Raw genomic sequence first — 72,089 nt, forward strand, 5'->3', positions numbered from 1 at the left:
TTGGCTGACGACATCCCGAAAATGTGTCTGGAAACCGTGCACCGTTATGATTCTGAACGGTCAGATAGCTAGCGGGAATGACAGGAAGCTGCCACGTGAGGAATCGTAGGGTGCTCGCTTAACCTCATTCTATCTTGTTATTGATATCATGTCTTCTTTTGATGACTAATTTCATGTCAATGTTAATACGGATACAATTCGCTAGCTAACCCAACTATTGTAACAATGTATTTGAGAGACAACAAGTGCTCATTGGGCAAATGTATTTATGTTTTCAATAAAAGATTTGAAGAAATAGAAGATTTGGAAGTTGCGCACAGAGAAGCGTGAAGTGAAGACCCCGGAGCTGCTTCTGGGGGATCCATTCCACTCTGCTCACGCCAACCCACTATCCCTAACCTCTGACCCCTGACACTGGATGTACTCATTGGTCCTGTCTATAGGCCAAGGTCAAATCCATATGTGGCTAAGAAGGTAGAGTACCAGGTCACATAAATGCTACCAAGTGTTTAGTAACAGTGCACATACTGGAAATAGTGAAGGTACTTGCATACATATTGTAAACGCTGCTGCAAGTTTGGCATAATGTTCTGGAATAAGGGAATAACCATGGAAACCCAGTGCCATAATCCCAGTCATTATTAGATAGAATGTCGTGGCCCCGCCCACCTTGGGGGAAACAACCTGTGGTTAGCTTGGTTACCCGATTGGCTCACAGCAAAAACTTGACCTTTTTCAAACGCAATGGTACTTCTTGTCAGTTTGTTTTAGTCAATTCCAAAACAAAATGTAAGAAAAGTACAACATATACAGTATGAAGATGACTTTTCAACATTGCCTGCTCCCGAGTGTTCTCGCTACTTAGAAAACCGTACTAGAGTAGGGCTTCCCTAATGCCTCTTCAACCTGCCAGAAACGAGCTGGACTAATGACCCCACCAAGTGGCCAGAAGTCTCATATACCCCAACATCTACTCCTACCTGATATATCCAGGCCTTATATAATTGTAGGCAGTGGCTGGGGAACAGATCTTTTCGATTTCAGTCGTTTTTCATGATGGCGCTAGCTACCGAGTGAGTGCAAGCTAGCTAGCCAGCCAAGACCAACACCTCAAATGTACTATACAGCTACAAGTAGTGAGTGAAATAACAAACGGACTATACTAAACAAGTAAAACGTCTTATCTGGGATTAAATGTTTTCTGCACAGACGTGTACTTGGACACCAAGTCCCACAATTTAGCCTGAAGCTAGGCTTTATTTCCCTACTTGGGAGCATTGCGAACCGTAGATCGGGATTTTTTAAAACCTGGTTTGATGTAAATTGTGTAACACAGCAGCTTTTCGGCATAGTTTTACATTTCTGTATATAACAGAAAATCTATGAAGTAGTTGGCTCTTTTTCAATGGGGTAGATGGTTTGTTTCCCCCAATTTGTGGTCTTGGTCAAGGGAATTTCTTCTTATGCCCTGAATATTGACTAGAGCAGGCCTGGGCAATTATTTTCCATGGAGGGCCACATTAGAATATATTTTTGCCATCGTGGGCCAGAATCATATTACAGGATTATACATCATGTGTATGACTGTGTTGTCAGATATATCTCCTGTAAATCATGTCCAGATATGCTACTTATTTTCATTTTTTAACATGCACAGAAATGAACCACATCCATGTTCTCCTTTTGGTAGGTATTTTCATTATTAAACATGCAGTGAACCACACGAGGGGAAAATTACACTGTGCATTCAGCACCACGGACAGAGCTCTTGTTAATAACAGGCATGCACAAGAACACAAGAAAGAGAGAGAGCTCAACATTACATTTAAACTACTCAATCATTGTGAGGAGTGAAGTCTCTGTTGGGCATTGACTAGAACAGTGAAGTCAGGTATAGTTTCTGACGTCGCTATGTGCAGGATTGCTGTGAGGTGAGTGTCAGTAAGAGATGATCTGTGCCTTGACTTGTTATATTTCATCACTGAACATGTCTGTTCACATACATAGGTTGACCCAAACAGTACAAACCTCTTCTGATCTTGGCTCCTAATCTTTGGAAAGTTTTGTTCATCGAGAGATGCATAGAACCTCGTCAGTGACATTGTTTTGAAAGATTGATAAGCTGTCACGCCCTGGCCTTAGTAGTCTTTGTTTTCTTTATTATTTTAGTTAGGTCAGGGTGTGACATGGGGAATGTTTGTGTTTTGTTGGTTTTGGGTGTTTTTTATGGTAAAGGGGTTGTTGGGTATAGTATATGGGTTTGTGTGGAGTACATGTGTCTAGTGTTGTCTATGTATGTTTAGTTGTCTAGGGGAGTCTATGGTTACCTGAATGAGTTCCCAATTAGAGACAGCTGATTTCGGTTGTCTCTGATTGGGAGCCTTATTTAGGGTAGCCATAGGCTCTCATTGGTTGTGAGTAGTTGTCTATGTCAGTACGTTTGTAGCCTGTTGTACGTGCACAACGTTAATTAGCTTCACGATCGTTTGTTGTTTTTGTTAGTTTGTATTAAGTGTTTCGTGTTTATTTTTCGTCATCTTTAAAAATAAAAGAAGATGGCTTATTTTCCTAAAGCTGCGTTTTGGTCCATCAATCCTCCACACGATCGTGACAGAACTACTCACCAATACAGGACCAAGCGGCATGGAAAGCGGCAACAGGACCCATCTACACAGGATTCGTGGACATGGGAGGAGATACTGGATGGTAAGGGGCCGTGGGCACAACCGGGAGAATATCGCCTTCCTCGTGAAGAGCTGGAGGCAGCTAAAGCCGAGAGGAGGCGATATGAGGAGGCAGCACGGAGACAAGGCTGGAAACCCGTGAGTACAACCCAAAAATTTATTGGGGGGGGCCTTAAAGGGAGTGTGGCGAAGTCAGGTAGGAAACCTGCGCCTACTCCCTGTACTTACCGTGGAGAGCGAGAGTACGGGCAGACACCGTGTTACGCAGTAGAGCGCACGGTGTCTCCTGTACGTGTGCATAGCCCGGTTCGGTACATTTCAGCTCCACGTATCGGCCGGGCTAGACTGAGCGTTGAGCCGTATGTCATGAAGCCGGCCCAACGCATCTGGTCACCAGTGCGTCTCCTCGGGCCGGCGTACATGGCACCAGCCTTACGCATGGTGTCCCCGGTTCGCCTACATAGGCCGGTGCGGGTTATTCCACCTCCCCGCACTGGTCAGGCGACGGGGAGCATACAACCAGGTAAGGTTGGGCAGGCTCGGCGTTCAAGGGAGCCAGTACGCCTGCACGGTCCGGTATTTCCGGCGCCACCTCCCCGCCCCAACCCAGTACCACCAGTGCCTCCTCCACGCACTAGCTATATGGTGCGTGTCTCCAGCCCTTTACCACCAGTGTCTAAACCACGCACCAAGCCTCCTGTGTGTCCCCAGAGTCCTGTGCGTCCTGTTGCTGCTCCCCGCACTAGCCCTGAGATGCGTGTCCCCAGCCCGGTGCTACCAGTCCCGGCACCACGCACCAGGCCTACAGTGCGCCTCAGCCGGCAGGAGTCTGCCGTCTGCACAGCGATGACTGAACTGCCCGTCTGCCAAGCGCCATCTGAGCCATCCGTCTCCCCAGCGCCATCTGAGCCATCCGTCTCCCCAGCGCCATCTGAGCCATCCGTCTGCCATGAGCCTGCAAAGCCGCCCGTCTGCCATGAGCCTGCAAAGCCGCCCGTCTGCCATGAGCCCACTGAGCCGCCAGCCAGACAGGAGCCGCTAGAGCCGCCAGCCAGACAGGAGCCGCTAGAGCCGTCCGTCAGACAGGATCTGCCAGAGCCGCCAACCAGACAGGATCTGCCAGAGCCGCCAACCAGACAGGATCTGCCAGAGCCGCCAATCAGACAGGATCTGCCAGAGCCGCCAATCAGACAGGAGCAGCCAGATCCGTCAGCCAGCCATGAGCAGCCAGATCCGTCAGCCAGCCATGAGCAGCCAGATCCGTCAGCTAGCCATGAGCAGCCAGATCCGTCAGCTAGCCATGAGCAGCCAGATCCGTCAGTTAGCCATGAGCAGCCAGATCCGTCAGCTAGCCATGAGCAGCCAGATCCGTCAGCTAGCCATGAGCAGCCAGATCCGTCAGCTAGCCATGAGCAGCCAGATCCGTCAGCCAGCCAGGAGCAGCCAGATCCGTCAGCTAGCCATGAGCAGCCAGATCCGTCAGCCAGCCATGAGCAGCCAGATCCGTCAGCCAGCCATGAGCAGCCAGATCCGTCAGCCAGCCATGAGCAGCCAGATCCGTCAGCCAGCCATGAGCAGCCAGATCCGTTAGCCAGCCATGAGCAGCCAGATCTGTCAGCCAGCCATGGGCCGTCCCTCAGTCCGGAGCTGCAGTCCCTCAGTCCGGAGCTGCCATTCCTCAGTCCGGAGCTGCCATTCCTCAGTCCGGAGCTGCCCCTTATCCTGGTGCTGCCCCTTACCCTGGTGCTGCCCCTTACCCTGGTGCTGCCCCTTACCCTGGTACTGCCCCTGACCCTGGTACTGCCCCTGACCCTGGTACTGCCCCTGACCCTGGTACTGCCCCTGACCCTGGTACTGCCCCTTAGTCCGGAGCTGCCCCTTAGTCCGGAACTGCCCCTTAATGCAATGGGGTTAATGTGGAGGGGGGTCATTTGGAGGAAGCCTAGGAGGTGGTTAGGGACTGTGGTGACGTGGGGACCACAACCAGAGCCGGAGCCGCCACCGTGGATGGAAGCCCACCCAGACCCTCCCCTAGACTGTGTAATGGTGCGCCCGGAGTTCGCACCTTAAGGGGGGGGTTATGTCACGCCCTGGCCTTAGTATTCTTTGTTTTCTTTATTATTTTAGTTAGGTCAGGGTGTGACATGGGGAATGTTTGTGTTTTGTTGGTTTTGGGTGTTTTTTATGGTAAAGGGGTTGTTGGGTATAGTATATGGGTTTGTGTGGAGTACATGTGTCTAGTGTTGTCTATGTATGTTTAGTTGTCTAGGGGAGTCTATGGTTACCTGAATGAGTTCCCAATTAGAGACAGCTGATTTCGGTTGTCTCTGATTGGGAGCCTTATTTAGGGTAGCCATAGGCTCTCATTGGTTGTGAGTAGTTGTCTATGTCAGTACGTTTGTAGCCTGTTGTATGTGCACGACGTTAATTAGCTTCACGATCGTTTGTTGTTTTTGTTAGTTTGTATTAAGTGTTTCATGTTTATTTTTCGTCATCTTTAAAAATAAAAGAAGATGGCTTATTTTCCTAAAGCTGCGTTTTGGTCCATCAATCCTCCACACGATCGTGACATAAGCTCAAGTTGCAGGTCAGTAGGAGCGTTATCCACATTGAAGGTGAAAGGAGAGGAAACCAACAGCATGTCAGTGGGAGCGTTATCCACATTGAAGGTGAAAGGAGAGGAAACCAACAGCATGTCATTTTCCAACACTTTGAAATCCTCAATACGACGAGAAAACTCACCGTTCAAAGCACGCAGCAGCGATGTATACTTCTCCCGCTGGTCAACTGATAGGGAACAGACTAGTAGTGTCGGGAAGGTGGGTGAGATTGTTGGCATCTACTCGGCAGGTCAGGAAGAGTAATTTTCCCATGAAGGCTTTGACAAGGCTGTACATCTGATGTGCAAAAAGGCCCTTCCCTTGTAGTTTGGAACTCAATTCATTCATGAGGGCCATGATGTACACGGTGAAGACAAAATCAGCCAACCATTCTTTATCTTGCAGTTGAGGGAAATCCACATTTTCCTCCTTTCATTTGCAAAAACTCAGCAATCCCCCGACTTCAGGTCCCACACCCTTTTAAGCACCTTCCCCAAACTCAGCCATCTCACGTTTGTGTGGTAGGGGAGATCTGCATGACCCGACTCTGTCGGGTCATGCAGTTTGTCTCAGTGAGACAAACTGCCTGTGGTTGAAAGATTTTGCTCTTATTCCCACTTTAGTAACTATATCCACAACTTGGCTCATTTTCAGAACACATTTACAGAGCACCTCCTGATGAATAATGCAATGCAGGAAAGTAATTTTCTGATCTGGGTTCAGCTCAGCTACTTGATCTTGTATCCTTTTCAAAAGGCCAAGTTTTTTCCTGTCAGGTTTGGGCACCCATCAGTGGTCACACTGGAGAACCTTTCACTGGAGAACTTGCCACACACTTATTAACCTCCTCCAATAAATATTTCCCTGTGGTTGTGCTCTTCATTGACTGCACTGAAGCAAGCTCCTCTGTAATTTCAACGTCTGGGGTTATGACCTCGTAAGAATATCAACAACTGCCCCATGTCACGTGCATCACTGCTCTCATCCAGGGCCAAGGAGAAATAGGTGAAATACTTTACCTTTTATTTCAACTGTTGTTCCATATTCTCCGCGATGTCCTCAACACACCGTGTCAATGTTCGTCTTGACAGGGAAAATTTTTCAAACAGCTCTTTCTTGTCTGGGCAAAGTATTGCTGCAGTCAATAAAAAATGATTTAATGAATTCGCCCTCGGCGAATGGCTTGCTATTTTTAGCAATTTTGTGGGACAGTACATCGCTAGCTCGCGCAATTCCATCGTTTGCTGAATGCAGTTTCGTGAAAAGTCCTTGCTGCTTTTGCAACTGAGAAAGCAACTCTTTCGATGCACTTGCCCTCTGCTCAGAAGACATATTCCTATATTTCTCTGCATGCTTCGTCTGGAAGTGCTGTCTTTGCACACAGCGTTCCCTGATACGTCAATAAATAAATATTTCGATGTCCACTCTTGCTGGAACACCCTACGTTCATGGTCTACTTTCCTTTTCTTTGAAATCTTTGAAAAACACATTTTTGAGCAAATTTCTAGCTAGCTACTGTTTGTAACTGTGACGTGTGTGTCAGCCTGTCAGTCACTGCCTGTCCTCATGCAGATGTTATTTATTACGTGCCTTCGAAATAAATGTCCCTCAAGCGGTGGGAGTTAAATCATTATACAAAGGTGAGTATTCATTGGACTTTTAATTTGAATAACAGCTACGTTTTAAAGAACTTTACCATCGCAAATTCTTTATGTGATCTGAGCATGATTCCACGGGCCGCATTGAATCAGAACGCGGGCTGCGTACGGCCCCCAGGCCGGCCTTTGCCCAGGCCTAGACTACAGTATACTGTATAGCTATCCTTGACCACAGGCATACCAAACACTAATGTCTAGACTTCACTTTCACATGTTTATAGACACTTCCAACACACACATCATGCAATGGTTATTTACATTTCCATGCCCAAAACATTTAAATGTATCTCCAGAATTCCTTGGTATCCTTGTCACTTCATGCATCGCTTACTCTTCTTAAGTCCTTCATGTCCACAAAAGCAGTTCTATTAGCAAACGGAACAAAACCACACATTGTAAGTTTAGCACAAATTTGTTGTATATCGATACCACAATCATGTCAGATTTTTTTCCGTGACAACACCGAAGGACTACTTATTTCCAAGTAGTCCACTTACTGATGAGACGGGTTTTTTACGGATTCCTCTAAAAAAAAAAAGTAAAGAATACTTTTCAGTTTCACAAATATCACGAATTCATATTCATTGTGGAAATGTGGAAAAGTATATACAGTAGATATGCTACTATGCTTGTGCACTTACCTGAAGCTTCAATATCAAGCATGTGTTTTTTTATAACGTAGAGCTTGCTGCCAATAAAACATATGGCAAAGAAGAGCCCGATTCCTGCTCCAATCAAAGCATACGTAGCATCTAAGGAACCAAACACAAAGAATAAGCCACCAACAGCCTGTTGTGAAAGCAGCAATAGACAGTACATATCCAGTTCCCTGTTTGGCTCAATAGGCCCGTTCACACGTGAGAATTGTTGGATGTAATCTGTTGCAATGTGTTTACTCGTTCCTCAGGCTGATGAAAAATAGGTCCAGTCATGTCCCCACCCACTAGGCACAGACGTCATTTCAACATCTCTTCCACGTGGTTTAATGTCATTTTGTTGAATTGAATTGATTTAACCAGTGTTTGCCAAGTTGGCGGTCTCTGTCTGGATCTGTGTTAACTTGAAATGTTGCAGTTGCATTAGTTAAGTTTGGAATGGATTTGTAAGACCTTGGATTGTAATAAGTGCGTGGCTTGGTTGACATGTCAGTGTTTGAGCTGCATCAGTCACTTACAGAAGGAGCCTATTACATTTTCTCAACTGACAGTCTACTGAAAGTCAAAGGACTCAATATCGTAATAGGTATGATGACTTTGAGGTAGCGACATATTTCATAACTACTTTTTTTACCTGGTTCATCATCGCTTTCCAGGTCATTTCCTCTCACATTTGTCAACATGCACTCTGAAACACAGGGATCATCTTTGTTATAGAACAAGCTAGTGCACTTCTCTAATATCTGTCTCCAACAGTCGCCACAACTTCCTGTGAGTATGAAACTGATCTTTGAAAATAGGACACTCGTGTAGACAAGACAGATTAGATCAATGAATTCGCACGCACCCAAGATGAAACAGAGGAAACAGAGCAAACAAACGCTTGCACTGTATGCGTCTTTGTAGCTTCTACTTGACGATGTCTGTAGTAGTAGGTAGCTTAGCGGTTAGAAGTGTTGGTCCAGTAACCAAAATGTCGCCAGTTCGAATCCCCAAGCCAACTCGGTGAACAATGTGTTGATGTGCCCTTCAGCAAGGCACTTAACCCTAATTACTCTGCATAAGAGTATCTGCTAAATGACAACATTTTTAATTAAGTAGTAGTAGCACTTAAAAGTTAAACGGTTATATTTAACTCCAATATTTGATCAAAAACTAATCACAAAAATAATGAATATATCTAATCAACTGCTAACTGCTTCAAGATCTGTCAATACATACACTATATATAGAAAAGTATGTGGACACACCTTCAAATTAGTGGATTTGGCTATTTCAGCCACACCCGTTGATGGCATGTGTATAATATCAAGCACACTGACAAGCAATCTCCATAGACAGACATTGGCATTATAATGGCCTTGCTGAAGAGCTCAGTGAAGTCATAGGATGCCACCTTTCCAACAAGTCAGTTCGTAAAAATTGTGTGCAGCTGTAAGTGCTGTTATTATGAAGTGGAAACATCTAGGAGCAACAACAGCTCAGCCGCGGAATGGTAGGCCACACAAGCTCACAGAACGGGACTACTGAGTGCTGAAGCGCGTAGAGCATAAAAATCATGTTTTCTCAGTTGCAACAACTGAGTTCCAAACTGCCTCTGGAAGCAACATCAGCACAAGAACTGTACGTCGGGAGCTTCATGAAATGGGTTTCCGTGGCCGAGCAGCTGCACACAAGCCAAACATCACCCTGCGAAATGCCAAGCATCGGCTGGAGTGGTGTAAAGCTCTCCACCATTGGACTCTGGAACAGTGGAAATGCATTCTCTGGAGTGATTAATCACGCTTCACCACCTAGCAGTCCGACGAACGAAACTTGGTTTGGCGGATTCCAGGAGCACGCTACCTGCCCGAATGCATAGTGCCAACTGTAAAGTTTGGTGGAGGAGGAATAATGGTCTGGGGCTGTTTTTCATGGTTCGGACTAGGCCCCTTAGTTCCAGTGAAGGGAAATGTATAAACAGCGCTCACATGTCTAATTTAGAGCCTTGTCGAGGCCGAATCTGTTGACAGCTTGTGATTGCCAGATAGATTGAACAAGAAATGTGGCAACACGGGGCACATGATAATACCCAACCACCCAACACCAGACACACAGACCAAACGCTCTCACTGTCACACCACTAGCACTGGGAGACTGGATAGTCAATACTGCACACAGCAGACTCTCCTTGGTCACATTCTATTGGCAGCCACGAGAGGACCAAGACCTCTGACATAACTGAGAGTAGTGGTACTTAACTCTCTGCTCTGTACTGTAGGCAGATAAGTGCATGGAAAGTGCCTGCCGTAGATCAACTATTACCACAAGGAAACAAAGCCTTGTTTAAAAAAAACTCTCAGAGCTTGATCAGGCAATGCACATCTCATGAATTATGGAAGGCAATCACATTATGAAGATGTTTGTTATCAATCTGAGAGTGGTGGTAGTTGATTCTCTCTGCTCAAAAGACAAGTCAATGCAAGAAGTGTCTGTTGCAAATCGAACAGAACAACAACCAGTCTGTTTTAAAAGCACTCTCCAACCTTGATCATTTAGGCTAATTTACTAGAAAAATATTCAAGACACCCATATGAAAGTTATTTGCTATTAATAAATTATGCAAATACGGTTATCCAGTTATTGAATCATATACTTTTTTTCTTAATTTTAGAATACGTTTTTTTCAGTGATTCGAAATACGATCATACAGTATTTAAATATGCAGGAGTCATATACAGGACTCACCAATTGTAAAGACAATTGTGATGACAGACAAACATCGACCGTTCTGAAGCATCTTCGTCTCATTTGTCTTTCCTGACCACTTTCTCTTGTTCATTCTGACAGCTGCTTGGAAGGCGCTGTCACACTGAAAAAGAAACGTTTCCTGTGTCTGGCTCAGAACGTGGTTGATGATGAGATGAGATAATACGCCTGCAGCTCAGCACATCTTATTGCAACCAATTATAATCACTTGGACTAAGTATTTGAGTGTAAGCCAGTGGTTGAATGTCAGGATATGGCAGTCTGGTTCCGTTTGTCGGTCCCTTTCCAAACAAGGCACGGTGGGGTTTCAAGTTTCAAAGTTTGTTCGTCACGAGCACTGAACACAACAGATTTTAAACAGTACAGTGAAATTCTTACCCTGTGAACTCTTTCCCAACAATGCAGTGATCATAATAATATTAATATTATTATTAATAATAGAAAATGTAACAAAAAAAATAGAAAGGGAAAGTGGGATATCTAGTCAGTTGTACAACTGAATGCAATTAAACTGAAATGTGTCTTCCGCATTTAACCCAACCCCTCTGAATCAGAGAGGTGCGTGGGGCTGCCTTAATCGACATCCACGTCATAGGCGCCCTGGTAAAAAAGTAACTGGTAGCAGGAATATATAAATACTTATGGTGATATACCAATGGCAGGATAAACAAGATAAATACTAATGGCAATCAATAATAATGGACAGCAGTGTAATGGAGTAATACAGCTAATCAATAATCATTTTAGCAACAGCGTAGGTTGTGTCTGAGTGGGTAGAGACCTGTGGATGGGCATAGAGTCAGTGTGGATAGTCTGTGGGGGGGGAGAGCAGTAGTTGTTAGCAGTCTTATGGCCAGGGGATAGAAGCTGTTTCGGAGTCTGTTTGTCTGAGCCTTGATGCACTGGTACCTGCAGGACGGAAGCATGGAGAACAGCTCCCTTCTGGGTCTCCAAAACAAGCTCAAATCAACCGTCACCCTCTAGTTTTCCACATCAACCAGTTACGCCACAGGTGTCAAACTCATTCCACGGAGGGCCGAGTGTCTGCGGGTTTTCGCTCCTCCCTTGTACTTGATTGATGAATTAACATCACTAATTAGTTAGGAACTCCCCACACCTGGTTGTCTAGGGCTTTATTGAAAGGAAAAACCAAAAACCTGCAGACACTAGGCCCTCCGTGGAATGAGTTTGACACCCCTGAGTTACGCGATTAAAACTGGGAAGTGGATTTCTGGGTCAAGCCTAATGCATTTGTTTGATTCAATGAACTGTTATCAGAGATCTACTAACCTAGGAACCTGTCAGTGCATCTCTGAAACCCAATTTGTTTCAGTAGCTAAAGCACGAGGCTTGACCCAGAAGTTCACTTAATTTATGCTTGATAGTGGCAAGTTTGTTTTGAAATATAATGCTGCGTATGATTATGAAAATACAGGAGATGATCTTGTTTGTAATTCTTGGCTAGCCTGTCATGTGTGATGCAAGACCTTGACAGAGCTCCCAGCTGCATGTTATGTAACAAAGCAGTCAATGCAGAGATATAGATTCATGTTGGCCAACGGATCATCAAGTTACATCTTGACATCTGTTGTGAAACAACATTGGTTCACACTGGTGTGGTGCACAGGAGGTTGGTGGCACCTTAATTAGGGAAGAGGGGCTCTTGGAAATGGCTGCAGCACAATGAGTGGAATGGTATCAAATACATCAAACCCATGGTTTCCCATGTTTTTGATCAAATTTTGTTCGCTCCGTTACAGCCAATATCATGAGCCCTCCTCCCCTCAGCAATCTCCTGCGGTGTGGTGTATATTGCAATAATATGGGTTAGTGTTTAACTGGATCAAAATCTACATGCCTAGCCAAGCAATTGTCAAGTCTTGTCACAGATTTTTAAGCAGATGTTAGTCAAAACTGTAACATTGGCCACGTAATTTCAATGTAAATACGTTGAACCAACGTGGAATAGACAATCCTTTAGGATTTTGCCTGTGTTGAGCTCCTTCCCGTTTATTTTTTATCCTGAAAAACTCCCCAGTCTTTGCCAACGTCAAGCACACCCATACCGTGATGGCGCCACCACCATGCTTGAAAATAAGGAGGCAGTTACTTAATGATGTGCTGTGTTGGATTTGCACCAAACATACTGTATGGCTTTACATTTAGGCCAAAACAAAATATTCCTTACATGTGTTTTTTTGTTGTTGCAGTATTACTTTAGTGCCTTGTTGCATACAGGATTCATGTTTCTGTATATTTGTATTATTTTTTGTACTCTGTCATTTAGGTCATTATTGTGTATTCAATGTTTCCGTCCTGTCCTATAGCTCAGTTCAGAAGGATGGACTGTATCTTTGATGTTTCTGGGTGGTTTAATACATTATTCACAGCATGATTATTAACTTGACCATGCTTAGAGATACTTAATGTCTGATTTGTTATTGATACCCATCTACCAATCACTGCCCTTCGTTATGAGGTTTTCCAAACCTCTCTGGTCTTTGTATTTGTCAGAGTCTAGGTGATGTGGGTAAGGCGGAGTCAGGCGCCGGACACAGGGATGAGTAATAATAGTAACTTTACTCAAAAATAATCTTCCAACAAGGAGAACGAAAATCCAGAATCACATAAACGAGACAACTGACAACAATAAACACGCACAAAACCATGATGGCTCCGGAGGGTTAAATAGGTAAATAACTAAAACGTAATGGGAACCAGGTGTGTACAATAAAGACAAAACAAATGGAAAAAGAAATGTAGATCGGTGGAGGCTAGAAAGCCATTGACGTCGACCGCCGAACGCCGCCCGAACAAGGAGAGGCACCAACTTCGGCGGAAGTCGTGACAGTATTTATTTTATTTATTTAAACTTTTTTTAAATAGGCAAGTCAGTTAAGAACAAATTCTTATTTACAATGACAGCCTACCCCGGCGACACTGGACCAATTGTGTGATGCCCTTTGGGACTCCCAATCACAGACGGTTGTGATACAGCCTGGAATCGATCCAGGGTCTGTAGTGACACCTCTAGCACTGAGATGCAGACTGCAGATGTTAGGTGTTGTAGGTCTGGGGGACAGAGGAAGGGGTAGTCATTAAAAAATGATGTCACATGGAGTGAGTCCATGTAACTTATTATGTGATTTGTTAAACCACATTTTACTCCTGAACAAATTTAGGCTTACCTAAACAAAGGGGGTGAATACTTAGCCAACCTATATATTTTTGTTATTTAATTTAATATGTAAAATTTGTATAATTTTCTTTTCACTTTGACATTATGGAGAATTTTGTGTAGATCAATGACAACAAAAATCACAATTAAATCTATTTTAATCCCACTTTGTAACGCAACAAAATGTGATAAATCCAAGGTAGGTGAATACCTATGATACCCACTGTAGCTGATATGGTCTGTCATAAACACAAATTAGGCTGTTAGTAGGTTAGTTCATCACTAATTTATTTATCACAAGCACAGGCCTAAAGTGCCTATTTTGAGCCGGAATGCCACCTGTTGCGCAGCAAGAGCTCACAGCTCATCAAACATCCCTATTACCCTATAAAAGGTCAGACGCAGCATCTGGGAGTCATTCAAAAAAAGCACATCCTCTTCCTCGCTCAATGCAAGGAGGGTGGTGTGGTGAAATAACTAACTCATACTTTCAGAGAACCGGGGTTACGATGGTAACCTAAAGTTCTCTTTCAAGTATTAGTTTCGGTATTTCACTTATGGGATATACTGACTCCCTTTTTGCCAGACAAGCTTATCCTGACAACTGACTGCCCTGTGCGATTTATCACACAAATGGGCCCTGCCCCTCAGAAGATCTGGGGTCGTTGCAGTGAGAAGCCCAACTCGCTGCTGACCAAATATCTTGGATAGATATGCCCTTAAATAAAGCCCAGGACGTAGCCATTCCTCTAGTGGAATGAACCTGTACGCCAGCAGGAGACTAAAGACCCTTACTTGTGTAGTGCAAAGTGATAGCCCCCACTTTCCAGCGGGAAGAGGCATTGTTCAGTGAGCGCTTTACCCGTGTAAGGTTTTGCCCAGGCAACGAACAATTGAACACATTATCTAAACCCCTTAGTCTTGTCCATTTAGATATGCAGAGTGCGTATTGGACACAAACATGTGCAACTGTTGATGTTCCCGGAGAGAAAAATGGTGGGGGATGAAAAGCTATCAGCTTAAGGGGAACTCACATCAAAGATGGCTTAATGACCTACGGGATAAAGGCAGGGTTAGGCCTCAATGATACCCTAACTGTGCACATGACGAGTGCAGTGAGAGTGAGTGAATGTCACTTACACACTTGGCGGAGGTCTTTGCAAGTAATAGCGTTGTCTTAAATGAAAGCATCTTAAGATCCACCTGATCCAAGGGCTCAAAAGGCTTTTGGCACAGAGTATCCGAAAAAACTGGTAAGTGCCATGACGGGGCAAGCTGTTTGGACACCGGACGCAAAAGATGTACACCTTTCATAAAACGGGCGACAGGGGGGTGTTGTCGTGCTGTCGTGCTCCCAAAACCCACATGACAAGCCGAAATAGCTGCCAGATATACCTTAATAGTAGAAAAGGCCTTTCCTTTGTCTAATATTTCCTGCAGAAACATCAGGATTATCGGGACAGAGCACTGGCATTACACTGCCTGTGACTTAGTGCACCATTCCTCAAACACACGCGATTTATAATCATAAATTGACCTGGTGGATGAGGCTCGAGCACTCTGAATATTCTAAATTACATTTTGGGGAATCCCCGCAGTGTACAAATTGAACCTTTCACGGGCCAAGCCCAGAGTGCCAACCGTTCCGGGTGAGGGTGGCACAGTAGGTTAAGACGCAGAGGGAGGGTCCACGGTTGACTGCATAGTAGTAGAATGATCTCAGCTAGCCAGTGTTTCTCTGGCCAATGCGGCGCTATTAGTATGAGAGAGACCCTTCTCCTGCACCCTGGCTAGGGTGGGGGATATCAGGGCCAGTAGGGGGGGGTGCATAAAGGATGACTCGTGGCCAATAGTACGCCAACACGTCCACTCCCATCGTTGCATCCCAATCCTTCAGGGAAATAAACAGTGGACACAGTTTATTCTCCATCGATGCATAAAGATCCAATGCTAGAATGCCGAAGTGCATTCAAACCTGATTGGGTACCTCTGGGTGGAGCTTCCACTACCCATATAGAGGGTTTCCCCTGAAGAGTAAATCTACCCCCAGATTCAGCACTCCCGGTACATGACTAGCTCTCAGTGACTGGGGATACACACTGCTCTACACAGTCAGTCTGTGTGCCAGTGTGTGTAAGTGAGGGGATCACCCTTGTCTGTTTATGTCAGCCACAACAGTGGTATTGTATAATCTGACTAGAACATGACGAGAAACAACTTTAAATGCTAGGGACACTGCAAGCCTTTCAAGGCCGTTTATGTGAGTAGAACGGAGATGGCGTTCCCACAGAGAATCGTCCGTTGTGACTACTTTCTAGCTAAAACAGGACCCATCTGGACACCATGTGAGTGAAGTGCTACCATGCAATCCATGGAGATTTGTACACAATGGTGTTTGTGACGTATTGGGCTCAGACCTAGAGAAGAGACCCAGTGTTGGAACCCTCTCATGTTCAAGCGTCCTAATGAAATGACTACTAAAGCCGGTGCCATCAAACCTAGCGGCCTTAGGCATGTTTTTAGAAAGACCAGGTTCCCTCTGTGAAAACAGTGCTCGGCAATTCTGGAATACGTTCTACTGAGAGGCGAGCTTTGAATGATACTGAATCTAAGGTTAGACCTAGGAAAGAGATTGTCTTCTTAGGAATCAGAACGCTCTTTACTGTGTTTATTCTGAAACCTAGAAATGTCAGGTGTTCCAAGAGCAGCTGACTGTGTTCTAAGACATCCTTTCTCGATTGAGTGCATGGCAGGCTATAGTCTATTAGTGGGGCTATGGCTGCCTCGGTACACTTCGTAAAAACCTGATTGACAGTGAGAGGCCGAAAGGGAAATAACGCCTTGAAAAGCAAATCTGAGACATTTTCTGTGAGGAGGGTATATTGAGATGTGAAAGTAAGCGTTCTTCAGGTCGACGGATACGAACCAATCGCCTTGGTGCACAAAACGTAACAGAGCAGTGTGTGTTAACATTCTGAACTTGTACTTTTTCATGTGCCTGTTCAAAGCATGTAGATCTAGGATTGGGCGTATGCCGTCCCCCTTTTTTGGAACCAGGAAAAATCGAGTAAAAACCGCAATGGCTTTGCTTAGGAGGAACACTTCTTACTGCCCCTTTTCCCTATTAGCGATGTGATTTCCTCCCGGAAGCCACACTGATTTCCCCTGAGCCTGAGTATGTATGGTTCACTTGAATCGAGGCGGGGTGACAACGAATTGTAGTCTGCATCCATGTCTATTGTGCCCTGCACCCAGTTTGACACTCCATATACCTGGCTTCCCCCCTCTGTTGGGGGGAGGGTGTACTACAATCCACGATGTACTGCGCATGTGCGGCTGGTCCGCACCGGAAGAGTGCTTATGTGGCCTATCACCACCAGAAGGAGTGGTAGCTTCTTCTGGTGGAGATATAGGGAGGTACCCTGTTTGTTTTGATTTTGTGAGAAACAACATGTCTGACTACACCTTTGGCCTGTAGCCTGGTTTTGCTAGTGGTAACATGTTTAATGTGAACTGACATTGTCTCTTCTCCTCTTTCGGCTGTACTTTGTGACCACTGACTTGGGTCCGGTACGCAGAAAAGAACACTGAGGTGCCTGGGAACTTGCACCCTGGAACAGGCACAGGATTGGCGGAAGAGATAGGACAACACTCGGAGGAGGCCGTTCTCGCCTCTCTGGCAATGGGGACACTGCTAGGCCATCCGTTTCTTCCTCCTTCCCCCCTGGGTGGGGTTAGGGGCCTTGGGACCATGGGTGGAAAGGGTGGCTTCTTAGACCAGGAGCCTTTAGGGTCTGAGGTTCTCTGCTGCCTTGGGCTCGCAGCCTGGGGGCCTGGACATTTTAAATGTTCAGGGGGGTTGACCTGATGAAGCCTGGGCGAAGAGCTGGAGGGCTTCACCCTCCCTCTTCTTCTCCCCGCTCTGTTTTGGCATCATCTCGACGGTGGGACCTAAAAGGCCTTTTGGGTCTACCGCAGCATCCAGGGTGTTCAGCTTCTCACTGTCAGACACGGTGGGAGATGCTTTGGTCGCCATAGCTGGGATTCTATGTTTTTAGCTGTCAGAAAATCTAGTGTGGTAGACTAGTCAGGTAGCTAGCGATTAGTGGGTTATCCTCGACGGTGGCACTCTGTGTTATTGCCAGATACCATTTCGGAAAAGACAGATTATAAAAACTTTTCTTGTCAAAGTTAAACCACAGAAGCTAGCTAGAGTGGTGGCTAGCTTGCTAACGACCAGTCACTGTTTGGATACAGCTAACTTGGTTGTGAAATGAGTAGGTCATGTCAAAGCTGTACCTGTTCCTCCCTCGAATAATATTTGAATATATCGATTAACAGCTTGCCCCGTCATGGGACTTGCCAGTTGTTTTGGATGCTCTATGCCAAAAGCCTTTTGAGCCCTTATGGTGAAGGAAAAGGACAATTGCCACAATGTACAGTTCAGAGAATAATGCCCAGTGAGAAAGTTGTAAGCGCAGTTGTAAGTTGTAGTTGTAAACCCGCTAATTCCAGAAAATGCAGTTGTGTTGAGGTAAGCTTTCTGATGAAAAGTTAGAAGAGGTGTTTGAATGACTCTGAGACGCTGCACCTTTTATAGGGTAGGAGGGACGCCCCTCCCCGACTTACACGTCTCCACGTCCAGCCAATCATGGCTGGCGTAGTATAATAAAGGCTTCTGATGAGTACGCTGGGGGCATATCCCTGAAGTGAAATACCGAAACGAATGCTTGAAAGATAATTAAGTTTTACTATATAGTCTATTACGAGGCATACCTTGCTTCAAAGTATCCTAGAGACACAATCCAACCATAGAAACATTTAGGGAATTATTTTATAAAGATTCCTCATTATGCCATTGAAACCAGCATTTCTCTCTTGTTCTATTAATTTTCATATCAACTTTGTTTCGTTGAGCCAAAGGCACAATCCTAGTCATATTAGCATCCCATCCTACTTGTTGCATCTTTAGATTCCTCCTCTTTCTAAGTTTCTAACAGAGATTTCCACCTCTATCACATGTAACCGCTTGCATCAGTTGTGCTTTAAAACGGTGTTTTCCCGCTAATTGCATTTTGGAAAATGTTTGGCAGTAAACAGTAACCCCCCTCCCTCCTTGGCAGTAAACAATTTTCTGAAAATCGCCATTTTGCAAAAATACGCCATTTGGGTTGCGCGTTATGTTCAGAAAACGACAGCCTCGTTCCGGTCCTGAAAGGCAGAAGAAAATTCCCAAAAGTATCAGATAAAAAAATATTACAAAAAATATTTATAATCATGCAATCACAAGTGAAATATACCAAAACACAGCTTAGCTTGTTGTTAATCCACCTATCATGTCAGATTGTGAAAATATGCTTTGTAGCGAAAGCAATCCAAGCTTTTGTGAGTGTAACAATCAATGCTACAACAGCTAGCCCCAAATGAACATGGTCACGAAAGTCAGAAAAGCAATAGAATTAATCGCTTACCTTTGATAATCTTCGGATGTTTGCACTCACGAGACTCCCAGTTACACAACAAATGTTATTTTTGTTCAATAAATATTACTTTTATAACAAAAAAACGCCATTTGGGTTGTGCGTTATGTTCAGAAAACCAAAGCCTCGTTCCGTTCGACGAAAATTCCAAAAAGTATCCGTAATGTTCGTAGAAACATGTCAAATATTTTTTATAATCAATCCTCAGGTTGTTTTTAACAAACATAATCGATAATATTTAAACCGGATCGTAACCTATTCAATAAAAGAGATGAAGAAAATGGAGAGCTACCCCTCTCGCGCGCAGGAACTAATCAGAGGACACCTGACTACTTTTTAAAAATCTCGCTCATTTTTCAAAATAAAAGCCTGAAACTATGTCTAAAGCATGATCACAGCCTGAGGAAGCCATTGGAAAAGGAATCTGGTTGATACCCCTTTAAATGGAAGAAAGACGGGCCAGGAAACACAGATAAAAAAATAAAAAAATCACTTCCGGGTTAGATTTCCTCAGGTTTTCGCCTGCAGAATCAGTTTTGTTATACTCACAGACAATATTTGGACAGTTTTGGAAACTTTGTAGTGTTTTCTATCCTAATCTGTAAATGATATGCATATTCTACGATCTGGACCTGAGAAATAGTCAGTTTATCTTGGGAACGTTATCTAAAAAAATATATATAATCTGACCCCTAGCGTCAAGAGGTTCAACAAGCTGAGCTGTGTTTTTGTATATTTCACTTGTGATTCCATGATTATAAATATTTTTAGTAATATTTTTGAATTTGGCGCCATGCAATTCAGCGGTTGTTTAGGAAAATGATCCCGCAGAGAGGTTAACCTGTTTGGCGTGCAAGCCCGACGTCGGTACATTTATGACAACAGCCAGCTCAAAGTGCAGGGCGCGAAATTCAAAAGATCTTTTTTTTAAATATTTAACTTTCACACATTAACAAGTCCAATACAGCATATGAAAGGTACAGATCTTGTGAATCCAGCCAACATGTCCGATTTTTAAAATGTTTTACAGGGAAGACAAAATATGTAAATCTATTAGCTAACCACGTTAGCAAAAGACACAACTTTTTTTACTATAACAGTTTATTACTCCATCAGTAGCTATCACAAATTCGACCAAATAAAGATATAAATAGCCACTAACCAAGAAACAACTTCATCAGATGACAGTCTGATAACATATTTATTGTATAGAATATGTTTTGTTCGAAAAATTTGCATATTTCAGGTATAAATCATAGTTTACATTTCAGCTACAATCCGAAATTGCACCGAAAGCAGCCATAATATTTACAGACACCAACGTCAAATACCTAATTACTCATCATAAAACATTTCTGAAAAATACATAGTGTACAGCAATTGAGAGACAGGCATCTTGTGATTCCAGACAATATTTCCGATTTATTAAATGTTTTACAGCGAAAAAACAAAATGTAGCGTTATATTAGCTTAGCCACAATAGCCAGAAACACTTGGGCGCCGACGACCAGTTCACATGCGCGACAGATATTAGAAATAGCATCATAAAATGTTTCTTACTTTTGGTGATCTTCCGTCAGAATGTTGGACAAGGTGTCCTTTGTCCAGAACAGTCGTTGTTTGGATCTGGAACGGCAAATTTCCCTCTTCATTTAGCATGGGCACTTGCCAGGTGGCACGGATCTCTCCAACGTCAACAACGTCAGAGAACGGAACACGGCAAAACTTCCGAAAAAATTTCAATAATCTGATTAAACTATATTGAAAAAACATACTTTACGATGATATGGTCACATGTATCAAATAAAATCTAAACCGGAGACGTTAGTCGTCCATAACGACAGCTAAACAGAAGGCAAATCCATGTCCTCTTTCGCGCGCTCCAGAAACAGGAAATGGACGGTCACATCATACAAAGAGCTTTAATTCCACCTCAGACCAAGATAGACACAAAATTTCTTCTCTCACCGCCTCTTGACAACCAGGGGAAGGTGTATGAAGTGTACGTAGACTCTTACGTTCATTGCCCATGTATAGGCATGAAGTTGAACAGAGCATCGATTTCTGACATTCCACTTCCTGGTCAGGAGATGTGCTGCAGAATGAGTTCTGTTTCACTCAGAGAAATAATTCAAACGGTTTTAGAAACTAGATAGTGTTTTCTATCCAATAGTAATAATAATATGCATATTGTACGAGCAAGAATTGAGTATGAGGCCGTTTGAAATGGGCACGATTTAACTGGCTACTCAATACTGCCCCTTGCAGCCATAAGAAGTTAACCAAGTTTATTTCTTCCCAAAGGGTCGATACAGCTGCATTCAGACAAACGACATTTCACACAAGCACTGATATTTAACTGTTCCTCATATGCGTCTCCTCCTACAGTGGCTTACGAAAGTATTCACCCCCCTTGGCATTTTTCCTATTATTTTACCTTACAATCTGGAATTAAAATGGATTTTTTGGGGGGTTTGTATCATTTGATTTACACAACATGCCTACCTCTTTGAAGACGCAATTCTTTACTATTGTGAAACAAACAAGAAACAAGACAAAAAAACTGAAAACTTGAGCGTGCATAACTATTCACCTCCCCAACGTCAATACTTTGTAGAGCCACCTTTTGTAGCAATTACAGCTGCAAGCCTCTTGGGGTATATCTCTATAAGCTTGGCACATCTAGCTACTTGGATTTTTGCCTATTCTTAAAGGCAATACTGCTCTATTTCCTTCAAGTTGGATGGGTTCCGCTGGTGTACAGTAATCTATAAGTTATACCACAGATTCTCAATTGGATTGAGATCTGGGCTTTGACGAGGCCATTCCAATACATTTAAATGTTTCCCCTTAAACCACTCAAGTGTTGCTTTAGCAGTATGCTTAGGGTCATTGTCCTGCTGGAAGGTGAACCTCTGTCCCAGTCTCAAATCTCTGTTAAACTGAAACAGGTTTCTTTCAAGAATTTCCCTGTATTTAGTGCCATCCATCATTCCTTCAATTCTGACCATTTTCCCAGTCCCTGCCGATGAAAAACATCCCCACATCATGATGCTGCCACCACCATGCTTCACTGTGGGGATGGTGTTGTCGGGATGATGTTGAGAGGTGTTGGGTTTGCACCAGAGATATCGTTTTACTTGATGGAAAAAAAGCTCCATTTTAGTCTCATCTGACCAGAGTACCTTCTTCCATATGATTGGGGAGTCTCCCACATGCCTTTTGGCGAACACCAAACGTGTTTGCTTATTTCTTTCTTTAAGCGATGGCTTTTGTCTGGTCACTTCCGTAAAGCCCAGCTCTGTGGAGTGTATGGCTTAAAGTGGTCCTATGGACAGATACTCCAATCTCCACTGTGGAGCTTTGCAGCTCATTCAGGATTATCTTTGGTCTCTTTGTTGCCTCTGATTAATGCTCTCCTTGCCTGGTCCGTGAAGTTTGGTGGGCGGCCCTCTTTTGGCACATTTGTTGTGGTGCCATATTCTTTCCATTTTTTAATAATAGATTTAATGGTGCTCCGTGGGATGTTCAAAGTTTCAGATATTTTTTATAACCTAACCCTGATCTGTACTTCTCCACAACCTTGTCCTTGACCTGTTTGGAGAGCTCCTTGGTCTTCATGGTTCCGCTTTCTTGGTGGTGCCCCTTGCTTAGTGGTGTTGCAGACCCATTCAGAACAAGTGTATATGTCCTGAGATCATGTGACAGATCATGTGACACTTAGATTGCACACAGGTAGACTTTATGTAACTAATTATGTGACGTCTGAAGGTAATTGGTTGCACCAGATCTTATTTAGGGGCTTTATAGCAAAGGGGGTGAATACATATGCACGCACCACTTTTCATTTTTTTTTTTTTTATTGTTTGAAACAAGTCATTTTTTTCATTTCACTTCACCCCCTTTGAAATCAAAATCAAAATTCATTTAAATTACAGGTTGTAATGCAACAAAATAGGAAAAACGCCAAGGGGAATGAATACTTTTGCAAGGCACTGTACCCATCTGTACAAACATCGTTCTTTACTGCTAGGCAGGACACTAGTGATACGGGCCATAAACTTCTATTTCTCCTTTAAGGTGACCTGACCTGACCTCAACCCCCCTCCATCACTACCACATGTAATCGCTTCCCTGCACTCAACATATTCCAATCTTAGTTGCACACAGTACAAACCTTCCTCCTATAACCATTAACTTCTGGTGTAGACCCTCGAAACCGTAGCACTCTATCAGTGACATGAATAAGTATATTTCATATTCTCAAAACCCAACAATAGTAACCCAATAACGTAACAGCCTTACCCAGGCCCCCTCTTAACCCTCCCCTTCCCTTCCCTTCTCCCTGAGACTTGGAAGTCTGGCACTGGAGAGGCCCGGGGTGTCAGGTTCATAACAAGGGCCCTTCAGGGTGCTCCAAAGAGAGCTTGGCCCTTCTCAATTCTCAGATTATGGTTGGGTTTAATAGCTGGCAGCCATGTTCAAACTCCCCCAGCTTTGGCATGTAAAAACACAATCTACAGCTTCATTAAAAGCAGCGGCCTAGCCCGTATCACCAGGCCCCTGATGATTATTTTGGAACTGCTGTGTACATTTTGTAGAGCCGCAGACATGTATAATGGTAGTGGTCGCTTTGTGCACCCAACTGCCTAGCATGCCTTGGCACGGGCCCAGAGTTCCCCCACTCCCCCCTGCCAGCCAGCCAGCAACGCACACCAACCTCAACACTGGAGAGGTGTGGGAAATAAGGAGAGAAGACAACGTTAACACATGATCTAGGTCTTTGTAGGTTGTTAGCGGGTACAAGGACAGACATACGTACATTAAACCCAAAGGCTAACACAACTGTGGAACATCCCACCCACCAGAACAATCCTCCTTGGCAGTAAACAATTTTCTGAGCTGTTTGTTTGTATTGTGCTAAACAACAACCAGACCGGCAGACAATCCACCTTCAGGGGGGGGGGGGGGGGGGGGGTTATAGTGTTAGGTTCTAATTTTCAGATAACTCACAGACACTGGAGAAGCTTATCCAAGTTTATTTCTTCCCAAAGGGTCGATACAACTGCTATCAGACAAATGACATTTCACACAAGCACTGATATTTAACTGTTCCTCATATGCTGAGTCTCCTCCTACGGTGGCTTACGAAAGTATTCACCCCCCTTGGCATTTTTCCTATTATGTTACCTTACAACCTGGAATTAAAATAGATTTTTAGGGTGGTTTGTATCATTTGATTTACACAACATGCCTACCTCTTTGAAGACGCAAAATATTTTTTATTTTGAAACAAACAAGAAATAAGACAAAAAAATGGAAAACTTGAGTGTGCATAACTATTCACTCCCCCCAAAATCAATACTTTGTAGAGCCACCTTTTGTAGCAATTACAAATTGGTCTACAGGTGCCATCAAGGGCTGGAGTCCGTTCTGCCACGCCCATTGTCTGAAGTCAGCGCAGGGTTCTTCTTTGTTGAGAAAAAGGACAAGACCCTGCGCCCGTGCATTGACTTCCGGGGACTCAATGACATTACTGTTAAGAACTGTTACCCGCTACCACTCGTTTTCTCGGCCTTCGAGCCGCTCCAGGGGGCCACTGTGTTTTCCAAGCTGGATCTAAGGAACGCTTACCTCCTGGTGCGGATACGAGAGGGGCTGAGTGGAAGACGGCCTTCAACGCGGCCAGCGGCCACTACGAGTATCTGGTCATGCCTTTTGGCCTGGTAAATTATGTTCTCTGCGACATGTTGAACCGGTTCGTCTTTGTCTACATTGATGACATCCTTGTCTTCTCCCGCTCCCCCCGAGAACACATGCTCCACATCTGGCAGGTTCTTCAACGCCTTCTGGAGAATCAGCTGTTTGTGAAGGCGGATAAGTGCGAGTTCCATCACTCCAACATCACCTTTCTGGGTTACATCATCTCTGCTGGGAGTGTCCAGATGGATCCTGGGAAGGTGTGAGTGGTGGTGGATTGGCCTCAGCCTACGTCCAGGGTAAAGCTGGAACCATTCCTGGGGTTTACCAACTTTTGTCTGCGCTTTATCCGGGGTTACAGCACCCTAGCTTCCCCCCTGTCTGCACTCACGACTATCAAGTTCCGTTCACGTGGTCCTCTGCCGCTGACTGGGTTGTTCCGGGACCTCAAACACCACTTCACCACTGCTCCCATCTTGGTTCATGCTGACCCTTCCCGTCAGTTCGACGTGGAGGCCGATTATTTGGATGTTGGAGTGGGGGCTGTCCTGTCCCAACGTTCTGCCCTGGACCTTAAGCTGCATCCCTGCGCCTTCTTCTCCCACCGCCTCAACGCCATGGAGATGAACTACGATGTGGGAAATCGAGAGCTTCTCGCGGTGAAGATGGCATTGGAGGAATGGAGGCACTGGCTGGAAGGGGTGGAACAAAAACCTGGAGTTTCTCCACACCACCATGCGCCTCAACTCCAGGCAAGCGAGATGGGCCCTGCTGTTTCCCGGTTTAACTTTTCCCTCTTTCACCGGCCGGGGTCCAAGAACGTCAAGCCGGATGCCCTGTCTCGCCTCTATAGCCCCACAGTTACTACCCCGAAGCCCAAGACCATCCTTCCCACCTCGTCTATGGTGACGGCACTCAGCTGGGGTATGGGGAAACAGGTCCGGGAGGTGCAGCGGTCCGAGTTGAACCCTGGAGGGGGGGGGCCCAGATAACCGGATGTTTGTGCCTGACTCTGTCTGCTCCACGGTCCTGGAGTGGGACCATTCCTCCAGGCTTGCCTGCCACCCGGACTCCCGTCGGACACTGCCCTTCCTGCGACAACGCTTTTGGTGGAATACTATGGTTCCAGATGCTGCCGCGTTTGTCGTAGCCTGCATGGTCTGTGCTCAGAACAAGATTCCTCGGCAAGCTCCAACTGGTCTTCCGCAACCACTGCCTGTCCCTCACCGTCCCTGGTCCCACATATCCCTGGATTTTGTCACAGATCTCCCCCTGTCTGAGAGCAACACTACCATGCTGACTGTGGCCGATTGGTTTTCCAAAGTCGCCCACTTCATTCCTCTCCTCAAACTACCCTCGGCCAAGGAGATGGCCCAGCTCATGGTGCAGCACGTCTTCCGGATCTATGGACTGCCCGTGGACATAGTGTCTGATTGGGCTCCTCAGTTCTCGTCCCGGTTCTGGAAGGCGTTCTGCACCCTTATTGGGTCGTAGGCCAGCCTGTCCTTTGGGTTCCACCCCCAGTCCAATGGTCAGTCGAAGCGAGCCAACCAGGACCTCGAGACTACTCTGCGCTGCCTGGTCTCCGCCAACCCCACACCTGGAGCCAGCAGCTTGTGTGGGTGGAATACACTCGCAACACACTTCCCTGCTCTGCCACTGGCCTATCACCATTTGAGTGTTCCCTGGGGTATCAACCCCCACTCTTCCCCGAGCAGGAAGAAGAGGTCTGCATTCCTTCTGCCCAGATGTTTGTCCGCTACTGTCGTCGTGCCTGGAGGAGAGCCCGGTCGGCCCTCCTCAAGACCCCCTCCAGGTATCGACGACAAGCGGATCTCCATCAGACCCCGGGTCCTCGGTATCGTCTCGGCAGAAGGTACGGCTATTCACCTGGGAGCTGCCCCTCCATTTGGAATCCCGGAAACTCTCCCCATGGTTTATCGGCCCATTTCCCATCTCTAAAATGATTAGCCCCTCTGCTGTTCGTCTTCTGTTGCCACATACCCTTCGTATACACCCCACCTTTCATGTGTTCAGAGTTAAACCCACAGCCCTTTGTCTCCTCTTTTTGTCTCCACCTCCCTCCAGGTGTTGCCCATATTCCCCATTATCCCATGTGTATTTTATACCTGTGTTCTCTGTTTGTCTGTTGCCAGTTAGTTTTGTTTTGTCAATCCTACCAGCGTTTTCCCTTCTGCTCCTGTCTCTCGAATGTTCCTGTTTTCTATTTTTGACCTTTTCTGCCTGGCCTGACCCTTAGCCTGCCTGCCATCCTGTACCTTTACCCCACCTATCTGGATTACTGACCTCTGCCTACCCTGACCCTGAGCCTGCCTGCCGTCCTGTACCTTTGCCCCACTTATCTGGATTACTGACCCCTGCCCTTGACCTGTCTTTTACCTGCCCCTGTTGGATTAATAAACTGTTGTTAATTTGACGTTATCTGCATCTGGGTGTTACCTAGAAACGTGATATGGATAGTGCAGTTAGCTTGAAATTCAGAGGTTTGTTTTGTTTGCCCTATTCAAATATATCTATTTTGATATAAAGTGTCTCTATAATGGTAAAAAAATATGTTTATAACCTCATACTTTCACTGACCAGATCCAACTTGCTTTATACAGTAATGGTGGCCTGATTCCCAGCTTGTCATACACTCTTAGAAGCAAGGGTTCCAAAAGGGTTCTTCAACTGTTCCCATAGGAGAACACTTTTTGGTTCCAGGCAGAACTCTTTTGGGTTCCATGTAGGGTTCTACATGGAACAAAAATGGTTCTACCTGGAACCAAAAAGGGTTCTTCAAAGCGTTCTCCCATGGGGGCAGCCAAAGAACCCTTTTAGGTTCTAGATACACTCTTACAACAAAAGGTGCTATGTATTTCACCTCAGAGGTGTTGGGTCTGAATGTGTGGGCTGTGTCCTGATTCAGAACTGTCACGACTTCCACCGAAGGTGGCTCCTCTTCCTGTTCGGGCGGCGCTCGGCGGTCGTCGTCACCGGTCTACTAGCTGCCACCGATTTCCTTTTCCTTTTCTGTTGGTTATGTCTGTATTGGTTTCACCTGTTTCTCGTTTGGGGTTTTTGTTCAGGGCTATTTAAGCCGTCTATGTCCGCCTGCTTTTGTGCGGGCTTACTTTCTGTTCTGTTTGTGGATGGTTTGTTTATTTGTTGGACTGTTTTGGTGTCCTGTTTTGGGTAGGTCATATTTTGTCGCCTGTTGTTGTTGGCGTGACCTTGTTCTGACCGGAATAAATACGGAAACCCAAAACCCTCTGCTCTCTGCGCCTGACTCCGCACCCACCACTCCTAGCTACGTAACAAGAACACTGTATATGAACCAGGGAGCCATGGGCCAACTGTATGAGTGCCGACCTGATGTTTCCGAGAGGAACAGGCTAACAGTCTAGCTAACCCCAGGTGTGCTAGCAGCATCAGCGGACAGGAATGAGGGTCATTCCACCAGCCCTGCACCTCGTCCACATACTGCGACCAGCCAAACAGAAATGCCTGCATTTACTGGGCTGCCATGACAATCTGTCAGTTAGTCATGTGCCTGCCTACATGGTCCCCAATGGCTGTGACTAATAGCCACCCACCCAGCCAGCCAGCCCCCCACTGCTGCCCAGCACAGGCCCATGTGTGGATGTCCATCAGATAGGCTATGGGCCCTGCCTCCCTGCATGATTCCCTGCCTGACTAACTACCACACTCCAGGGGAAAGCGGCCCGCCACTCCAATTTCCTATTATAGCGTTGGCTGGCTGCAGGGAGAAGGGCGACGGGAGGAACTGACACAAGAGACAGTTTGGATCTGGGTTGGAAGCTGGGTTGCTAGGGGGAGAGACCCTCCTGCTGACACCATGTGGCCTTATTCTGGGTGAGGTGAGTGGCTGGCTACAGATAGTAATTGGGAAATGCACTCGGATTGCACTCTACTTTTAAATCCTTCCATGAGTGCTGATGGCGAAGTAAAATAATCTCTCCAAAACAATGTAAGGACTTTACCTCTCTAAGAGGGATACTGCATCCAGTCTATTCTTTCACACCATCTAGGTTTAAAAAAAACAAAAATGCACATTTTATTGTCTAACATTTAGATAAAAGTCTGTGTCACTCGAGCTTGCAAACAGAAATGTTGTCAAAGTCAAACATGTCTCCACTTTTTCCTTTACATACTGCTTTTTCAAAGATACAATACTTCCCCGTCTCGATACTTCTGCAACAACCCTTTACTCTGTATCTGTCAAGTCAGCAAAGGGATTGAAGCCTCTTTTTCCAGACCCTAGAATCACACTGGACCTTGCTTGCTGCCAGTGACAGGTGTTGGCCTGACATTTGACTGATTAGCTGAGATATGGAAGGTGTGACATAACGAGAGACAGGCCGTTACTGTATGAAATACAATGTGACAAAAATAGACCGGCTTAAATAGAGCACATTGGTACAGTAAGGAGCGAATTCAATGAAAGTGTATATGGAAAATAGTATGCGAAAAATGTCTCAATGACAGAAACGAAAGGCAATAATCTTCATTGGAGTATTATAATCTAAACCTGTCTGCGGGATTTCAGCATATACAGCAGCTTCAGTGACAAAGACAGACCACACGGCTGATCCCAGACAGTAAACAAAGCATGAACAGTGTGTGTTGGAAAACCAGTACTAACCCATCATTGTAATCAGATGCCATTTACCTCTCATTCTACGCTTTAATGAGTGTGACACTTGTGTTGGTGATGCAATTAGCTATTTTTTGATACCTTGTTTGCATGGAGAGACCATGGGAGAGACAAGTGAGTCACAGACCAAAAGTTAGCCAGGCACTAAGCCACGACCCCATGAGTTCACCAGGAGCTAGAGACTGTCTCCGCGACTCAACCCCTCACACGAATAGCCACTGTTGGTCTTTGAAGGTGTTTAAAGGCAAAGTTAGCGGGCTGCTATGGGCCCATGCTCTTAGATACTAAAATTAGCCAATGAGCGTTTCCATTTCATGGGCCTGCTGCCACTCGACACCAACATGGTTACTCCAATATGTGGGGTAGCTAGCTGCTTCCTGTGTTACTGGTCAGTTTGGCCACACCGGCTTCTGCGTCTATTTCGGTACAGACACTTTTCTGTGCTCAACTTTTAGTGTCCTTTGCCCCATTGCATTTACCACATGGATCTCAGTGCTTGAGTAAGTTCAGGGACTTCTCTTTGGCTCTTTCTTTATTGCAACAACACTTTTTTCCTGCTTGTAAAGTTGTTGTTACACACGCCTATGTTTTCTTTTAGCAGGGGGCCGTGGATTCATCTCTCTACCCCAGACATGGAATACACAATCAAAAGGTAAAGCAGCATTTGATCTTCATATGTGGTAATAACTGTCCAATGCATGGACATGTGAGGGGATATTTGGATCACATAGGTTTCACACAGTTTTTATGTTTGGGGTGAAGAGCTCACAATGTGGACCTTCTACAGTAATACCTAAACATCACACATGTCACAGGTACATAACAAACGTGATGTCATCCTTTGCTGTCAATATTCAATACTTTTTATTTTTATGATATCATATGCATATACAGTACGAGTCAGAAGTTTGGACACACCTACTCATTCAAGGGTTTTTCTTTATTTTGAATATTTTCTATATTGTAGAATAATAGTGAAGACATCACAACTATGAAGTAACACATATGGAATCATGTAGTAACCAAAAAATGTTAAACAAATCAAAATATATTTTATATTTTAGATTCTTCAAAAGAAGGCATCCTTTGCCTTGATAACAGCTTTGTACACTCTTGGCATTCTCTCAACCAGCTTCACCTGGAATGCATTTCCAGCAGTCTTGAAGGAGTTCCCACATATGCTGAGCACGTTGGCTGATTTTCCTTCACTCTGAGGTACAACCCATCCCAAACCATCTCAATTGGGTTGAGGTTGGGTGATGGTGGAGGATTAGTCATCTGATGCAGCACTCAGTCACTCTCCTTATTGGTCAAATATCCCTTTCACAGCCTGGAGGTGTGTTGGGTCATTGTCCTGTTGAAAAGCAAATAATAGTCCCACTAAGCGCAAATCAGATGGGATGGCGTATCGCTAAAGAATGCTGTGGTAGCCATGCTGGTTAAGTGTCCATAAGTCCATATGTGTTATTTCATAGTTGTGATGTCTTCACTATTATTCTACAATGTATAAAATAGTAAAAATAAAGAAAAACCCTGTAATGAGTAGGTGTGTCCAAACTTTTAACTGGTATTGTGTATATATATACAGTAAATACACTACCTTTTAAAAGTTTGGGGTCACTTAGAAATGTCCTTGTTAATTAAAGAAAATTACAATTTTTGTCCATTAAAATAAGATAAAATTGATCAGAAATACAGTGTAGACATTGTTAATGTTGTAAATGACTATTGTAGCTGGAAACGGCAGATTTTTTATGGAATGGACTTGGACTTATGGACTTGTGAGACGTCTGTTTCTCAAACTAGACACTCTAATGCACTTTTCTTTTCTTTCTATTCTCGTCACAGACAGTTTGCGCTGTTCTGTGAAGGGAGTAGTACACAGCGTTGTACGAGATCTTCAGTTTCTTGGCAATTTCTCGCATGGAATATCCTTCATTTCTCAGAACAAGAATAAACTGACGAGTTTCAGAAGAAAGGTCTTTGTTTCCGGCCATTTTGAGCCTGTAATCGAACCCACAAATGCTGATGCTCCAGATACTTAACTAGTCTAACGAAGGCCAGTTTTATTACATCTTTAATCAGAACAACAGTTTTCAGCTGTGCTAACATAATTGCAGAAGGGTTTTCTAATGATCAATTAGCCTTTTAAAATTATAAACTTGGATTAGCTAACACAACGTGCGATGGAGTGATGGTTGCTGATAATGTGCCTCTGTACACTTATGCATACAAAATCTGCCGTTTCCAGCAAAAATAGTCATTTGCAACATTAACTATGTCTGATGTTATTTTAATAGACAAAAAAACATTCGTATATATATATATATATATATATACTGTATATATACACACACTAATGTTTTTATATATATATATATATATATATATATATATATATATATATATATATATATATATATATCAATTTAATAAACCAACTAAAGTTTTTTTATGAAAGTCCAGACATTTTATGAGAGCTATGGGGCGGAACTTTTAAGACAGTGTTTGTTATGTTGCTGGCAGTAATGTAACATTTACTGTTTTTTACTGTACGCATAATGCATATTCCTGTACATTGACTGTATATTACTGAATATTTACCTTGGGGTGTGATAGATAGCCTCTGTGCTGTAGTTCCTTCTCTGCTATTAATAAACCAACCAGATGCTGGGAAATCACCGTCTCTCTAACTGGTTTCAAATTATAAGCACTGGAAAATAGCTTACTGCCAGCCAAATTCTTCTTCTGAAAAGTGGATGCATTCTTTCATCTTAACTCATGAATAGTGGTTACAATGACTTAATACAGTATATTGTTTTATATTGAGGACAAAGGACTGAAAATGCATGTGTGTGACCTTCGTTATGTTGTAATGACCGTCCGCAGAGAGAGGCCTATAAATGGCTGGATAACTGTTATTGATCTTGGCATGATCTTTGAACTTGGACATGAATCTGAAATCATGTCTCTTCTGTGCTTTTGAATCAAGTTTTACTCAGGGTGTTTTATTGAATACAACTCTAAGGCTCATTCTATACATTCAGTACCCTCACTCTGTTTGTGTGTATATTTATCTCAATCAGTGTAGCTCGTTTTAAGGAGTGTCCCAGTTGTTTTGGGTATTTTTGTTTTTGAATTATACACTGCTCAAAAAAATAAAGGGAACACTTAAACAACACAATGTAACTCCAAGTCAATCACACTTCTGTGAAATCAAACTGTCCACTTAGGAAGCAACACTGATTGACAATAAATTTCACATGCTGTTGTGCAAATGGAATAGACAAAAGGTGGAAATTATAGGCAATTAGCAAGACACCCCCAAAAAAGGAGGCCGGCCAAACCCTCCCCTAACCCGGATGACGCTGGGCCAATTGTGCGCCACCCCATGGGTCTCCCGGTCGCGGCCGACTTCGACAGAGCCTGGACTCGAACCAGGATCTCTAGTGGCACCAGGATCTTTTTAGACCAGTGCGCCACTCAGGAGCCCCCCCCCAGTTTTGTATTAACAGTGAAGTTGACCAATATGTGCCAATTGTTAAGCTCCCAGGTCAGAATATCGAAATGGGTTAATGAGCTATTCCAGGCACTCACCCAGATAGCTAAACTAAGCTAAGCAGCTGCTGCAAAGTGTACTGTGAATGATGCCGTGATTTAAGGGTATTCTCAGTGTACTGATGTAAACTTAGTCTCCATTTAAAATGTTTAAAGACCATTGTGGTGTGTGATTTCCTTATATATGCTTGACTATCAATCACAATATGAAAATATATAATAAGTAAAGTACTGTATGTCCATTGTAAAGGTCACCCCATGTCACGTACTAATGCGCAAGCAACATGCTACCCACATGGTTGTACATATATATATATATATATATATATATATATATATATATATATATATATATATATATATATATATAAGACTAGCATGTAGATACAGGGCAGTACAGGGCAGAATGGGCATTAGCGCCTATAAAATCTCAGTATTTATTCTCATGCTGTTCATAGCCATTGTCATGCTTGGTGTTTAGTAAAGGGCCTAAAAGCATATTCCTTTTCTTAAAATAGCCTGCGGTATGGTACGTGTTTGGGGTGTACATAGCTACGAGATAGTTGAGTTCACACATGTCATATACACAAAGGTCAGAGTGAAATATATGGTATGCCAAACAATTTAAAGTGCTATCAGAATGGACACAGTCTTTCTCATACCGTTAGGAGGAATTGCATAAAATAAATACCACAATGTCTAGCTGGTAATGTATTAAAATGATTAGGCTGATGAAATGTAAACTCATGCTTCTCAAAAAAATGCCCAGAACTTTCCTTCGGCAAAAAACTGTACATGCTTCTCTATACAATGGATACAGCAATGACGTTATGACGTTCCAGTGCTTCCTCTTTGATTGTGACACTGTATCTCTTTCCCAGGAAGATGGTGAGCTGACCAAACTGGGGGACCATACAGACTCAAACATCTTCAACCTTCTGCAGAGGTGTGATCGGTGTCAACTATCAGCCTTCACCATGACCTGCGTGGAGAAGCGTCAATGCGTGAGCCACCGGAGCACCATGCTCCACCACCGCTTCCCCAACGGCTTCACTGAGATCTTCATGGACGAGACGGATCGAGAGGTCAGCACTCTCACCGACCGCGCCTTCCGGAGCCTGTGCATCGGAGACGAGGCCGCCTACAACGATGAGTTCTCATACGGATACCCTTTCAGCTGTCACAAGCCCCTAGTGGAGGAGCCCCTGAAAAGGACTAAAGACACTGGTAAAAAGCACCAAATCAATGGTGCCATTGGCACTCAACCCTGGAAGCAGCAGAAGAGCATGTCCAGTTTGACTCTCCTCAAGACATTTAGTGCTACAGAGGAGAAATGTGAGGACATGCTGATTAAAAGCGGTGATTTTAAGGACACTAATGGAGACTCTTGGGATAAGTCGGCCCTCCTCAGCATCGAAAGGGAACTATCGGAATTCTCCTCAGATTATAACAACTTCATAGCCAAGAAATTAGGCAAGGATGCAAAGTTCTCAAAGACAAAAAACTGCAAATCCAACTTCAAGCTGCGGAAACTGAACATCAAAAACTGTTTCCTCCACAGCGAGTTCAGCCCATTCCAATCGTGGAGGGATTTTAACCGCTTTCCGTTCGGCCAGGAAGACATCGCCTCCATTCCCCATGTGGTGGACAACCTCCCTAAGTGGTATGACTCCCCTTTATACAAAGAGCTGACTGAGGCACATAGAATAGAGACTTTGCGTGCAGAGGAGATGGAGCAGCAGTGCCAGAAACCAGTTGAACCCCCTCCTCCTCGTCCTCCACCCAAGGTTCTGCCAAAACCCTCTGCCCCTGAGAAGAGGTGTGCATCAGACACCTCTTCTCAGGGTGAAACCAACACCCCCTGGAGAAGAAACAGAGTGAGAGTCAAGAGTGCTGTGCCTGTCAACCAACCAGGACTACTTTGCACTCCCACTGAAACCCCCAAAACGGTGGAGAAGAGTCCTCTGCCTTATAAAAAGGAAGTCAAGTCGATAAAGGTGAACAAAGTGGAGGAGCCGTGCTCTTTGACCTCCACTCCATTCAGCATTTCTCAGCTGATGACACCCATAATACCATCCAGACAGGCCACAGACACCTCAGAGGTCCTGTCAGCAGTGCTCTCTCCCTCTCTCCTTGATCTCACCCGCCTAGACTTAGAGCATGTGTCGCCAGTCAAATCGAGGTCGACCCCAGAGGTCACCAAACGAGATAGCTACAAATCCATCGCGTCCAGTTTGTTGTTCAACCTCAAGGATAACAGGAAGAGGGTCAAGAGCAGGTACAGCCCGCCAAAGTTCAAAACCGAACAGGTGGATCGACGTACTCTGTCTCCAAAGCTGCTGGAACATAGACTACTCAAATATGCACAAGCTCCTTCTGACGTTACAGCGTCTGGCTTCAGTACACCTGCCATTCTAGCCTCTGGCTTCAGTACACCTGCCATTCTAGCCTCTGGCTTCAGTACACCTGCCATTCTAGCTTCCGGCTTCACTACACCTGCCATTCTATTAGATGGACAACCTATCTGTAGCCCTGATGTTTCGGAATCTAGCAATGCTCGTCTTAGGAAATATCTAGATTCTGATATATCAGACGATTACTTGATGTCCAACTTATTGCAAACCAAAAGAGAGGCTGCGGGTAGCAGGAGCACCGGGTCTCCCTTTTCACACCCAAAGGTGAACAAGAGCCCTCTGACTAAGAAACAAATGTACCCAACTCTGAACTTGTACAATAGTCTTGTAGAGCCAGAAATGAAACACTTCTCACCGTCTATGAATAAGGATATCACACCAAACAAAGGGCTTTCTCCGAATATGTCAGACAACACAAAAGACCAACCTACTACACAAAAGGAAGGGATTTCTCAGAATATATCAGAAAAGCCAGTAAAAGAGATGTCGGAGCTAAAGGAGAAAGGCGTTGGTGACCAGCCTGTACATACAAGAACGAATAGGGAAGCATTACCTATAGCACAAAACAAAGTGTTATCTCCAAATATAACAGACAATGGGAAACAGCCAACAAAAGACACAGTGGAATTTAAGGAAAAACATATTGATGAACAGACTGCAAATACAAGAGAAGCATTCACAGCTACTAGGGACACATTAATAACAGCTCAACATGAAATGCTGTCCTCAAATAGAACATACAACACCAATATGTCAACAAAGGACACGATAGAGTTAAATGTCAAAGACAGTGTGGAAGAGGTTATGAGAGCCGGTATGGAAGCAATATTTACCACCCGAAACAAACTACTCTCTCCCAATAGAACAGAAGCTGTTGAAGCATTAACCAATAAGAACAACATTGTCAAAACAGAGGACCCTCAAGTGAAAGATGAAAAGGGAATTGTAGTAGAGGATAGACATTTGTTTTATTCATTTTCAGTGCCAAGGCCAAGCTACAGACAGATAGAGCCACAGACAACAGGTGACATTTATCCAATGGAAAACATCATCACCGATGGATTAATAGAAAGTGCAGACAAAGAGAAAGAGTGTATTGTGGCAGAAAAAGAGAAGGAGCCTGTTAAAAAGCAAGGCAGGTTTAAGCATATATTTTCAGCGAGACAGAACAACTACATTAAAAGCCAAAGATATGCAATGATGGAGAATGGTGAGGAAGAGCAGGAGGAGGAAGATGTAGAACCTAAAATGGAGGTGAATAATAAGAAAGACATGGATAAGGAAGTACAGGATACAGAGAAGGCAGTGCACAAAGAAATGAAAGATAGTGAAAATATAATAAGTGACTTACATGCACTTAAGGAGCTGGAGAAGGCCAGATTGGGTGGACGCCATATCAAGGACGGTGAGAATTTGAAGCCCAAACCAATGATAGACGGGGAGGCAAAAGCGAAAAACGATTTAATCTCAAGGGAGCTTAGGAACATTAAAAGGGGTATTCTTTCAATGCGAGGAAACACGTTCGCTAAAAAAGAGTTATTTGCGAATAAAGGGAAGGAGCAAGCTAAGCATGATGTATTCTCAAAGCTAGACAACGTTGTAGACAACACATCTTTGATCAATGACAATTACGACAAGGCTAAAATGGCACTTGAGGAAATCATATCGGAGAGAGCAAAGAAACGTAAAAAGAAAGTATTTAACAATAAAGAACTTGAAAACAATAGAGTCCCTGATGAGAACCCTGATGATAGTTATAATGTTAGAGTCCAAAAGAGTAGACCAGCTAGACAGGATTATACCAGGAAAGCAACAGAGAGGAAACAAAATGAGGCGAGAGGGAGGCTAGGGGATCTGAAGGATCATCATCAGATACAAGAAATTCTTTCCCAGACTGAGACAAAACTTGGTGAAAATCACCGATTAGGTGCCACAATCGATACTGAACCAAATAAACTGGCAACAAGATATATCAGGGAGGAGCAAGTGCAAGAAAACATAATCAATAATGTCAGTGACTCAGCAGAGGAGAGTGATAGAACCGTAGCTAAACAGTTATCTGTTGAAACAAGAGATGACACCTCTAAAAATGACGAGGCAGTCACAGAGGAGAGTCAACCAGACGCGCCAGTTATCAAACCAAAGGTACCACCGAGGAGCAAGAAGGGGAACACTAAAAAAGAGGACAGCTCAGAGAAGGTGAAAGAATGTGCAAATGTAATGGATATAATTGAGGAGGATATAAAGAACAAACACTTTTCAATTAGGGATAGTAAAAATGATAACATTCTACTAGAAGAGAACACACACGCAAGGGGCAAGATCTCAAATACAGAGGCCCTTGATGCAAAGATAAAAGCTGATAAACAAACAGATGCACTTGAAACAGAGAAGACAGCTGAGCAAGAGAAGCGTTTTATACAAAATAAACACCACGTTGGTCTGCCAGGAGAGTACTGCAAATATCCACATGAGGCAAATACCTGTTTTTCCCCCAGTGAAGAGAAGGAAAAAGAAATGAAGGCTCTATTAAATGCAAGGAAAACTAACACACTTCCTCTGAAGAAACTCAAAGCAGAACAAATGCAACACAATATTGAACAGGAACAACTGTGTGTGAGAAGGAAGGCCCCTTTAAAACCAGACAAGGATCATTCAAAACCTTTAAACCAAGTAAACACCAGTACTGAGGATGAATCAATAATGAAAAAAGATAGCATGAAAAAGATTCAAGCAACTGAAGAGTCTGACAAATCAGTTAGGATTTGTGAAGATATTGTACAAGTTGATGAAGTACCTGACCAAGATATTAGAGACACATTAGTGACCCCGTTGTCAAATGGCAGTAGTATAAATCCAAGTCAACAGAATCAAACCAGTATGTCCTCGAAGTCATCATATTTCTTTGTTGAAAATACATTGCAAAGAAATCTTGAAACAGACTCAAACATCTATCATTCTTTGGAGAATTTGATTGCAAAAGTAGAGGACGTTGAGGAAGGAGTAGAGGATGGTCCAGAACGTGTGAGAGGAGATTTGGAGAGGACAGAAGTGGAGTATTACTCTGTAAGTGATCATGAAAATAAGGATGTTGAAGACAAGCCAGTAGTTCGTCCCAGGCGAGACAGAGAAACATCCCTGAAGGAGGAAAAAGAGCCGAGAGCCAGAGAGATGGACAAAAGAGGATGGTTCCAGAGCCCCATGGACAACACAAACAATCAAACACCAACATCTCAGTCCAACGTCTCTTCGCCCGTTCTGGGGAAACCGGCTCTATTCAAAGTGAAAGACAACATATTAAATGATCATGTCTCGCCTGTAACCAAGACAGGGAAACCGGTTCTGGACAAGACAAACCATGACCCATTGCAGCGTGCGCCGTGGTCACCCAGGGAGAGCTTGAGTGGCTCTGAGAAAAGCGAGGAAGAGCATCTCGATCATCCAAAAACATCCATTGGAATGCAGTCACCCGATAATGCCGTCACCACACCAGACAAACACTTCAAATCCGAAGATACGGCATCTCCCCACTCTTCACACTCACTGCTGTCTCCCTCAAAACTAACCCCCGAGCACAATCGGAAAGGCCAACGTGCGCCGTGGTCACCCAGGGAGAGCTTAAGTGGCTCTGAGAGGGGCGAGGAAGACCATCTTGAAATCCCCGAACTCCATGCTGCTAGCATTACAACCGACAAACACCTCAAACCAAGAGAGACGGCATCTCACCACTCACCACTCACCCCACTGTCTCCCTCAAAACTGACCCCCGAAAACAGCCAAAGAGGCCAGCAATACGGGTCTTTCCTCACAGTCACACAGGAATACAACAAACATTCAGGGCTAAGCCCATCATCAGAAGAAGGGGCAAGCACAATGGATACAGCTGATGACACCCCAGACGTTTACAAGGTGCCCAGCGAGAGGTCGGGTTCTGTCTGCAGCGGCAACAACACCCAAGGCCCCGGCAGACCGCCCGTGGTTCCTCCCAAGTCCGAGAAGGCCCTCTTCAAAGCCATGAAGCTGACCACCAGGAGGATCCAAAAGGAAGAGAAGGAAAGTCAACCTCAAAAGAGCCACAGTAGTAGTAAGAGCTGTAGTAGTAGAAGTGACAAAAACAAGAGGGATAAATCATTGGAGCAGAAAAGTAGTAGTAGTGATAGTAGTGAGAAACATCGTACTAGAGAGAAGCGACATCAGGAAAGGACAGAACACAGAGGCCGTAGCAGTGAGAGGCACAGCCTTGGTGAATCAGAGCATCGAGGCCGTTGTAGTGAAAAGCACAGGCACAATGAATCAGAGAGCCAGGCCCGTAACAGTGAGAAGCACCACAATGGTGTACCCGAACATCAGAGCCATAGCAGTGACAAGTCCAGGCAAGAAAGAACAGAGCCCAGCAGTCGTAGCAGTGAGAAACACAGGCATGGGGAATCGACGCGTCAAGAATGCAGCAGTGACAATCAGAGGCATGGAGAATCCGAGCGCCATAGGAGTGAGAAACACAGCTGCGAGAAGCCAGAACAGAGAATCCATAGCAGTGACAGAGCTGTCAGTGAGCATAAAAGTCAGAACGGTGAGAGATCCATGACTGGGAGACAACAGCGCCATAGAGCTCAGAGCATGGACAGACACATTGGCAATAAAGCAGAAGGGAGAATTCGGAGCAGTGAGACATCTCCTAGGGAAAGACCGGAGCCGAGGAGTCAGCGTATTGAGAAGTCTATTAGGGAGGAGCTGTCTCAGAGGGGCCGAGCCCGCGAGAGATCCAACAGAGAGAAACTAGAACACAGAAACCACAGTGTTGACTCCTATGCCAGTGACGTTATAGACTTGACATCACCTCACCCTAATCTATCCCGCCAGTCAAGTTACACCAGCCAGTTCTCCCGTCAGTCCAGCATCGAGCACTGTTATGCCTCCTTCCCAATGACCCAACGGAAGTTGTTGCAGGACCCAGACTCTGGGCAGTACTTCGTAGTCGACATGCCCGTCCAGGTCAAGACGAAGACCTTCTTTGATCCAGAAACTGGGAATTACGTGCAGCTACCTGTTCAACCTTCAGAAGGCCCCGTGCCTCAGGCCTCCACCATGGAGGTGATGAACGCACCAATGGTGCTCTACCACGGTTCCTTTGTCCCAGTGCCTGTCTCATCCATCCCATCACAGAAATCCACTGTCCACCCCTCACAGCTGGACCAGGAAGACTTTGAACAGATGCGGGAAAGGCAGCGGTATAAACACAATAACGAAGGCCATCCTTACCTAGAGCCGGTGTATGGCTCACAAGACCACATGCTAGGGGAGTTCTTAGGCACTGAGGACATTTATGACTGTATGAACTGATAGGGCTTTTATCAACTTCGTGAGAAAAGTTTAAGTGTTGAAGTGGAGAGTTAATTTGCATTTGTGGTTAATCCGAGCTACTGTAGAGTTAATATTATAAATGCCATTTGGGAGTGTCTGACTTCAGGGATTTATGTATGATTAGGATATGATTCATAAATGTTTTTGATGGAAAATGACAGCATAAAGAAAAAGACATGGAAGTTCTATGTACATATGTATTTTCACATGTAGACAGGAAGTTTGGTTGTAAATCTTGAGAGGGTTTTTATGAATATAATTGAAGTGGTGTTCCACCTCTTTTCATGAATTGTTGTAATGTTTTATTGATATGGCAAGTTTTGCTTTTTGAGACTATTGTTCCACAAAGCTGTTTGCCCTCACAAATAACACAATTTTGACGGATTTGTATTTTTATTTAAACAAAAAGGACACATTATGTTTAGATCTACGTTTCAGTAGTCAATACCAATATCAATTTCGTTATTTTCATTCTAATATACAGCATGCACTGTGTTTTGCATGCACGCGTTTAAATATTTCTTGCAACTGAATATTGAAATTCGCATATTCTGTTTCATGCTAATATCATAAAATGTATGATATTTACATTTATTGTAAGTGGCAATAATTGATAATTGTAAAACGATTGGAAATACTTGGAGATACTTGGAAATATGTTTGGCAGTATTTTGAATTTAATGACTAGATAAAGCAGGGCTGCATTTTGTTTTTGTAAATCATTCCAATAAAAAAAACTTCTGAAGAACTAGGGTTATCCTTTGTTGTAATTTCATAATCTTGATGTTGTAAAAATATATCTTTTTTACATTTCAAAAAGTGATTTTTATCAATTTTAAAATGGCTTACCTTTTCATAGGTACCAAGACTTGATGATCAGGCCTACACTGCACTTCCTACACCGCATTGTAATGCTTTTCCATTTTGTTTTGTTCATCTCAATTTATGGCGAGAGATCTTTTACTGTGATTGCAAGATTGGCTTTTTATATGTGAAATTTAGCCCTCTGGCGTCATCTAGTGTGTATTGTTCATTACATTGAAGAGGGAAATCACAAACCTAGTGTATGATATAGCAAACAAACAACAAGATGAAACCACATTTGTAGGCCCTACACGATTTAGTTACTAGGACATCGGACTTTCATATAGTTACATATCCATCCCATCACAGTGTTTCTTAATCCTGATTCACATTTGAATCAGCACCACACAGCTGATTCAAATGATTAACTCATTATCAAGTTGTTGTGATCTGAATCAGGGGTGTACAAAAATATAGGATCTTAATTTGAGCCAGTTTGCAACAGCAGGAAAATAATCCTACAGCAACTGGAAATGTGAATTATTATGTGGATTATAATGGACCTTTTTGCAGGGGTTCAAACATTTGTCAACCCCTAAAATCTGTACGTTTTAAATGTCCTACATTACAGGAAAGTTATTCTGCAACAGGGTGATCAAATTAAGATCCTACATCAGTAGTGCTAAGGCAAAACCAAAAATGTGAGCCCATTATGACACCATGACACAAAAATATGTTGATAATGCATGTAAGGAAGGCCAGCATTCGTAATATAGCAATACCCTCAGGGCATTTATAAACCACCCTGACGCTTAATTTCTGCACCTTGGTCGGTGACACGGTGACTTCCATTAGGCCTACTGCCATTGCCCGGCCTCAGAGCCTTATCAAATATCAACATAAACATGTTCAATTGCAACAACCAACTTTAATTTCTTACAAAAACATCCATTTATACATGAATCACTGGACATACCGTTAATATTTTCAATTCAATCAAGATTTCTGAAAGCTGTTCAAAATGAAACCATATCGTCATACTGTTTCAGAACCACGTTATCCTTGTCGTTGGAGAGCGTTGGAGCGTGCATGACGGACTGCACAGTCGCATGATTCGTGGCACGGAAACTCTTTCAGAGTGGGAACGGACAGGAGCCCTTGCAGTGGTAAGCATTGTAACCCCGTGGAGATTTGATCCAGCCGATCTCCTCGAAGTCCACAAAGAGGGGCGTGACATGGGGCGGCTGCGGGGATAACTTGGTGCTGCGCGTTTCCTCCTGCTCCTGCTGTCTTGAGGCGATACTTTCGCAGGATTGTCAGGTGTTGTGGCGTGGCTGAAATGTCCTACAAAAATGTAAATGAGAAATAAATATATCAGTATTTTAATAATCTCTGACCGTTACAACAGCAAACCTCCACATTTCTCAGAATATGATTTGATAATTGACAGCCTAGCAATATGGTTGGTGAAATGTTTGGGCTAAACATTCTTTGATGAACGAAGTCCAATTCACAGCAAAGAATCAGAGAAACATTTATTTTCAAAATGTAATTATCCCTGTTTGTTCAGACCTGCAATTAGTCATAGGCCCATTATTACGTTTAAACATCCCGCACACCAGATTATAAAACATGTAGTGAACGAAAATGAAAGACAGCAACGTCCTCGCATTGTGTTTAGACCCCGCGTCCTCCGGGTCACCCTGTCCCGTCTTGGCTAAATGCCCAATGGGCACAAGTGTGACAGTATGCGTGTGAACAGCCTTTGCAGATGTATTTCTTACAACTGCAGCACACCGTATGTGTTCTGTTGTCCTTCTTCGGTGGGCAGAGCTGACACCTCTTCCTCTTCCTCATGCTGTTGACGAGCCGTAGCACTCTGTAGGACTTTGACAAGTGATGACACCGCTTCGGTGCGGGGGAGATGTTGCCTTCTTTGGATCAGGGGCTTCACAAGTGCCTTTCCCAGCTGCTCCAGGAACACCCTCCTCTTGTTCCGCTTCCGAGGCATCCAGTCAGGCTTGATCTCTCGCCATATGACAAAGGCGTTGTAGGAGGACACGCCGAGGATGTTGTGGAAGACGACCAGGGGCCAGCGGGCAGTCATCCGTCTGCAGCTGTACGTGCCGACCACCTTGTCTAGGTTGTCCACGCCGCCCTTGTTGCAGTTGTAGTCTAGGATGACGACCGGCTTCCTGTCGCGGCGATCGCTGACTTGGGCCTCTGTGTGCAGCGTGCTCAGAAGTAGCGCGTTCTTATTTTTCTTTGCCAGGTAGGACACTAGAGTTGCGGTGGGCGTGAAGGCAAACCTGGAGGACAGGACCTATCTGACTCGAGCAGCGCCGGCAGGAGCTCGGCCTTGTTCTTTCTCACCGTGCCCACCATGGTGAGGTTCCTCTCGAGGAGCCGCTGTCTCAGTTCGTAGGAGGTGAAGAAATTTTCACACATGACATTGCGACCGCTCAGTCCCGTTGTCAGATCGAGGACGACGCACATCCCCTGGTTCTTCTCGGGGCCTCCGCTGGCCGCCTTGCCGGTGTACACTTGCATCTTCCAAGCGTAGCTGGACTTGGCGTCGCAGGCCACCCATGACTTGATGCCATATTTCGCCGACTTGCTGGGAATGTACTGACGGAAAGGACAGCGGCCTTTGGCAAGGGGAGAAGAGATTAGCCTCATTACCGGCTCATTGGAGCCAACGTCTTTTATGTTAAACACACACATCTACTACTGCTACCTCTCTATACACACACACACACACACACACTACCTCTGAACGGGACCAGTTGCTCGTCCACTGTCACGTCAGGCCCCGGGTTGTAGAGGGCCGGCAGCCGCGCCTCCCAATGGTCCCAGACCTCTCGTATGGCTGCGAGTTTGTTTGTGGCGAGCCTCACGGGTCTCGACTGGCGATCGTCGAATCGCAGCAGCCTCGAGTACTTGTGAAAGACCTTGAGCGGCATGGTGGCTCAGAACATGGTCCTGCCGCTCTCAGCGTCCCACAGGCTGGCCGCGGCCTTACCTCGGGACCTGTAGACGCCCGCTAGGATCAGCAGCCGGACGTAGGTGCGCAGGTCGGTGGCGTCCATGGCTCGCCAGCCGTCGCCGTATTTACTCGCCCCGTGCAGATTTGTCATTTCCAGAATTATCCTTTCTATCGCCGGTGTGACGAACAGGTGGAAGGTGGACGCGATGTCGCGGGCGTGAGTCACGGCATAGGCTGTGGGGCCCGGAGTCTCGTCCGGCCCAGCGTGGCAGATCACACAGGCCCTGTGGCGGCCATAGGTCACGGGGGATCATTTGATATTGCCGTTTTTCGACAGCAACGTCTCCCTTTGGGCTCGAGCCGAGGCGATCTCTTCCTCGTGTTCGTCCTCTTGTTCGTCCTCGGGGGCTTCCTCCGGGTCTTCCTCCGAAGAGCACGAAGACGCCTGGTCGGCCTCGCGCTCGGGGTTGTATTCCTCCCCGTCTTCATCTTCCGAAACCTCTTCCTCCTCCTCCTTGGAATCAGAGTAGTCTTCTTGGTCGACGCTGGAGAAGATCTGTCCTAGAACCTGCGCAGCGTGAAATGCACAGCCATGGCGGCTTGGGTCCACTGATCGGGTCCACTGAGCAGCGGGGAAGAGCACACGGCATGGGGTTACCGATGACTTTGTGTGCCGCTGACAATATTATTATCCTCTCTACGGCCAGCTTACACAGGAGACGACGTGAATCGACGAGGCGCGTGTTCGCCACTGTTGCGCCCCTGGGCGTATGTAGCTATGTGTGCAGTTCACCCACTCTTGCACACACAGCGGGGCATGTCTGGGCGTGTGTAGTCGTGTGTGCAGTTCACCCGTGCACCACTGGGCTGTCCTCTTGCACACACAGCGGGGCATGTCTGGACGTGTGTAGCCCTGGCTGGGTCACTCTGACCCCAAGCACAGCCGGGGAGCCCCCACTTCACACAGTACACACAATAGCATACACCTCCCTAGTGGCTGGCTGGGCCACTCTGACCCCGAGCACAGCGGGGGAGCCCCCACTTCCCACAGTACACAAAATAGCATACACCTCCCTAGTGGCTGGCTGGGTCACTCTGACCCCGAGCACAGAGGGGGAGCCGCACACAACCTCGCCACTCGCAGACTCTCTACACACACAGTACACACACAATTACATACACCTCCCTAGTGGCTGGCTGGGTCACTCTGACCCCGAGCACCGAAGGGGAGCCGCACACAACCTCGCCACTCCCAGACTCTTTACACACACAGTACACACACAATAACATACACCTCGCTAGTGGCTGGCTGGGTCACGCTGACCTCCAGCACAGATCACAGAAGGGGAGCCCTCCAAACACAGGGCATGGGTCACTCTGACCCCGAGGACCACGGGAGGGTTAAGACCTTAACAAATATATTTTTTTTAAATCCCCCCAAAATTGCGGTCAAAATTATTGACACCCCTGTTTTCAATACTCTATAGCAACAAAAAAAAGTTTTATTGTCACATACACCAGACAGATGCAGTGAAATGTGTTGTTTTCCAAGGTCAGCCACAGTAGTACAAAGTATGGTTAAGTGCCTTGCTCAAGGGCACATCGGCAGATTTTTCACCTTCAAACTAGCCACCATTCAGTTACTTACCCAACGCTTTAATGGCTAGGCTACCTGCCACCCACTCTTCACCCAGTACCAGGACATTTTAGCCAAAAACCTGGTTGCCTCTGCCAGGAGGCTTTGGCCACAAGTGGATCTTCCAGCAAGACAATAACCCCAAGCACTAATCAAATTACACAAATACATGGTTAACTGACCACAAAAGAAACATGTTGCAATAGCCATCTCAGTCTCCGGACTTGAACCCCATTGAAAACCGGTGGTTTGAATTGAAAAGGGCAGTCCATACCCGCAGACTAAGGATATCAAGGATCTGGAAATGATCTGTATGGAGGAAATTCCCTCCCAATGTGTTCTCCAATCTCATAAAACATTTTAGAAATAAGATCAGGGTTGTTATCGTCAAAGGGAGGATGCTTGAGTATTGAAAACAGGGGTGTCAATACTTTGACCACTTTTATATTTTGTATTATTTGTTAAACAAAACTTTTTTCTTTGAGTAATTGTATTAGTATATCAGAATATCATTTCCCCGTTTTTGGGGGGCAGGCATACAATATAGCTCAGTATTTGTATTATGTATTTTATACAGTACATTTTGCTCATCTTTATCAAGGGTGTCAATAATTACATACCCCACAGTTATTCTGTGTCTGAATATATACAAAAACTGAAATTCTGACCAGCTAGTTGACCTTGATTTAGTGATCGATTAGTGGTCGAACATCTTCCATCGTCTGAGAATATAACTACTGTAGATAGGCATTACCCTCGGGTGATTCTCCCTGTCTCTCAGAAGACGGCAGGACCGACTCAATCCACTTACCCGATGGCAGCGTAATAACAACCTGAATACCACTATTCTCCTCGCTGTTGCGAATCCTGCAAATCCACTTGGAACACCTGTCATTGGGAAAACAAATGATGTGATTAAAATATTGAAAAAGTCATGTTTAAATATGATTTGCTGAGCTAAAACGTGACGAGACATTCTTACTGTTTGTGTGACGTTGACGACTTTCCATCCCTGAGTGTATAAAGGCGACAGTCTTGGTGATTAGATTCCATCTCCAAGGTTTCACTCTGCTGTCCAACACCTCATTGAGATCTACCTGTGCGCAAAACATGCATTAGGCTAAACAGTATACATTATATCGAGTTATTTCAACACACTTAGAAGTCTATATTTCCAACTAACCTTGTAGAAATGGGGTCCATGTGACTTCCCAAGGAAAAGTCGTTGTTTTTGCCTGAACCAGTGAAATGATACATAGATCATTCTCTAATCTGCCAAATGAGAATACATTTTAAGAAAGTAAACCTTCCATCAACATGCCCTGGGTAAAAATATAATGAATTGTGTTAAAATAACAAGTCTGCAAGTTTTCCCCTTTAAGATAATCTAAGTCTTTTTTTCTTCGTTATTTTCAAACATGCTTGGGCACAAAAGTATCATCAGCCGTGAATAATTGTGCCTTTGTTGATAACGCACCTCTGTCCTCGAAGCTCCGCACCACATTGCCCTTTTTCCTGGTTCCCGGGATTCCATTGGAGTCCACTGTTCCACTGCGTTGAACAAGTCCAGCATGATCTGGGGTGCCTTTTTACGAGGCACTGTAGAACTCCGCGGCAAATCCTTCGGATTGAACAATTCGTCCATCTTCTTAGCCGACTTTATTATATCCAAACGGTTGTCTTTCGCAACAGTTTCGCTGGATTCTTCGTCTAATGATACAGTAAACATGGCCACGGTTCTACGCTGTAATATGAGGACGAGACAGACGCATAAAGCTTGTAATATCATTCAAGCGATAGCCTACTGAGCCCGAATGGTTATGGGTCAGTGATTAAGCTATCACCGCTGTCGGTAGGCACTGTCCTGAGTGTGATGGACGATTGGACTATTGGAGCTCTATGAATTAATGTATAATGGATTTAAATACTGAAGCAGCACCCCCTCAAACAAACAATGAATAATTTGACCAACAGATTGCAGGTTGGCCCAAATAAGAGGGTAATTTGACCTATTCGTCTGACCCAACCGCTTTCCCTTTTCACAAAAGATACATTGTTAAATTGTTATGAAATCGAAAACTAAAATTGATAGACACGACGTGATAAATAAATTACTAGGCCTATTGATCTCTCAAATTATACCTTCATTTTAAGATATCCTATGGTTTAAATTATTCACGTTATGAGTAAAAATACCGATGACGTACTCGCATCATGAACTAGAAGACAAACTTTTTTTTCTCAATATGTCCTCGCTGATTTCTGTAGTGTGTTTTCAGTTATCTGTATGAGGCCAGTTGGCCCTCAAATGAACGAGAGTATGACGCAAATGAAAACGGAGGTTTACTTGTTCTTACGCGGACTCTCCGTTGGGCATTGTTGGTTGATTGACTCACAGGATGAAATACTAATGAACGGAGGTGTCACCAAATCCAATGATCTGTGTATTCGCATTTTAAATGACTCGTGGATTGTCTTCAATCAAGGGTGAGAAGAAAACAAATTCTTAAAATCATCTCACTGATCAACGGGGCTTCCACTTATAATGTATTTAATCAATTCAAAATCATCTGCTACAAAATGATGATCCCCTCATTTGGAGGCAATTATTATCAGTCACGAGCCGTGTTATTACGCACATGGTAATATGTTATTATGCACGAGGCCGTCCATGGGCAGATGACGTCTATGCGAATTTATTGAATTGGATGTATCCCTCATTTCACCGTGTGCATATTTTCCATTATGCATATCGATCATAATACCGAAAAGCATATTTGCCAGACACCCACAACACGGGCATAAAAACGTTTAAACAGCAGGGAAAGTGAACGGTTGCCCAGGGGACCCTGCATGTGTATAATCGACAGCGCACGGTGTGTGGAACCCTCTGTGGCCAATAAACTTGGAGTTTGTGGGATCACGTCAAATGTTTTGATTGACCATGTGCCTATTACTGATAAACTTGAAGAGAAGCCATATGACGTGGATGGCATCTCATAGCACGTTATTTTGCATTGTATCGTATAAAAGCGACCTTCTCTGCCTTGGTTCTTGGTTGAATGCAGTAGTCTCATGTATGCAGTAGATGGCGCCATTGGCCAAAGCATAAATTGGTACTTGTTACCCACTTTGCATGAGCCTCTGATGTAATCATATTAGGGGATCCTTGTCACGGAGTGGGCAATAACTTTGTAAAAATATTGCACATTTCCCTCATTAACCGATCTGTCAATTCATGATCATTCATGTTAATAACATAACTCTTTATTATTGGAAATTAGCATATTTTAGCACATTTGGATAGCCTGCTTCTAGGAGCGATGAGATTGAAAATGAACAACAGTTACAGACCTGCCTATGGCAAGGTCCACGGCGAGGGTGTGGGCCTGTAACAGTCAGGAGTCTCCCACAGGGCTGCAAGGTCTAACCCCCCCCCAAATAGGGGCACTGGGGCAGGGTGCTAGTGGCTACATCTGAGAGCACTACCCATGTGTTAATGACCTCCCCTGTCCCTTCTATGTTAAACACTTCTGTAGGCCAACCAAAAACACATGGGAATAATTGTAAAGCTAATGTGAGTGCTGATGTTGTTCTATTAGATATGTGAGTAGAAAATACAATCGTTGCTAAAGTGGAGACATACCTTCATGGCATGTTGTTTTGTGTTCTTAGCGACTCCCTTCTCTGTGACCTAATAGTGAGTGCAGGACAGGGGTCTAGAGGTCAACCGTGGTTCAATGCGGCGAGGGAAGCCCATTAGGTTACAGAAGCTACAGACCCTTTTCCTCATTGCTCTTTGTCACAGTTTTCCCCCTTTTGTTTGTAAAGTTGAGCAACTCTCTTTTGATTAGTCTCCCTCTTATCATATAAATGTGTTTATATGTTTCATGAAGGGGTTTCCTATGAGTGTAGACATACTGTGTTTGTGACTGTGTGAAAAGGGTAACGTGAACTAACTCACTTTTGAACATCGCGCTGGTCCGTACAATTGACCTTATTTTAGTGGCCAAAAAATGTAATACTTCCAGATCAACTGTAATATCATTACCACTGTAAAGCACAATCTCTCCCCTTTCCAACAAAATCAATGACGAGGTCTTCATGATGCCCATGATTCAAGAAGGCAATGAGCTCCGTCGGGTCTTTTTAAAAAGGGCGGGTGGGGAAGCAAAGCCTTTTGCATGATAGTGAGAAGGAGAGATGTCGTGTGGAGAAATGGCTTTTTTCACTCAATCTGTCCAACTTACCACCTTATCGCCTCTAAACTGTAAATAAAACACTATAAAGAGTTTATATAATGTGTCATTACATACCTACTGGAAGGTTTGTGTCGAATTTGAATCGGGTTTTTAGGGCAGTGCTAAAGTGATCTTCAGAAGTAAACAGAGTCATTTGAGAGTCATGATAGCTTGCAGTGATGACGCAAAAACTGACTAGGTATCCCCCACTTACCCTGTCTCTGTCCCTTTCTTGTTTTTAAACGGTAAGAGAAGTGGTGGAGAGAGGCTGTATGTCACGATCGTCGTCAGGGTGGAAATGACCGGACCAAGGTGCAGCGTGGTAAGCGTACATTTCTTTTTATTATGAATGTCGCCAACAAAAACAAGAAACAACAAAACGAACGTGAAGCTGAGTAAGGCTACACAGGCCACTAACACAGACAACTACCCACAACTAAGGTGGAAAAACAGGCTGCCTAAGTATGATTCCCAATCAGAGACAACGATAGACAGCTGTCCCTGATTGAGAACCATACCTGGCCAAAACATAGAAACAGAAAACATAGAAATAAATAAACTAGAATGCCCACCCTAGTCACACCCTGGCCTAACCAAAATAGAGAATAAAAGCCTCTCCATGGCCAGGGCGTGACAGTACCCCCCCCCCCCCCCCCCCCCCCCCCCAAAGGTGTGGACTCCGGCCGCAAAACCTGATTCTATAGGGGAGGGTCCAGGTGGGCATCTACTTCGGTGGCGGCTCCGGTGCGGGACGCAGACCCCGTTCCACCTCTGACTGCCCCCACTTTGGTGGCTCCTCTAGACTGGGGACCCTCACTGGTGACTCCGGACTGGGGACCGTCGCTGCAGGCTCCGGACCGCGGATCAATACTGGAGGCTTCGTGCCATGAATCATCACTGGAGGATTCGTGCCATAGATCATCACTGGAGGCTTCGTGCCATGGATCATCACTGGAGGCTTCGTGCCATGGATCATCCCTGGAGGCTTCGTGCCATGGATCATCCCTGGAGGCTTCGTGCCATGGATCATCCCTGGAGGCTTCGTGCCATGGATCATCCCTGGAGGCTTCGTGCCATGGATCACCACTGGAGGCTTCGTGCCATGGATCATCACTGGAGGCTTCGTGCCATGGATCACCACTGGAGGCTTCGTGCCATGGATCATCACTGGAGGCTTTGTGCCATGGATCATCACTGGAGGCTTCGTGCCATGGATCACCACTGGAGGCTTCGTGCCATGGATCACCACTGGAGGCTTCGTGCCATGGATCATCACTGGAGGCTTCGTGCCATGGATCATCACTGGAGTGAGGAGACGTATGGACAGCCTGGTGCGTGGAGCTGCCACAGGGCTTACCAGGCTGGAGAGACATACAGGAGGCCTGGTTCTTGGAGCTGGCACCGGATACACTGGGCCGTGGAGGCGCACTGGAGGTCTCGAGCGTAGAGCCTGCACAACCTGTTGTGGCTGGATGGTTACCTTCACCCGGGAAAGGCGGGGCGCTGGCACAGGACGCACTGGGCTGTGCAGACGCACCGGAGACACAGTGCGCAGAGCCGGCGCAGGATATCCTAGGCTGTAGAGACGCACTGGCGGCCAGATGCGCTGAGCCGGCACCATCCATCCTGGCAGGATGCCCACTCTAGCCCGGCCGATGCGGGGAGCTGGAATGTAGCGCACCGGGCTGTGAACGCGCACTGTAGACACCGTGCGCTCCACCGCATACCACGCTCCCTATGGTAAGCACGAGAAGTTGGCTCATGCCTCCAACCTGACTCAGCCAACCTCCTCGTGTGCCCCCCCCCCCCCCAATTTCTTTTGGAGTGGCCTCCCGGTCTTTCGTGCCAGCCGTGACCCTGTGTAATCCTGGGCCCTTTTTCTCGCTGCCTCAGCTTTCCTCGCTGCTTCCACCTGCTCCCAGGGCAGGTGATCCTTTCCCGCCAGGATCTCCTCCCACGTCCAGGATCCTTTCCCATTCAGGATGTCCTCGCATGTCCAGTCCACCTTACCACGCTGCTTGGTCCATTTGTGGTGGGTAGTTCTGTCACGATCGTTGTCAGGGTGGAAATGACCGGACCAAGGTGCAGCGTGATGAGCGTACATTTCTTTTTATTTTAAATGTCGCCAACAAAAACAAGAAACAAGAAAATGAACGTGAAGCTGACTAGGGCTATACAAGCCACTAACACAGACAACTACCCACAACATCTCTATTGTCTATGATTTATGATTTATTCACGTTTAGTACTACACCACATCCCCACACCTCTGACTAAACAAAGTCAAGCACGTGTAATTGTCCTGTTATGGTAACATGATATGCTACTTGAGATGCCTCCCCAAAAAAACTCTGCATTCCCCAAATATCAGTCTTAGCAGGGGTGCTGCTGTATTATGGTGTACTGTGGGGGCTTTCTGGCATTAGGTAACCTAGTTTCACTGAGTGGGAAAGCATATCTCTGTGTCTTACCCCGACACTGCACCACATAAATGAAGAAGAAACATTGGATCCAGACATCATCCCTAATCCCCAAAAAATGTTCTAGTCCCCGTTTATCTTGATTATATCGAAGAGGGAAAGGCAGGAACACGGTGTGTCTGAAAGCAGACAGAAGTGGAGAGGGGTTGTCGTTTTTTTACAGGGCTACCGAGACAGAGTTACTCTCTCCTCTCTCCTGTCTGTCTTTAGCAGCAGACTCTGCGACAGCCATGGGGATCAGCCTTGCCACCTAATACGGCTATATTTAAGACTGGGACCAGCCACTGACACTTTAATGAGATAGAGATTAGGAGTATTTATTATGTCTAAACAGCCTGGAAATGGAAAAGAGGGGAGACTGTGGAATGACTGTGGAATGACTGTGGAATGATGGGTTAAGAGTGAAACAGTATGCACCTAGTATCTCCATTTCAGAAGAGCCCTGAAGTAACCCCTACAACACTGTTAACCCTTGCCCACCTATACTAATCGAAGGGGACAAATGTGGACTGTCAGAGAGTCTTCTAAAAAATGTTGTGGCTGTCTCGTCTCCACCTCCCTCTGAATAGTTCCTCTGCTTTCAACAGACCATCTGCCCCAGTGGGTTAGAGTGGACCCACTGGTATCTCTGTGTCTGACCCATCTTTCAACACCTCGTACCTGGCACAGGGGCAGCCCCCCCCCCCCCCCCCCAAAAAAAAAAAAAACACACACACTTGCTGCTGACCACCCGGTCACTGATAGACACGTCGGCATATGGTAAACAAACAACCCTGAGCGATGTTGACAGAGAAGAAGCTGGGCCTCTGCCAGGCTGAGCGGGTGACAAGGTGTGTGTGAGGTGTGAGGGACACCGGTCCTGTGAGGCCCTCTATTACTTCTCTCTGAGGCCTATACTCACTGCTGCCACTGTGGAACACCGCTCACATCTCACCGTTCACTAGAGCCAGCAATGCCAGGACGTAGAGATACATGTTCTGTATTTGTTGGCTGTTTGTTGGTCAATTCAGGAAGGAGGGAGATGGACTATTTTATCTGTATGCTGATTACTGTTTGTTGTTGTGGATGACACTTCTACACGCTTCTACACTGTCCAGTGGCAATTTTTGCATGTAAATCTTAGTGGGGCAAACTCCCCCTGATTCTTTTTTTACATGTATGCAAGCAAAGCCAGTACACAGTACAACACAACACTAAATAATACATTAATTGCACTATAACGGTAACAAACTGTGCCCACAAACTATTAAGGCCTACATAAAGCTCCCAACAGCAGAGCTTTCTTTTCAGTGAGTCCTTACCACCGCTACACCTGGTTATCAGTGGAGCCTTGTCTGGCAGCGAAACAGTTCATTCAGCCTCATTTACTGACTTTTTAAAAAACATAGCTGATATGGCTGACTTGCTAAAACAAATGTGGTTTCTACTGACAATTGAGATGTACAAACTATCGCATAAGGGGACAATAAGTGTTTAAGAGGAAATCCGTAATTTCGATTCATTAATGAGCGAGCTAAGATGGACGTAGTCAATATAACTATTTGTTAAGCACTTTTGAAATGTACAGCAACAGATTTCAGAACATGGGCCGTTCTTACAGTGTTGTCCCTGTACACCAAGTCAGAACCATAGGATAAATAAAGGGGGCATGTAAGCAGGCAATGAAAGCTCTTATAATATTCAATGATTACATTTCTCTAAAACAGGCTATAGGCTACATGTGCACCATCAAGTCAGAACAGTAGGCTAAGTTATGAGGGGGAAAGGGACCAAATGATTAGGGTGAGGCACATGGGCTACTAACATCTTACTACACAACATACACTTAGTATTACTTTCTTAGCTACATAATACATATCTCCCTGGCATATTACATCATTTACAGTGCATTTGGAAAGTATTCAGAGCCCTTCACTTTTTACACATTTTGTTACGTTACAGCCTTATTTTAAAATTGATTAAATAAAAAAATATTTCCTCATCAATCTACACAGGATACCCAATATGACAAAGTGAAAACAGGTTTTTAAACAGAAATACCTTATTTACATAAGTATTCAGACCCTTTGCCATGAGATTCGAAATTGAGTTCAGGTGCATCCTGTTTCCATTGATCATCCTTGAGATATTTCTACCACTTGATTGGAGTCCACTTGTGGTAAATTCAATTGATTGGACATGATTTGGAAAGGCACACACCTGTTACGGAATACTAGATGTGTGAGGGAAGAATCAGGCGCAGAGAGCAGAGAGTTCCATAGGGAGAAGTGCACTTTAATATGGCACCAAAAGCAATGCCCAAAACACAGGGCGCAAAACATATGGACCAACCCAAAACACAGGGTACCCGGCCCGGAGCACGAACACACCCAACAACACAAACACGTAACATAGGAATAATCCCGCACAAAACAAGGGCGGGTAAACTAGCCTTAAATAAGGAAGCCCATCACTCAAACACAAATAGACACAGGTGCAACTAATAAGACAAAACAAACAGAACACGGAAAAAGGGATCGGTGGCGGCTAGTAGACCGGTGATGACGACCGCCGAGCACCGCCCGAACAGGCAGGGGAGCCAACTTCGGCGGAAGTCGTGACAACACCTGTCTAAATAAGGTCCCACAGTTGACAGTGCATGTCAGAGCGAAAACCAAGCCATGAGGTTGACGGGATTGTCTGTAGATCTCCGAGACAGGATTGTGTCGAGGCACAGATCTGGGATAGCGTACCAAAACGTTCTGCAGCATTGAAGGTCCCCAAGAACACAGTGGCCTTCATCATTCTTAAACAGAATACGTTTTGGAACCACCAGGACTCTTCCTAGAGCTGGATGCCTAGCCAAACTGAGCACTCGGGGGAGAAGGGCGTTGGTCAGGGAGGTGACCAAGAACCCGATGGTCACACTGACAGAGCTCTAGAGTTCCTCTGTGGAGATGGGAGAACCTTCCAGAAGGACAACCATCTCTGTAGCACTCCACCAATCAGGCCTTTATGGTAGAGTGGCCAGAGGAAGTCACTCAGTAAAAGTCACATGACAGCGTCCTTGGAGTTTGCCAAAAGGCACCTAAAGACTCAGACCATAAGACACAAGATTCTCTGGTCTGATGAAACAAAGATTAAACTATGTGGCCTGAATGCCAAGCGTCACGTCTGAAGGAAACCTACAGTGAAGCATGGTGCTGGCAGCATCATGCTGTGGGTTGTTTTTGAGCGGCAGGGACTGGGAGACTAGACAGGATCAAGGGAAAAATGAACGGAGTAAAGTACAGAGAGATTCTTGATGAAAACCTGCTCCAGAGAGCTCAGGACCTCAGACTGGGGAGATGGTTCACCTTCCAACAGGACAACAACCATAAGCACACAGCCAATACAACGCAGGAGTGGCTTCGAGACAAGTCTCTGAATGTCCTTTAGTGGCCCAGCCAGAGCCCGGACTTGAAGCCGATCGAACATCTCTGGAGAGACCTGAAAATAGCTGTGCAGCAATGCTCCCCATCCAACCTGATAGAGCTTGAGAGGATCTGCAGAGAACCCAAGAAGACTCAAGGCTGTAATTGCTGCAACAGGTGCTTCAACAAAGTACTAAGTAATGAATACTCTGTTTATATTATTTTATAAATTAACAAACATTTCAGAAAACCTGTTTTTATGTGTGTAGATGAGGGGAAAAAACTATTCAATACATGTTATAATAAGGCTGTAACCTAACAAAATGTAACCTTATCTCAGCTCACAGGTCACCATAGCAACACCCACCCGTAGCACGCGCTCCAGCAGATATATTTCACTGGTCATCCCCAAAGCCAACACCTCATTTGGCCGCCTTTTCTTCCAGTTCTCTGCTGCCAATGACTGGAACGAATTGCAAAAATCACTGAAGCTGGAAACTTACATTTCCTTCACTAACTTTAAACATCAGCTATCTGAGCAGCTTACCGATCTCTGCAGCTGTACATAGTCCATCTGTAAATAGCCCACCCAATCTACCTACCTCATCCCCATACTGTTTTTATTTACTTTTCTACTCTTTTGCACACCAGTATCTCTACTTGCACATCATCATCTGCTCATTTATCATTCCAGTGTTAATCTGCTAAATTGTAATTCTTCGCTACCATGGCCTATTTATTGCCTACCTCCTCATGCCTTTTGCACACACTGTATATAGACTTTCTTTTTTCTACTGTGTCATTGACTTGTTTATTGTGTTATTGGCTTGTTTATTGTTTATTCCATGTTATTCCATGTGTAACTCTGTGTTGTTGTCTGTGTCACACTGCTTTGCTTTATCTTGGCCTGGTCGCAGTTGTAAATGAGAACTTGTTCTCAACTAGCCTACCTGGTTAAATAAAGGTACATTTAAATGTGGTCCCGTGTGGCTCAGTTGGTAGAGCATGGCGCTTGCGACGCCAGGGTTGTGGGTTCATTCCCCACGGGGGGACCAGGATGAATATGTATGAACTTTCCAATTTGTAAGTCGCTCTGGATAAGAGCGTCTGTTAAATGTAAAAAAATTTTTTAGGGATTAGTCTGTTGTGGAGGTTGTCCAGAAATGTGATAATGTGTGCAGTGTTGTATGGGCCTAGGATTGCATGATGGTGAAGGACGCCGTTTTGACTAATAGCCGCACACATTGTTATGTTGCCACCACGTTGTCGAAAGGGACTCTGTACAGCCGCTTCGTCCTAATTCTTTCAGTAGACGAGACAGTGCAGAGAGACTCACTCTGTTGACGTTTTGGAATATGGTGATGTCTGCCATTATGTGGTCCTGCAGTTCTCTGAGTCTGATGCAGTTAATTGCAATGACCATATTTACAATGTGGGTCTCCTGCTCTGGGGTGAACAGTCAACCTCTTCCACCAGATACTGGTTTTCTTGCAGTTGTGTAAAAACCTTTGAATGGTTTTAGTGATGGATCGTTCTCATTATGAAAGTACAGTACATATTACTGTACCAGTAAGACTACAGCACTTATAGTTACTTACCAGTTCTCATTTCTAAATCATTTCTAAATATCCGATTATCAGATTTGGTTGAACCCGTTGCCCAGCCTCCCTCATGCTCATACCATGGTTGACAACATGATCAACCACAGTCACTCTGATTTCATCAGTTATTGTGTTCCTGACTCCCCTTCCTCTTCCTCGTCCACGTCCTCTCCTTCTCCACCGTCTTACTTCACCTCTTCCTTCTCCTCCTCCTCCTGCTCCTCCTCTTACTTCTTCACCTCCTCATCCTTGTCTTCCTCTTCCTCCTTCTTGTCCTCCTCTAGTTCTCACCCCTCTTACTCTCTGTCCAATATTGGCCTTCATTGTTGTCAAAACCAAATGTTTACCTGTGGCCTATTTAGTGCTCAAGCTCTGATTTTGCAAAACTGTAAACACAACTCACTGCTTTACACTCAGTTTTCAATTTAATAACACACTTCAAGCACACTGTAAACATTGGTCTCTACATTGCTACACAATTTCACCAATTGCCTTTCCACATTGACACATGTGAAAACACTTTTATATAATGAGTTCACTTACAATGAGTGTGTTATATAATTACAAACTGAGCGTAAAGCAGAGAACGTGCATTCAGTTTGGCAACACTTGGTAAATGCATTGGCTCCAAGTGTTAATGGTTTCAGAGAAAGTGCTTCAAGAGTCACTGTTAGTGTTTAAGCATTCAGAAAAAACTGTAAAACCAGACTTGGACTGCACAGCCCCTCCACTGAATAGCAGGCTACTAATTGCTTTGCAACACTTGCAGTTCGCCAATGATTCCTTCCAAACCACTCATTGTTGAATTTGCGATTTCCATCTTGTTGTGTAATGTTTATGTCCAATGGCCGATACGTTTTATCTATACTTTCTCTTCATATGACAAGGATTGAAAAGGATTTGCTAGTAGATTGCTGACATGATTCATGATGACGACTGCTTGTCTGGCTTGCTAGCTAAGATTTTAAAAGTATGATGTTGACATGATCAGTCCAATCAAAGCTATGGTAGATATAACTCGATTTGATGTCATTTTATCTATTGGCCAATGACTTTGAGCCTTCTTGGATGGGCACTTCTAATGTAACTCCATGGCAGCACTCAAAGGGGCTTGAATTTTCGAATTCTCCCCATAGAGTTTGCGGTGACGTAGTGTCCCCATGAGTGACAGAACACTCAGCCAATCACGGGACAACTAGAGAACATTACCAACCCCTACGCTCTGTATTTTCCGCTGGCTGCCCCACCACCACAGAAAGCAGTGAGCTTGGCTGAAACACCTGCATCTTGGAGCTGCCTTACTCAAGAAAGCAAAAAAGAGACCATGATTTTTTTTTTACATTGTTATTTTACAATAAACTGATATGTGACATGTATTTATGCCAAAATAACACGTAAAACAGGTGGGGATCTGCCCCACCTGCCTTTAATGGCGGGTCACCACTGACACTGTCCCATGCTGGGTGGTAATGACGTTTCTTGTTAGTCATAACACGTGTCCGGCTGTGTATCCTATTCTGCCACACTACCTTGTTCAGTATTAAGCTTGGTTCTGTTACAGGTGGATAGATACTAATCTAATGCCTAGGCCGAGACAGCCATCCCAGACAAAGGAGAGATGTAAGCCCCAGTGCCTTATCCTCCATGGACAGACTTCCAACAGGAGCATTAGTGTAATACTCACTGCAGCCTTAGCATGAATATCACAGGAAATCCTAATCAGCTTCAATAGATATGATGAGTTATATTCTTGGGAGAAAAGAAAGAAAGGCAGTCTGGACATATGTTACTTTTGACCTTGGCATGACTGAAATAAATGCAGAATTAGGCGTTTTAGAACAAGGAAGCCAGCCAGTAAGAGAGGGGATAAGAGTGAGAGAGAAATACTAAAGAGTTTGTAAGAGAGAGAGAAAATAGAGAAAAAAATTAGTAATTGTGTGTTTTATTTTGTCCTGGAAGTTCCTCATTAACTTACATCCTCTACCTCACCAAAATATTATTACTCTTTTGTGCTTATTGGACAAAGAAGCTAGTGAGAGGTCATTGACTAGTGAGCACACTCCCTTGAACCGTCACAGGCATTTTAAACCTGGGGCGAGAAGGAGAGAGGGAAGTTGAAGGGGCATGAGTGTGTGCACGTGTGTGTGCATGTGATTGGTCCCCCTTACATCTTCCAGACCCTCGTCTATCCCAGCTCCTACACAAACACAGAAACGTCATATCAGATATAATCTGATATTATCTCAATATGGATCCTCCTCTGGATCTCGATCCAGGCCTTTGCATGTCAGGGAAGGTTCCTCATGTGGCTACTCACAATGAAAACGATCAGATTGTCCATTAAGAAATCTCACTTTATTTTTCATTGTTTAAGCAGAAAACCAATAGGTGGGTTAGTTAGCGCCGGTGCTAAATACAGGATGAGTCTGTTCAAGGACGGTGTATATTTTTATTTTGGTGAGTGTAGGCCAGGGACCGGTGCTCTGTGAGAAATGAGAACCAAGGGAAGGGAACCCCTGAACGAATGCCCCGAGCTTGTCGCCGAGTTTACTGATACATCTTTCATTTCTTTAATTACGCTTTCCTGCCGTGTGTGTGTGTGTGAGAGAGAGAGACTGTGTTTCACTTTTTGTTATCCTTTTTTTTCCTCATGTCTCAAACTTCGACGTAGCCTCCTCACCTGTTTAACATTTTAGAAGGGCTAGACGCTACTTCATTTGGGAAATTGTTGCGGTTTGGATGATATTCCCGATCGCTGAAATGTGCAGTGTTATTATTTTCTTCTCTGTTATTATGTTTTCAATATCAGCAGAACAGGAGAGTTATTACATTTTCCTGTTTCTAATTACATTGGTAATTACTCTAGCCAGCCAACAGCAGCCAATGCCCAGCGCACTGACTGGAGGACCGAGAGAAAGTATGTGTGTGTATAGGCCTGTGTGCCAGTGGGTTCAGACTGGTGCCAGTGCTGGAACAGAGGGTTTAGCAGGGGAAGAAGGGTGGTGGGGTGAACGTGGAGAGTCGTAAGGGTGGAGCAGTGGGGTGGACAGGGTACAGGCGACTGGTGTGCCAACATCCACAGAGCACTGTGGCTCTAGGTCTGCAGCACTGCGGTGATGTGGATTAAAGAGAACTTGGGCAAATATACTAAAGGAGCCTCATTATTCTTTGTGTGTCCAGTGGCTCGACTGGCTTTAGGCCTCCAAGACACGTGTAGTAGTTAACTGGTTTTGTTTGCTTGTTTTTATGTACTATAGGCATGGGCGCACAGTACTTACTTGTCTGTGTGTGTGTGTGTGCGTGTACTTCAGCTGGCACTCGATGCATTGATCAAAGATCCCTCAACTATACAAGCTATCTGAAAAAATCTCTTACTCCTTTTGTGAGACTTTAAACGGTTGTTTACATGAACTGGTCAGAAGTTTGAATGACGTTTTGTTCAAATGGTGCGAGGAGAGCCTTTTGCTGAGAAGTTGGAACCTTGCCTATCTCACCGTTTAATTAGCGTTATTTTTATTTTCTTTTTCTTCCTTACACGTCTTAACAAATGCAACTATATTTGTTGTATATTTTGTTACATTTTATTAGGATCCCCATTAGCTGTTGCTAAAGCAGGAGCTACTCTTCATGGGGTCCACACAAATCATAAAACATGACATAATTCAGAACATCGATATACAAGAACAGCTAACTATATGAGCTAACTATATGAGCTTGGAGTGGGAAAGACCTAGAGAGCAGGAGAGTGAAAATAATTTGGATCTATACCTTATGCAAGCCAAAGATATGAGATATAGACAGGGCCTTCAGAAAGTATTCATAACCTTATGGAACAATCCACAATTCACAGATGAATTGGCCCACATGGAAAACTAAAGGCATAGAAACTGTAAACGACGTGGTGGTAATAGGAAATACAATTATTTTCATGACGGAATTAAAAAGCAATTTTAGACTGACCAATGTAGACATGTTCAAATATACGCAACTTAAACGTTTTATATCACGACCTGAAAGCTTTTGGACATCAGAGCAATGTTGAGGGAATCCTATTTGAGTCAGAAAAATATACTCATATGATAGACAAGCTTTGCAAAATCTTGCAAGGAGCCTATCCAACTGATAATCTATTAGAAAAATGAAATAAACAATTGTAACCAAGACTTCAAAATTACTGATATTAGCACAAATGGGAGGGAGTGTTGGAAAGTAACAAATTAAATTGGTTAACCTTTTCACATGTGAGTTCCAAATATGTCGTATTTGTTTATACCCCCTTTTTCTCCCCAATTGCGATCTTGTCTCATCGCTGCAACTCCCCAACAGGCTCAGGAGAGGCAAAAACCGCACTCCTTAACACCCACCCACTTAACCCAGAATCCAGCCACACCAATGTGTACCCATACCATGACACAGCCACCATTATGCTTGACAATATAGAGAGTGGTACTCAATAATGTGTTGTATTGGATTTGCCCAAAGATAACACTTTGTATTAAGGACAACATTTGTATTGCTTTACCACATTGTTTTGCAGAATTACTTTAGTCCATTGTTGCAAATAGGAAGCATGATTTGGAATATTTGTATTCTGTACAGGCCTTTTCACTCTGTCTATTAGGTTAGTATTGTGGAGTAACTGCAATGTTGTTGATCCATTCTCAGTTTTCTGCTATCATAGCCATTAAACTCTGTAACCATTGGCCTCATGGTGAAATCCCTGAGCGGTTTCCTTCCTCTCCGGCAACTGAGTTAGGAAGGACGCCTGTATCTTTGTAGTGACTGGGTGTAATGATACACCATCCAAAGTGTAATTAATAACTTCACCATGCTCAAAGAGATATTCAATGTCTGCTTTTTTTTATTTTACACCCATCCACCAAAAGATGCCCTTCTTTCTGAGGCATTGGAAAAATACCTCCCTGGTCATTGTGGTTGAATCTGTGTTTGAAATTCACTGCTCGATTGAGGGATCTTACAGATAATTGTATGTGTGGGGTACAGAGACGAGGTAGTCATTCAAAAATCATGTTAAACACTATTATTGCACACAGTGAGTACATACAACTTATTATGTGACTTGTTGTGTAGGGACCGACGCTGGAGATGAGAAATAGGTACAGGGGAGTCAACATTTATTCAGGAGCAGACGGGTAACAAAACAGGAACAGCCTCAGCACACAGGTAAATGACAGAGGTGATTGAGTCCAGGTGAGTCCAATAATCACTGATGCGCGTGACGGGGGGAAGGCAGGTGTGCGTAATGGTGGTGGCAGGAGTGCATAATGCTGGGAAGCAGGGAGGGGGAGCGAGATTTTACTCCTGAACTTATTTAGGCTTACCATAACAAAGAGGTTGATTACTTATTGACTCAGAACATTTCAGCTTTTAATTTGTAATTAATTATTTAAAAAACGTGTAAAACATTATTCCACTTTGACATTATAGGGTATTGAGTGTAGGCCAATGACCAACAATTCTCAAAATAATCCATTTTAAATTCAGGCTGTAAAACAACAAAATGTGGAAAAAAGTCAAAGATGTGAATAGTTGAAGAAGGCACTGTATATATAACCTTGATATAAGATATAACCTAAGATATAATGTAATGTATAGTCTCGTCAGTCAGGCGCCAAGCTATAGGAGAGAGACATTGGACCCCCCCCCACCCCCCCCCCCCACCCCATAATGACATCAGCGGCTGTTGACCAATGGCCACGCTGGACCCATCCCCCTCTGCGTCCCCCAGCTGGGCTCATCGCTCACAGCCTGTGGCAAGTGGTGATCGCCCCTGCATATGGAAGACATACAGTACACCATAAACCTCAATTTCTCATCTCTTCCCAGTCTCTCCTCCCACTGATGTAGTGCTGATTTCCTAATGGGGCCCCAGTCATTTGGACAGCGGTTTATACGCCATATGTTCTGTTCACTTGGATCCTCATCAAAATATCCCACCTTCAGATGGGATGAGGAGTGAGGAGACAGATAGTCAATCGCTGTACATCCATGGCCTGATTCTTTGTGTGAGTGTGTTTATTATGAATTGCGCGATGAAATGCATACATTGTATGTGTGTGTGAGCATGAGCGTGTGTTTGCATGTGATAAATGTTTGAATTAATCAACAATTTTATTTCTCAGTAACCTTGAATCTAACACCTTGACCACACCGCTTGCGTCGCGTGCTCGGGCGTTGCAAAATAAATTTAGACATCTATTTTATTCAATTATTGCACCCACACTGCTCGCGCGCGTCAACGAGTGTCTGCGTTGCCAAGGGCTAAAATAGAAGTCAGTTCTATTTGTGACGCAGATCGCGCTGCAAGTCCTGTCTCTCCCGTCTCCTCATTGGTTTATAGAAGCAGATACCCACGTGCCATCTTGTCATTGGTTATACCCACGTGGGGGATTGAAAGACAAACTGTGTTGTCGGTTGTCGTGGTAATACTATGAAAGTTTAGATGCCAATCACCATATAAGTTCAAAGAAGAAAAAGCCTGGAAGGATGAGAGATGACTAGAAACGATTCGGTTGACCGTTTTATGTGTGGATTAATTGTCGGAGTAGAGGACCTTGTGCATTTCAGATAAAATAACATCTCAATGTTTATGCCCAGGACAAATTAGCTAGCAACAGCAAGCTAGCTAAATAGGAAAAATTAGCTAGCAAGTGCAAGCTAGCTTGCTAAATTGACAGAAATTATTAATTATTTTCGACCTGTCCCTAAATTAAAGTTTGCTTTGATATTTTCACCTGCGTGTCGTGATCGCACGATGACACACGCGCGCAGGCGGTTTGGGTTCCGTGTTAGAAGAAGAATGTTTTTAATTGAATATGCCAATAAGGTGGTAAAACATCTTGTACGGTTGTAGTTTGTGCCTCTTGCAGAACTCTGAGAGATGTTACATAGGGATTGCACATAGACAATTGCACATCCAATTGCACATAGACATATGATGACTTTGCAACACAATGCGATTCCCAGGAATAAATGATGCACTCTTTTCAGAGAGAGAGAGAGAGAGAGACAGAGATGCAGACATACAAAGAGGGAGAAATACAGATGGCGACCTGCTGAGGGACTTGGGCCAGCCTTTTTCCCAGTAACCTGTGGCACACACAGAGAGGGGTTGTGTTTGGGGCGGTTACAGTTATGCTGCCTGGTAGCAGGACCATTTGGAGGGGCCCAGTTAGGTACACAGGTAGGACACGGTTGTCTGAAGGGCGGATTTGTAATTTCCTGCCAAGCGGAGCCGTGATTCTCCGTAGCCCTGCCTCTCCTCTCGCTGCTGGCAGCCTCCCCTCGGCTCTGTCTCTGATTTCCCCCCCAAATGAAACATGTATATTTTTCTTACTGCAGACAAAGGCAATAATTCCAAAAGGCAAATCAAAAGATCATGATCCAAGCTTTTTTTCTCTTTTCGCTCTGGCGGATTGTGGTTTGTTATAAACCCCATGAAACATCTGAGAAGGCCTCTATTTCTGAATAAGCCCATGCAGAGAGAGAGAGAGAGAGAGCGAGAGACAGAGAGGGCCAGTTTCTCCAGGCTAGAGAAACTGGCCCTGAATGTCCCTGGGCTAGCACTACCAACTACCTCATACAGAGGACTTATAAGACTTATAAAGTGTTTGTATACAGTGCCTTCAGAAAGTATTCATACCCATCCACTTCCACATGTTGTTGGGTTACAGCCTGAATTCAAAATTGTTTAGATTTTTTCCTCACCCTTCTACACACAATACCCCATAATGACAAAGTGAAAACATGTTTTGAGAAATGTTTGAATTCTTTTTGAAAATGAAATGCAGAACTCTCTCATTTACATAACTATTCACACCCCTGAGTCAAAACTTTGTAGAAGCACCTTTGGCAGTGATTACAGCTGTGAGTCTTTCTGGGTAAGTCTCTAAGAGCTTTCCACACCTGGATTGTGCAACATTTGCCGTATTATTATTTTCAAAATTCTTCAAGATCTGTCAAATTGATTGTTGATCATTGCTAGACAACCATTTCCTGGTCTTACCATACATTTTCAAATAGGTTCAAGTCAAAACTGTAACTCGGACACTCATTCACTGTCTTCTTGGTAAGCAACGCCAGTGTAGATTTTGCCATGTGCTTACATATTGTCCTGCTGAAAGATGAATTAATATCCCTGTCTGGTGGAAAGCAGACCGAACCAGGTTTTTCTCTAGGATTTTGCCTATGCTTAGCTCCATTCTGTTTATTTTTTTTACCCTGAAAAACTCCCGTCCTTAACGATTACAAGCATACCCATAACATGATGCAGCCACCACTATGCTTGAAAATATGATCAGTGGTGCCCAGTAATGTGTTGCATTGGATTTGCCCCAAACAGAACACGTTGTATTCAGGACAAAAGTTAATTGCTTTGCCAATTTTTTTTCAGTATTACTTTAGTGCCTTGTTGCAATCAAGATGGATTTTTGGGGAATATTTTTATTCTGTACAGGCTTCCTTCGTTTCACTCTGTCAATTAGTTTAGTATTGTGGATTAAGTGCAATGTTGTTGATCCATCCTCAGTTTTCGCCTATCCGCAGCCACCAAACTCTGTAACTGTTTTTAAGTCACCATTGGCCTCATTGTGAAATTCCTGAGTGGTTTCCTTCCTTTCTGGCAACTAAGTTAGGAAGGATGTCCGTAACTTTGTAGTGACTGGGTGTATTGATACACCATACAAATTGTAATTAATTAGTTCACCATGCTCATAGGGAAATTCAATGTCTGCTTTTTATTTATATTTTTCTTTGCGAGGCAGTGGACAACCTCCCTGTACCTTTGTGGTTGAAACTGTTAGAAATTCACTGCTCGACTGAGGGACCTTACAGATAATTGTATATGTGGAGTACAGAGATGAGGTAGTCATTCAAAAATCATGTTAAATACTATTATTGCACGCAGTGAGTCCATGCAACGTATTATGTGATTTGCTAAGCATATCTTTACTCCTGAATGTATTTAGGCTTGCCATAACAAAGGGGTTGAATACTTATTAACTCAAGACATTTCAGCTTTTAATTTGTAATTAATTTGTAAAAACATAATTCCACTTCAACATTTTGGGGTATTGTGTGTAGGCCAGTTTCAGAAAATCTCAATGTAATACGTGTTACATTCAGGCTGTAAAAACAAAATGTGGAAAAAGTAAATGTGTGTGTGTGAATACTTTCTGAAGGCACTGTAAACTGTGTACTGACCAGCGCTGGCCTAATTGAAAAGATGACCTTGAGTTTCATACTGCAGAACTTGTTTAAGCGCAAGCCGATAACAGCTAGGTTAATTGCCATTATGCTTTATTAGAACTCTCTCGGAGTTCCCCCGAGAACATACCTGTGCTTGCTGCCAAAACTGATGCTGGCTGGATCACGACTATCTTCACTCCACCTTAAAAAAAAATATCCTGTTTATTTGCTTACATAGTAACCTCTTTGAGAGCACCGCAATGTTTTGTGAAAGCTAATATCGAGTAAATTCTCCGTGAAGTAGCCTGCCTTTCCCCAGGGCCGTTTGGAGGAGGCCGTTTAGCCTGATACCTGTGATTACTTGGCCTGAACACAAACAGTAGTTGTAATTTGTCAGATGAGGAAGGTTTTGCTTGATTTCTTACAATGAAATAGAGTGCTAGCGCAGTGCCAAAAGCAACAGAAAACCCTACAATTCTGATCTCAACACAACATTACCACAGCTTATAGTTCACAATGAGCCTGTAAGGCGAGAGACCACAGAGAGGTCAAATAGAGGGGTTCTAGCCATGCACATGCAAAGGAATCACCCCTCGATAGGACTAATGACTTACAGTACAGCAAGTGACAGTGATACATATACTCTGGGTTACAAGCTCATATCTACCACCATCTACTTAGGTGGACCACGGCGACCACCCTTTTCTCACTGAGCTAGATAATCATGTGGCTATTACATTTATCTGTAATGGTACTTGAGAATTTAAGATAAAAACAATAGTTACCTGCATATCATCGGAAACTACAGATGTAGGATCTTAATTTGAGCCAGTTTGCTACAGCAAGAAAATAATCCTGCAGTAACAGGAGGTGTGAATTATTATGTGTATTATAATTCATTCACATTTTTGTAGGGGTTGATACATTTTTTGTTAAGTCATATTAAGTCGGAAATTTCAAAGTGGAAATTAGAAGAAGAAAAAAAACTAAAATACACTACAAGTTTCCATTTCCTGAATTCCTAGCAACAAAAGAGTCATCAAATTAAGATCCTACATCTGGCAAGTCTGTTTCTCATAGAGGTTATACAAATAGACTTTAACCACGAAACAGGCTTGCATTTTATCTTTCAGTTTGTCTTCCCTCCTTTCTTTATCAGTTGTATTTATGTCCTCCCTGTCTGTTTCTCCCACATGAGAACATTTGCCAGGACAGATATGCCAATGTCAGTAAAGCCCTAGCACTTGTAGTATTATCAAAACTCGTCTAATGGCCATCTAAGAGTGTGTTTGACAGAGCGAAAGAGAGAAGGAAAGAGAAAAATCCATTGGTTTGTTTTTCTTTCCCTCCCTTCTTCCATGTGTAGGTTTGTCTGCTCTGTTTCACTCCAAGGAGAACAAGGGATATAGAGCTATCAACACCAAACCATGACAGTGTTTCAGGGGATTTCTCCCGCGGTTCCTTAGTCTGTTGCTTTGTGTGTGTTCGGGGGGGTCCCGGTCCAACATCGCGGGTGGGGGTGCAGGCTCGCTCCCTCCAACACCCCCAGCTGGCCTAATAAACAGGCGTGGGGAGGGAGGATGGATGATGGGAGGGCCGCTGATAGATATAGGGTAGGGGGGCTAGGCGTGAAGTCCATTTGTACCTGTCAACGCTCCTGTAAATCAGACTCTGCAAATAAACACATTGTCCCTCATACCACCACCACCACCTCATCCACCCTCCTTCTATCTCTTACTGCAACTCTACTATCACCGGGTCAGTCAGGTCAAAGGTCAGTGTGTGTGTGTGTAATGGGTGTCTCAGGAATGTTTGGCAGCATGTTTCTTTCCCCGTAAATTCAATATCCTCAGCAAAAAATGTATATGCACAGATCAATATGCACCACTGTGCACATGGTGAGCTTGGCAACAATTTCAGAACGGGATGAATCATTTTGTTTTCACCAAGACTTTCATTTTCTGATGAAATACGTTTTTGTCTTGTGTTGTGCAGCCTTCTCTTAAACACTGCTGGATGGCTCCATGGTTCAAGATAACACATTGAAACATGTGATACATTTCAGCGAAATAATCCAAGACTGAATCAATGTACAGAGAGAAATGTCCCAAGAACTGGAATACTTGACAACTAACAGAGACCCGGGGATGAAAATCAAATTTCATGCACTTTACATTGAAAAGGGATCTAAAATGAATCGAAATGAATAGATTTCTCTTTTCACTTTTCCTCAGGTCTTTAAACCGAGGTTCAACGAAGAATAAACAACAAAAACATAAGTATCTCATTTCCCTTTTGAATGGGTGGAGAGAGGGGGGAAGAGTTGTGGTCTGACTCCTGAATGACATCATGCGTTCTGATGACTTTAGCATGCCTCGGCGGGCCCCAGCGGCCTCGTTGGACTGCTCCGACCGACCGTGGGTACCAGTGGCGAACCGTGGCTTTTGGACCTAGGCCTTCAGTGGGGAATAAAATCTTCTGCCACGTTGTACCAAACTCCAAAATCAAGAAAAATAACATAGCATCACTTAATGCTGACTCAAACAGGCCTGAGCTGCGCTTTGGTCTGTCACTCCCACGGAGACAGCACACACATGGATAATGCTACCAGCAACAATAACCCCGCTGCTTACACAGCCTGTGGTAGCCTAACGCCATCACTATTATACTATTACCAAACGAGACAACAGTGACACATCAAAGGATGTGAGTGTGACCGGTTCGTGATACTGAAAGGACAGGGACTGTAATACCAGCACACTCCATTTAACCCATGATTCTGGAAATAGATGTTCGACAAGCAGGTGTCCACATACTTCTGGCCATGTAGTGTAGATAATCATGTACAACTATATTACTTCCCATTGCAAACATCTTTATCACGTTTAGCACACAAAGTAACCGGTGATCTAAAGTTTAAATGCAACAATGTTTCACACCCATAACAAATTATTTTCAAAGAGATAGCTAACAACAGCAAGTGAGCGGCAAAAAAAACACAGTTCCACAAAAACACAATTCCAGATGATGATAATTTGAAACGTAACTTCTTTTTGAAAGTTCAACTTGAAAAAGGCAAAGCCAACAAATTAGCAACAACATCCTCTTCGGTAACCCCTGCTGTTGCTGCAGCCACAGCACACTATCCTACACCAAATGCTAGCTAGCTAGCTACATGGGGAAACTATTGCTCGCTTTTGCGCAGAGGAAGTTTCCTTAAGTCTTTTATAAAAACGCCCCCCCCCCCCATTACAAGTCAAAATGTGATTGGTTGAGTCCACTGCCACGCCAAAATTATGCCCAAATACAGTTTATTTAGCTTCTGGGGGCCTAGCTAATGGCTGAGCTAGCTCGATGGATTTATCTCCCCAGAGACCACCAATGAAAAATCCTGATTGGATCTCTTTTTCTTAAATCAGAATAATATAGAATAATATAATCATAATATCATTGAAATATTATTGAAACTATTAAATAGAAACAAAATGTATATTTTAAAACGACATATATATTTTTTTACAATACTTAAGCATTCGCTGATGGCCCTACTAGTGGGTACAGAGGAGGGGAGGAGTGGGGATAAGGATAAGCAGACAGTGAGGAATGGTTTAACACACTCCCAGACTTGACAAGGACTTGATCCAGCCCTCCATCCCTATCAGTCTCTCAGCGGTGGAGGGGGCGATGGAGGGAGAGGTGGACGGCGAAACACTGGAGGATGGAGCAACAGATTCATGGAAGTCACAAATCTGTGGAATGTGGTACCAAAGGAGCGGTCTGAATTGTTGTAAGTGCCAGAGCAGAGCATTGTCACAGGACGGGAGGGAGAGAAAGAGAGGACGGGAGTCTTAAAGTCAGTGTGAGAAGATATGAATGCGGCCTGAAGAGGACAGAAAAAGAGAGAGAGACAGATGAACGTGGCGAAAATAAAATCTGGAAATATCTGTAGAATGTCATTGGACTGATATGCGCTCTCGGGCCAAGACAAACTGAACATAAAACCACTCAGAATGGACAGTGACACGCTATTCTTCATAGACTCACTAAAAGGGGGCCCGTGGCCAAAAGCCCCTACCATAGTCATAAAATATCAAACAAGAGTCTCTCTCTGGTGGAGCGGGCCAATTGTGTAATCAGAGAAACTTGCAAATGGTCTGTTGACAGTTCATCACCGCTTCGAGCCGTGTGGGCTTCCATAAAATGATGCAGTCCTTTGCGAAGTGATACAATTAAAGAATTAAACCATTCCATATGTTTAGAATGGTACGTACTAGCTCATACTTTGTATGAAGCTCCCCAATGCTCTATTCTTTGTGGTTAGTCCCATCAAATCCAGCTTGAAGTTGATATCTACTGTACAAGGTGGCTGTATTTTGCTGTTTGTAATGGGTATGAGGAAATGCAGAGTCAAGGAGCCATCTCACTAGAGATGATGGTTGAGTTCAAGTCCATTTCGGGAGTTTCTATATGTCTGTCAATAATGAGACTGAGACCATGATACTTCCACTTCTCTACACCAGCCTTTCTTAAAGTATGGGTTGTGACCCAAAGTGGGTCACAGATCTGTTAATGGTGTCAGAGTACATTTATCATTATTTCATTAATTACTGTAATTGATTTTGGCCAAGTGCAACTGCACTCTCTGTTCAGTTTGCTCTCTGCTTAGCAACGGTGTCTCTGTTCATTTTGCTCTCTGCTTAGCAACGGTGTCTCGGCTCAGTTTGGCAGCTGCGCGAGTGTGTGGAAGGTCCCCAAGTGTTTCAAGGTTTACCAGATCATTTTTTGTTCGTTTTCATGAAGATCACTACGTGACCCACGCGCTGCAGTGCTGTGGTTCAGCAGTAGACGATGCGCCGTCAGCCACTGGCTTGTAATTCCCACTCGCCATCACTCACCGCTGTCATCGAATGGACTCAAGCTAGCCACAAGTTCAATTGTCTTGAAGCACAAAATACAGCGATGAGTTCTTCTCTCTTGGTTTAATACAAACTTTGAGAAATAACGAGGAGCGCCCACAATGTGTTTTG

The 72,089-nt window shown here is 44.3% G+C and overlaps 1 protein-coding gene across 2 annotated transcripts; it reads right to left on the bottom strand.

The window, feature by feature from the left end:
• Nucleotides 1-42,427: 42,427 nt before the first annotated feature.
• On the bottom strand, nt 42,428-48,174 carry LOC129829186 (uncharacterized). 2 transcript variants are annotated; one of them, XM_055890795.1, is made up of 5 exons: nt 47,619-48,174; nt 47,325-47,376; nt 47,124-47,234; nt 46,953-47,029; nt 42,428-42,863 (listed from the first exon to the last, which is right to left on the bottom strand). In XM_055890795.1, the coding sequence occupies exons 1-5, from the start codon at nt 47,928-47,930 to the stop codon at nt 42,576-42,578; spliced, it is 840 nt and encodes a 279-aa protein (XP_055746770.1). In that variant the 5' UTR covers nt 47,931-48,174; the 3' UTR covers nt 42,428-42,575. The 2 variants fall into 2 exon arrangements, with proteins under 2 accessions (XP_055746770.1, XP_055746771.1); XM_055890796.1 differs by having other exon boundaries at nt 47,124-47,238; nt 47,325-47,413.
• Nucleotides 48,175-72,089: the final 23,915 nt, after the last annotated feature.

Source organism: Salvelinus fontinalis, chromosome 30 (genome assembly GCF_029448725.1).
Source record: "Salvelinus fontinalis isolate EN_2023a chromosome 30, ASM2944872v1, whole genome shotgun sequence".
NCBI lineage: Eukaryota > Metazoa > Chordata > Actinopteri > Salmoniformes > Salmonidae > Salvelinus > Salvelinus fontinalis.

Coding starts and splice junctions, on each gene's coding strand:
- LOC129829186 (XM_055890795.1), bottom strand. CDS start 47,930: ATGATATTACAAGCTTTATGCGTCTGTCTCGTCCTCATATTACAGCGT. Junction 47,030..47,123: donor TCGTCAACGTCACACAAACA/GTAAGAATGTCT, acceptor TCCCAATGACAG/GTGTTCCAAGTGGATTTGCA. Junction 42,864..46,952: donor TGTTATTACGCTGCCATCGG/GTAAGTGGATTG, acceptor ACATTTTTGTAG/GACATTTCAGCCACGCCACA.